The sequence below is a fragment of the Pollachius pollachius genome (genome assembly GCF_949987615.1).
Source record: "Pollachius pollachius genome assembly, chromosome: 16".
Classification (NCBI taxonomy): Eukaryota; Metazoa; Chordata; class Actinopteri; order Gadiformes; family Gadidae; genus Pollachius; species Pollachius pollachius.
In genome coordinates, this window is record NC_136949.1 from 15981175 (window position 1) to 16051050 (window position 69876).

Consider the following 69876-nt stretch of genomic DNA (forward strand, 5'->3'; position numbering starts at 1 on the left):
GTTTAGCTTACCCTTGCCTGGCAGAGTAACAGCTCTTCCAGTGGGTGCTATGGAAACAGAACATCGCATCAACATCACATGTGAATAACACAACCTATTTATAAACATTTATGTTATGACCTAAATGACTGCGATGTGTCAGAGTGTGAACAGTGAAAGATAGAACAGTTGAATTACTGCCGTGTATACGCCGTGGGTCTCTACTGTTCATATTTAAGGTTCTGCATAGGTTGTTCAGGTTATTAACTAACAAAAGTTACTAATTCAGTGGGATCGGGTGATCTTTATTACGTGGAAATGATGTGTCATACAAATGAACATATATGTGAACCTCAACAGTTATGTCATGAAACAACCTGAAAACTAAGCAAGAAAAACTAAGTGGAACACGCTGGTGACGTAAAGGCAAATAGTGTACCTAAGGCGGATATTCAAGGCTGAGGAAGTGTCATTTAACCTTAAGTGGGGTCGAGGTACCTTTGACGTTGGCGCAGGCTTTACCACACTCCTGCTCAGACAGGAAGTTGTTATTGTTTCCTTTGCATCCCCCATAGATGAACTCCTCACAGCGGGCCGTGGCGGCGTTGTAGTGCCAGCGAGGGAATCTTGCACGACACAGTCCCACCTCCTTTGCCACCAGGCAGTACACTGTTGGCACACTTTATCATTAGAGCCATCTGCGTGTGATGGTGCAGTAGTAACTTACTAACTTAAGTACCTAATTTAGGCCTGTGACCAATTTTTCTCCTACGTTGTTGTGCATGACCTTCCCACACATCATTTTAGCCCCATCCACATCCGCCCTTATCATAAATGTCCCAGTGAAGTGCTGAGCAGTAATGTACTCATGTCCTGAGATTGAGAAACACTGGTGTAGTGGTTTGTCTGATTTCTGGGCTTCTTAGCTGTAGACATCCTTGGGCAAGATGCACAACACCCTTCCTGCTCCTAAAAGATATTTATCTGTATTCACTGTCTAACCATTAGTTGGTAATGAACGACATTCATCTGAATTTAGTCAGTCGCTTTGCATAAAAGTGAATAATAGTATCAAGTTATTAGTTTCTGTTGTCATGGTGTGAATAGTATAAAACGCACTACTATCATTACGAAACAGCATGCATGTCTGTACCTGCGGTCATGTCTGTATTTGTGTGTTCTTTTAAACTGCTGGAAAGCTGTAGTGGGATGTGGTCTGACTGGTTCGCTGGGTAGACAGAGGGCTTACCCCCCCTTGAGGGCCTGCTCACACCACTTATAACCAGTACCAGTATTATGAAGTTCCACTACCAAACTATGGGCTAACAGAATGTTCACTACCAAACACAGAGCTACCGGCCTGCACGAATTCCTTAAACCTAACCAACAGCAGTTTCACTACCAAACCCAAAACTACTGGCCTGTTCCACTGCCTTAAACCTAGCCAACAGCAGTTTTACTACCAAATCCAAAACTACTGGCCTGTTTCACTACCCTAAATCTAGCCAACAGCATGTTCACTCCCAAATACAAGACCAAGATCATGTTTCACTACAAATACAAAAGAAATGCTACGTTCTACTGCACAAGACTAAGCTACCTCCATGTTCCACAACCAAACCCTTCCACTGTTCTACTTCAGTATCCTTGCCTCCACTTCCATGAAGCCTTTGATAAAAAAAACAGTACTATTTTAAATAAAATCATCTCAATATCACTTCATTAATGAAATTACATATCCCACGTGGACTCACTGTCAGACTCTTCCTGGTTCAGGACCTGGATGTTGACCGTGGCGTCGTCTGATTGGCCTTTGGAGTCGGTGACATGCAGCTTGAAGACGTAGGTCCCGGCGACCAGGTTGGACACCAGCAGCTTGTCACCAGTGGACTGAATCAAGGGATCATTCTACCATTAGAGCTCCCCCCTCACACACATTTTGGAGGCACTACATGGAGCCTCTCCAAATGGAATGGAGATGTAAAAAACACACTAAAGACTGTGTGTGTGTTTGTGTTTGTGTGTGTGTGTGTGTGTGTGTGTGTGTGTGTGTGTGTGTGTGTGTGTGTGTGTGTGTGTGTGTGTGTGTGTGTGTGTGTGTGTGTGTGTGTGTGTGTTTGTGTGTGTGTTACCATCATCTGCACGGAGGGGTTCCCCTTCTTGATGCTCCACCCGTAGCTGGTGATGGTGGCGTCAGCCGGGGCCCGGCTCGCCACGCCCCTCAGTGTGACCTCTTCCCCCGGCCGGACCACTACGTTGCGGCCCGCCACTGCCAAGGGGCCCTTACTCTGCCCTGGAGATACAAGCAGCGGAGTGAGAAAGGGGGGCCGGCACTAACGGCCAATAAAATAAGGACTCCGGGGCCCCAAAAGAAACAGTACTAGAGGGGGCACTAAAATAAGCAATACATGGGCCCCACAGAGCCAGGACTAGGGGCCCTTAAGAGACAGTATTAGGAGCCCCACAGACAGCACTAGGGACCCCAAAGAGACAGCACTAGGGGACCTAAAGAGACAGCACTAGGGGCCCAACATAGACAGCACTAGGAGCCCCACAGAGATGCACTAGGAGCTCTAAAATTACAGCACTAGGGGCCCCACAGACAGTACTAGGGGCCCCACAGAGATAGCACTAGGGGCCCCACAGAGATAGCACTAGGGGCCCCACAGAGACAGCACTAGGGGCCCCACAGAGTCAGTACTAGAAGCCCCACAGAGACAGGACTAGACACCACTAAAGACACAGCACTAGGGGCAACTAAAATAAGGAATAGGGGGACCCTACAGAGACAGCAATAGGGGCCCCACAGAGACAGCAATACAGGCCCTAGGGAGACAGCACCAGGGTCCCCGTAGAGACAGCACTACGGCCCCAACAGAGACAGCACTAGGGGCCCCACAGGGACAGCACTAGGGGCCCAATAGAGACAGAACTAGGGGTGCTAAAAAGTCAGCAGGAGGGTATAAGAAGGAATGAAGGGGGCCTAAAGTGCCATGAATAACAAAACCAAGAGCCCTCAGACACAAATCTGGCAGGTGTTCTTCAGGAATAATGCATTATAATTATACAATAATATGTTATCCTGTACTTTTCAATGATACAGATAGCTGTAAGTATGTATTTTTTGGTTGACAGTTGACTCTTAATATACATATTAGTAAGAAGAAATAAAAATACATTTCCTTTCTAATATAGATGCACATTGAACTCAAGTATTAATATTATCCTCAAGAATGTACAATTTCTCAAATAATGCGTTGACAATGACAATCAAAAACAAATACATTTACTTCCTTATATAGATGCACAATGAACTCCATATTATTAATATTATCCTCAAGAATGTACAATTTCTCAAATAATGCGTTAACAATCAGAACAGTCCCGGCTCACCTTCGGCCTCGGGCGCATCCAGGTGCTGCTGGTAGACAGAGTCGAGAACAAAACTACTGAAGCCTTTCTTTCTAACGAACCTGCAGGCATAGCCCTTCCTGTAGAGGCAGTTGAAGAGAGAGCAGGTGCTGCTGCCCGAGTTCCTCTCATCCAGCAGCACTACATTACACTGGGCCAGCAGGCAACAAGCTTCCACACAGTCCTCGGCTTTCGTAACCTCCGAAGAAGCGATGAGCTCTGCGCCCCTTTCCACAGAAGCTTGAAGGTCGACAACAAAGTCTTCCTTGCCGTTTAGGAACTTTGCGGGACAGTCTTGTGCGTTGATCACGTGCAGGGTTTGGATCAGCACCACCGACACCAGTCCAATGCGGAGCCACATACCAACAGTTTATCTATCGGCTCTCTTTAAGAAAAAGCCCAAAGAGGCCTAATTCCCTCTCTCTCTGTCAGATAATGTCACCCGTAGTGTGTGAAAGTATGACAGCGACAGGAGACAGCAGAGATAAATTCTCAAACGATTGTACTTCCGGCTTTGGGTGTGTCCCTTTACCCACTGACGTCACAGCCATCAGGGTGACAGGTGTGTCATACCTGGAAAATTCCCAACGAGGTCTGTTCGATATTTTCCCCAGGGGTTGGATGTTATAGTATCACGATTTATTTATTTTTGATTGGAATGTTAAATATTTTGCCCATTCGCTTTCATGATTAAAGACACATTAGTGTGTGTGTGTGTGTGTGTGTGTGTGTGTGTGTGTGTGTGTGTGTGTGTGACTCCTGTATCTCTGCTGTCTCTCTGCTGTGTGTGTCACACACACACACACACACACACACACACACACACACACACACACACACACACACACACACACACACACACACACACACAGGAAAAGAGAGATTTGGCTATAAATATATTTATGTACGGTTTTATGTTGTTATTGTATTGCCCTTTTGTATCATTAACAGTTGTATCTTTTTTTTGTATTATATTTGGCTGTTTATGTGCTGTGTCACTGTAGATGGCTTCTTTAGTTTCCAATGTCGTTCCAAAATGCAGTCCAATGATCTGTTCCAGAGTGAAGTTCTTCAAGTTGGATACTTTTATTATAGTTTGTAGGTTAAATCAGATGCTATACTGTTGAATAAACAAATGGTGTGTGCATGTGATAACAGTTGAAGCACTGTGCTCTTCATGGGCCACACCCAGTACACCCACACCTCCATTGAATTCTCCTGCTCTGCGAGCAAGATAACTCAAAAGTAATTTATCCAGACAAACAAACTGCAAAATAAGATAAATTCATAAATTCATAAAGTTAACTCATTAATAACGAAATAAATAGAATTCTGGCTCCTAAATAACGGATTGGGGATGCAATATGGTAAATACTAGCTCTGACCCCCAGAGGGCACCGACGTCACCGTTATGAAAAAGAAAGTCTGAAAATGTTTTATTCTTTGTTTATTCTTTGTTGAACATATGGGTCGATTTAGAATCAGGTGAGGAAATACGAATCATTTTACTATAATATTGCTTTTCTATATAACTCATTTGTAACTGTCATGCCTGCACATTGAGAATAGCAATCCTTGTACGCGTAATTCATACAAACATGGAAAGATATATTTCGATTAAAAATGTAATTAATGTTCAAATTGTTATTATATATATATAGGATAGCCTTACACATTTAGAGAGTTTCTAAAACTCTCTCAATAGCTATACTAAAACTTCCCAGGTCCAACTTGCTTTGAACGAAGCACAAGTGACGTCTGTTACCGGAAGTGACATAAATGAACAGGCCAATCACAGTACGATATAATATGCCGCGGAATCGTCCAATCAGGTTTATGTTCGAGGTGCGTTGTTTTTTGAATGTTGTTGAAGGGTGGAAGGAAATCTCTGAAGTAATCAAGGTATTGATAATATCTTGTCTTTACGATATAACGTTACTCTAGTTCACGGGGTTCATATTCAGTACGTCTAAGTTGTCACAACAACTGAGTTGTTGTGTACAACTCACGTTGTATTGTTAGCCGCTTCGGTACCAAACAGCCCTTTTTTTTAAAGAAATGTCATCATGTTTTCAGCACTGCAGACACTTGATCGACCTACATGTAGCCTTTATAACGTTAATCTGCGGATTCTTCTTTCTTTTTGGATTGCCTTGCTGTGATGTTGTTTCCCATTTTGATTTACTTATATTTATTTTAAATTGAGGAAAGCAATTGTGACCGAAACGATTTCCCCCTGGGATTAATAAAGTACTTTGAAACTAGTGATGGCAGAGGCAACGAGAGGACGGCAGCCCTGCAAGGGAATCATCCTTCCTCCTCAAGTCAAATTACAAGCTCCGACTGTGAACGAAGGACCTCCAAACTTCCCGGACGTGTGCGACGCTCTGCAGGCAGAGATCCAGCAGCAGAGGCAGTATGTATCACCCGTCGCCAATGTCGCAAGAACAAAATAACATGAATGGAGACGAACGAACGCATACTTCACCAAAGATCTTTTTCTGTGTTTCCTGCACCTACCTGTGATTGTTCAGTAATTCAAGGCGGGTGTTGGCTGTATTTTGATTGTCCTGACGATGCTTTCAATTTCCCAGTTCTGTCCAGGCGAGGCTGTCAGGTGAAGGTGGGACTGGGGAGGGCAGCTCCCCGCCCAGAATAAACCAGGTGGACCTGCGACCACGCGGCAGGAAGAGGCTAGCTGAGAGCGCAGGTACTGGCTCATAATGTAGTGTTGTTGTCCCATGCTATGAGCAGCTAATGGGCTGCTAATGTAGCTCTGTAGTCCCATGCTATTGGCAGTGACAGGATGTTAACGTAAAGCTACAGTCATATACTATTAACGACTACAGTGAGTGAGCCAATCAAATCAACCACATGTGAAAAAACCTTCTTTGGCCACAGGGATAGTAGGGAGTCTTTATGTATATTTCATTCAATTAGTGCTTTTCTGAGTACTCACACTTTTAAGGGTTTGGTTGTCAATGGATGGGTGCAGTGTTTTATTTCCCCATCAGGCTGTTCTGTGGGGGTGAACCTCCAGCTGCCCAGCATGGCTCCACGGGCCCAGAGCCTCCAACTGCAGGGCCCCGGGGCCCCGCCACCAGAGGACCCCCCCACCAGCAGCAGCCCAGGCGGGTGAGTTTGTGTGTGTGTGTGTGTGTGGGGGGGTGTGGGTGTGTGTGTGTGTGTGTGTGTGTGTGTGTGTGTGTGTGTGTGTGTGTGTGTGTGTGTGTGTGTGTGTGTGTGTGTGGGGGGGGGGGGGGGGGTGTGGGTGTGTTTGTTGGATCACAAGCTCTGTTTAGCTGTAGTGGACCCCACTTGGCTCTGTGAGAAAAGAAACTCGCCAGAACCGATAGCCGACTACTTGAATAACCTGTAACTTCAAGTTTAAACGGCTGTATGTGAAGGGTGTGTTTGGAACTGGGGAATACAAGAATATCCGTGCATCCATGGGTAGCGTTTCCCAAACTTGGGGTCACGACCCCATTTGGTGTTGCCTAAAACGTGGATGCGGTCGCAGAAAAAGCAGCCTAAATAGCGATCGTAGTTGAATAGTAAATCATTGTTGGATTAAAACAAGTCATTTGAATGGTCTCATAAAGTTCTGGAATGAACAGACAAGATGAGGGAGGGCGTTTGAGAAGCGCTGCTCTTTGGTTTCATCACAGAAACGGGACTTGCAGAGACCTTCAGGAGGAGCTGAAGGCCGCCCAGCCGCCCTCCTGTGACGGGGCCTCGGCGAGCATGGAGGAGGAAACCCCGAAGCTGCGCAGCATGTACTGCAAGGAGCTGCTGACCCAGGGCACCGAGGAGTTCTGTTTTGAGGAGCTCCACGCCCAGCGATACGCTCTGGCCCAGCGGCAGGAGGTTGATGGTAACCCTCCCCGCTCAGCGTATTGGTCAGCCCTAACTACAGATTGGTGGAGGCACTTAAAGAGCCAGTGGACCCCGAACCGTTTTTTGTTTTTAAAACGTGTTCATATATCTCATGATCATCAACATAGTAATCTATTCAATTGTGTCACTGTTGTCTCACTGGAATAAGACTTAGTATTGGTATTTGAGAGAAAGAAGTTTTGCATTCCAGCTGAAACAGTGGGAACACTTGCTCTTTAATTAGTAATGTGTTGGATCAGTCTGTACCACAGATTAGTAGTTATAGTGCTAGTAGTGTGGTAATTGCTGTGGTTTGGTTCCTCCAGCGAAGATCAGAAAAATGAATGACCTGGAAGTGAAACTCAAACAGGAGCTGCAGGAGAAGCAGAGAATGCTCCTGTTACGAATGTCCCTGCCTGAGACACCGGAACAGGTATGAACCCGCTCCCCCCCCGATTTACCTAGGGCCTGTTGGGTCTTCTGTGTTAATGCACTGATGGCACTCATTGATGACGACACGGAAAACTATTGCCAGGTTGTTTAACTTCTTGTTGTTCCCCATCAAGGTGGATGAGGCCGGGAACCTTCCAGTGGCCGAGCCATTCCACATCTTCACGGACCCCTCGTCTGGCTCCTCCTCTTCCTCCTCCGCAATGCCCTATAGGTAAGGAACACTTCCACCAGGCAGAAGTATCAAAACTGTCCCAATTCCTTCCCTTACCGACTCTCCCCTAGGCAAATAGACTGTTTCCTTATCATCGAGAGCCTATCCTCAGCAACAGACCCTTTCCTCTACAACCACCCCGGGTCCTTGGAAATCAGACCATTTCTTTAGCCACCCTGTCCTAGGCAGCCAGACCCTCTTCCTAGTAATCAGGCCATGTTGTCTCTGCAGGGCCGGCAGACCCAGCCCCAAGCCACTGAGTGACGACCCTTTCTTGCGCCCGGGAGAGCAGTTGCCCCCTTTAAAGATGGCGCCACGGTCTTCGGTGAGGGTTTCAGTTCCAACGACTATTGTTTTGAACAGTATCACCGATGCATTATTTCTATTTATTTTTTGTACCTGATGGAAGTTTGTTTTCTTTTTGTACTTTGTTAATGCATAATAATTGAAAAATATATTTATTATAATTATTTTTATATACATTGGTAGTCAAGGCGGGACCCTATTGTTGGTAAGGTGGCCGCCTTAACCACACAGTGCTGGGGGAAACACTGGACTGTAGCTAAATAAATGGTATTGCTGTGGTACGACTGTAGCCAAATCACTAGTATTACTATATTCTGACAAACTAAATTGCTTGGGTGCTACTGTAGTGTGACTAGCTACATCTCTATGGTGATACTGTAGCGGAATGACGGTAGATGAGTGTCTAGTGCAACCGAGTCCATTCCCCGTCCTCTCCAGGGCTCTGGAGCGAGGCTTCTGTCCCTGACGGAGGCGGTGGTGGGCACGGTCCAGAACAAGACGCTGTGCTCCAGCCCCGACAACACGCAGGACTTTGCCGGCTCCGCCCACCTGGTGTCCACGCCCTACACCAGGAGAGCACCTGGTACATCCTCCGGCCAATGAAGCCTAGAGTTACTATAGCAACTAGAGTTACTAGTTGATATCACTAGAAAAGAGAGGTAGACGGGAGTTCTGATGCCGATATGCTCTAAAGCAGTGGTTCCCAACCATTGGGCCGCGGACCATTTGCGGCTTTTTTGTGCCCAAGGGGCCTTGCGATCAAGGTTGGGAACCAGTGATTAGGGCCTTGAACTGCTTTGTTTTTAAATGTGGAAAATATGCACTTTATTCAAAAGACAAAATTATCTCACCTGTTTTGATTACCCGTTTATATCATGTTCCTCAATAGAGCACTGATATGATATGTGTGTGTGTGTCTGGTAGACCCCCAGGGAGTGCTGTCTCGGAGGCAGGGTGCTGCGCCCCTTCCCCCCCAGCCCGAGGAGACCACTGCCATAAAGCTGAGTCCCATCAAGGAGGCCAGCCTGGAGGCCCACACCCTGGGGGGCTCGTCCACCCTGGGGGGCTCGTCCACCCTGGGGGGCGCCTCCACCCTGGGGGGCTCGTCCACCCTGGGGGGCGCCTCCACCCTGGGGGGCCTGTCCACCCTGGGGGGCTCGTCCACCGAAGGCCCCAATACCCCGCAGACTGGTACCCACTCTTCATTATACCAGTGCACACACTGGTTTATTAGACTCACTGATGTGGTACATGCACACACACCTGGGGCTCCTGTGTCACCCGGGGGGCTCTGTGTTCCAGGTGAGGGGTCCCTGCCCAGGGACCCCTGCAGCGGGGAGACGAGGCGGCGTCTCCTGGACCAGGCGGAGGTCAGCTCCTTCCCGGGCTACCACACGGTGGAGGCTCCCCTCCCCCCCGTGGACAAGGACACCCACCTCTCCCTCGGTGAGAGGCCTCCTTATCCCCTAGCGACACACCCGTTTCCCCCTAGCGACACACCCGTTTCCCCCTAGCGACACACCCGTTTCCCCCTAGCGACACACCACCGTTTCCCCTTAGCGACACACCCTTTTCCCCTTAGCGACTCCCCTTTGTGACACACCCGTTTCCCCTTAGCGACACACCCGTTTCCCCCTAGCGACACACCCGTTTCCCCCTAGCGACACACCTGTTCCCCCTAGCGACACACCTGTTCCCCCCTAGTGACATACCTGTTCCCCCTAGCGACACACCTGTTCCCCCCTAGTGACACACCTGTTCCCCCTAGCGACACACCTGTTCCACCTAGCGACACACCTATTCCACCTAGCGACACATCTGTTCCCCCTAGCGACACACCTGTTCCCCCTAGCGACACACCTGTTCCCCCTAGCGACACACCTGTTCCCCCTGGCGACACACCTGTTCCCCCTAGCGACACACCTGTTCCCCCCTAGCGACACACCCGTTTCCCCCTAGCGACACACCTGTTCCCCCTAGCGACACACCTGTTCCCCCTAGCGACACACCTGTTCCCCCTAGCGACACACCTGTTCCCCCTAGCGACACACCTGTTCCCCCTAGCGACACACCTGTTCCCCCTAGCGACACATAACCCTTGGCGATATGACCTGGTACCCAAAGCGATACACCTGTACCCCTAGCGACGCAATGGTAATGACCCTAACGACCACACAGCTTGGTGTAGCCCTTTGTAGCCTGTATCTGTAGCCCTAGCATCACGGGCTGTAAATGTATCCCTAGCAACACGGCCTGTATCTGTAGCCCTAGCAACACGGCAAATGTCTGTGGGCCTAGCAACAGCTAACCCCGGCGTGCGCTGTGTGTCCAGGCGGCGCGGAGGTCTCCCTCTACACCAAGGTCCAGGAGGAGGAGGGGTTCTCCCTGTTCGGGGGCTTCAGCCAGAGGAGCCACGTGCTGCTGAAGGTAGCGGAGCCAGCACGCTGCCCTCAGAGGAGGAGGGAGAGGGGGGGTAGATGGGTGGAGATATGGGGAGGTAGGTAGTTAGGTGGGTGGATGGATTGACCGGGACATGGAGGGATAGGATATGTAGATAGACACAGGTGTAACGTTAACGGGTGTTTGTAGCCAGACGGATGGATAGGTAGGTAGGTAGTCGGGCTACAGTGGACGGACATATTGACAGCCCGCTCGGTGTCCAGGTGGAGAGGAGCCTGTTGCCGTGGGATTTCTACGTGCTGTCCCAGCTGCGCAGGAGGCTGTCCCCGGAGGATTCGACCTCCCTGCCGAGTGCACGCTGCTTCCTGTTCCAGGACGCATGCGTCACCCTCTATACAGTCCCCAATTACCAGAAACTGTCTGTGAGTTCCTCTCTACTCCCAGCCCTCTAAACACACTGGTATACTTGTATTTATACTTATACATAATACCATCAGAAGTGACTTGTACAACTGGTACCATTTAGGATTAGCTTTATTGTTGAACACTTGTTCCACCTAATGGAAATTCCATATCAACACATGTATTCCAAGTATGAACCTGGTTCTGACCTCTGACCCTGACCCCTGACCTCTGACCCTGTAGGCGCGGCTGAGGCTGTTACCGCCGGGTTGGGTGTCCACGGAGGTCACTGGCTTGCTCCTCATGATGCGAACCTTCCACTCCTCCTCTCTCCTCCTGGGAGCTCTGCACACGGACTCGCTGCTCATCACCCACAGGTAACACCTTCCCTTCTCCTCCCACCCCACTGCCACACACTCACCCCTCCCCCTTCACCCGTTCTCCCTCCCTGCTCCCCTGCCCCCCCCCCCGACTCTGTACACACTCCATGGCTTGGTTCAGCGTGCGGCTGTGTGTCTCCGGTGGAGCGGACGGATGACCTCTGGTCGTGTTTCCCCCTGCAGCGACTCCCTGGTGTCCGTGGACCTGCTCTCCTCCCTGGACCTGGAGATCCAGACGGACCTGACCTCCGCCGCCCAGGTCCCCGCCGCCCTCGACTACATCCAGCAGGGGCTCCTGAAGGCCACCGACTCCCCGTACCGGGTAGGGGGGGTGTGTGTGTGTGTGTGTGTGTGTGTGTGTGTGTGTGTGTGTGTGTGTGTGTGTGTGTGTGTGTGTGTGTGTGTGTGTGTGTGTGTGTGTGTGTGTGTGTGTGTGTGTGTGTGTGTGTGTGTGTCGGGGTTTCCGTAGGTCCTTAATAAGTCTTAAAAGTCAAAAATCCAATCATCTGAATTGCAGGCCTTAAAATGTCGATTGTGACAGGTCTTAAAAAATGTAATGGATTATGGAACCAATACTCATGCAAACTGTGCACCCCGGTTAGAATTGATTGGAGCACAGCGCACCCAGTGTGTTTCAGAGGCTAGAGGCATCTCCTATACAGTACTACATTAAAGGCACTAGGGCTGTAACGATATGCGTATCGAAACCGAAATCGCGACACTAAAAGCCACGAACCTGTCTCGCTGTGTGAGAAGGCCGAAGCGCGACACGCCCTTCCTAACTCCCATTATCCTGGAGTCCAGATCCAGCCACGTGATATGAGCTGTTAGTGCCAGGGTTTCCGTTGTCCGGTAGTAGAAAAGTTAAATGTCAGACAAAATTGTACCTCTCCGGTCAAATTTTCAGATTGAAATTTACTATTAATCAGTCTGAATAATAGTCTGCTGACACCGCTCCTCTTACCGATGCCGTAAGTCTGCGACGAGACGCCCTCGCTGTGATGACACCGCTCCGTGGATACGGAGGATTTCATTTCTCCACAGCCTGCGAAGTCCTCATATGCGATAAGAACGACATTTATCCAGATTGGGCCAAGCGCACAAAAACAGCCGGTGTGTGATCCCTGTCTCTAGTGTTTTGTGTGCTTTGACCGGCAGTTGGTCTGCTTATAGGTCGGAATGATGCGATCACCAATTATTGACAGGCTGGGTACTTTATTCTACCGGACTCGTTTGTTTCTTCACTAGACACACACACACACGCTACCGCTCGCTCTCCACGCTCGTCAACTCACTCGTTGACGTCAATCACAGACACACACACACACACACACACTGCCATTCTCGCGCACACACATACGCTACTCGTAACACTATGCCTCGTTATTGGGAATCAGACGTTCATGTTTTTTCCCATCTATTTGAAAGTTAGGCTATTAAACATGTTAGATTCTATACGGCCTGATTATGTCATTATTTAAGCTACATAGCCTAATATGAAGCGATAATAGGATATTTGACCGGCACCGATTTTTCTAGGGGGAACGCTGGTTAGTGCTACCAAACTATTCAAATTCCTATTGTTTATTTGACATTAATATTTTCAAATACATAAGCCTAAACCACAAAACTAGTTGCAAGCATCCTCCAACTGCAATCTTTGGTTATTTATTTATTCATTTTGCTATACTTTAATAGTATTCTTTCTGTTCAGTGTTCCAAATGATTTGTTATTAAATGTTACATTAAGTTAATTGTTATATAAGTGTTGTTTAAATAAACTGCTTTTTAAATTTAAAATAATCGTGGGATGTATCGAACCGTGGGTCAAAAATTGTGATACAAACCGAATCGTAGTGTATCGTTACAGCCCTAAAAGGCATCTATAAAGTGGGATTATATCAATCGTTTGTCTTCTTTCTTAAAAGAAAGTAAATTGCCAGTAGGGAGGTGAAGTAGGTCTTCAATTGCATTCATTATGGTCTTAAAAAGGTCTTAAATTTGATGAAAACCGTGTCTGTCTGTGTGTGTTCCCGCCAGGTGGACCTGGTGTGTCTGGCCGAGGCGGTCCACCTCCTGCTCACCAAGAGGAAGATGACGGTGGTGAAGGAGAAGGACGGCTGGATGGTGGAGAAGCTGGGAAGCAACGCCAGCAGGTAGCCTACCTACCTCAGACACAATAAGGAGTTCAGCACCAAGCCCAGACCAGCACTACCGCTGACATCACCTTGAGCAAGGCAGACCGCTCCGATTCTGAACCTTAATGCCGAGTTCAAAGTTCAGACCAGGTCAACTCGTCTCCCGGTTGTGGGGCGTCCAATCAGATTCCAGCTTTGTTAGACCTTGGATTTTGTGAGGCCTACTCTGTGTGATATTAAGTATCTAATGTGTTTGTATATGCAGCGTGTTATATCCTAACCTATCCTCATATGTATTACGTCCACTTCCTGTTCCTCCAGGTTGGGCAGGATGTCGGCGTGGAGGAAGACGTTCCATCTGCTGCTGAACTCGTCCGGACACTCCTCCATCTCAGTACTGTCCCAGCTGCTTGACCTGGTCGCCACCGCTCCTTATTATAGTTACCATGACGATCCGGTGGTTACTATGACGATCTGATGCTGATCTGATTTTTGTTGTTTGTCAAACTTGGTTCATATTTTTGTTGTCGGTTTTTCATGTTTAAATGTATATACTCCCCCGCATTAAAACGTTTACTAACAATAGGGTTTGTCTGCCATGAATCTGTTTCCAGCTTCGAAACACATAAGATTCAAATTGAAAACAAAAAATATATAAAGATGTATATATATTGTAAATATGTATTCAAATATGTAGTTGCTAAAGTAAATGGCAACTTTATTGACAGAAGAGACAATGTAGTAATGGTCTGGACAGGAAGAAGTTTATTAAACAATACCTATAACTGCAATATAGTAGGGTGTAGTTTGTTCTATATCCAGAAGGGTTCAGTGTGTACAGTCTCCAGTAGTGTGTGTGTGTACTTTTACCAGTAGGGTTGTCATAACTAGTGTGTCCAGTAGGGTTCACTGTTCAGTGTCCAATAGGGTGAAGTTTGTACTGCGTTCATCATGGTGTAGTTTGCACTTTATCCATTAGGGTTTTCATATGTAGTGTGTCCAGAAGGCTTTAGCTTGTACCGTCTCCGGCCCTGTGAAGTATGAACTGTATACGAGAGGGGTACCGTATGTACTGAGTCCATTAGGGTGTGGTTTGGATTGTGTCCACCAGGGTTATGGTGTATACTGTGTCCAGTATGAAGAGCTATAACTTCTTGTCAGATCTCTGGCTGGTCTTCATGTTTGGTTGATGGTTCTCGTGAGGTACAGTCTTATCTCTAATTAACACCCCTGTGTGTGTGTGTGTGTTACTGTTCTTGTGTCTATAGGGTGTGTTTGCATTGGTCTATTTGTGTGCTAGGGTCATTAATAGTGTGTGTGCTCAGTGCGTTATGAGCCAGAGACCAAACACAAGCTTTACTGGCTCCTAAATACACAAGTCACCTGCTACATTTGGATTACTATTAAAACCTTTCCCAGACACCAGCGGTATTAAGCCAATGACTCAATCCATGCAAGCAGAGACCTGCCCAGAGAAACCCTATTTCCTTAGTCTCCTTTTAAGTCTCCTATTTGAATTAGTTGGTGCTTAGGACATGTAAATGTACATTTTGACCATGCAAATTAACAATTCCCCTGCCAAGAGTGCCCTTTAAATTGTATTGAGCTCATAAAATAAAAATGTTTATCCTCAGGGCCACTGCTAATGTCACATATGAAAGGTGTCACATGTGATTGGATTTCCAGGTTAGACTGATGTTTTGGCAACATTGTTGAGATGCAGGTTGAGAGAAGGAAAGAGAGGCATGGTTAAATAGATGAAGGGAGGAAGGGATGGTGGGAGAAATACAGCGATGGTGTGGGAGGGAGAAACCGGTGAACAGAGATATGGGAGGGAGGGAGAGGCAAGCACAGGGAGGGAAAGGGGAGTAGATAAATCTAAATTTATGACGGGCGGGAAGGAGAGGGGATAGAGCGGAGGAGTGAGCGAGGGAGAGTTGGATGAGTAACAGCCATGTGGCAGGTAGGACAGGTAGCAACAGGTAGGAGCACTAGCTAGCACAGCGCTAGCTATAGTGAGCATGAGCATGGTCTGATCTGAGCTAGGCAGACTCTGCCTCTCCTTGGTCCACCCACCTGGACCTGCCTGGACTAACCTGGACCTGCCTGGACTAACCTGGACCTGGGGCTTTCCTGGACTCAGATGACCGCACCTGCACTCACCTGATCCCACACCTGGAGACACCTCAACTCGGACAAGCTTGGAGGTCAAAAAGGTTAGTGTGTGTGTGTGTCTGTGTGTGTTTGTGTCTGTGTGTGTGTCTGTGTGTGTGTGTGTGTGTGTGTGTCTGTGTGTGTGTGTCTAGATACATGCCTGGAGCTTGGACCTTGATATCATCATATCAGCTTCAACGCACAGAGCCGCTACACCACTAAACCGCTAAACTCTGTATGACTCTGAGTTTGATAAATGACTTCTTGATAAATGAGTTAGCGGGACCAATGACTGGTCCCGCAAACTTCCTCTGTGCGTAACATCAACCTCTCCTTCGGTTGGTCAGCTGATGTTTCTCAATGGGTCCCCCCCCCCCCCCCCCCCGTTGACGACCTCAAAGCTGCTCTGGTTGTTAGATTCAGGATTCAGTTGTAGAGAGAGAGAGAGAGAGAGAGAGAGCAGAAAATAGCAGAAGAGAGCAAGGTTTTGAAACTGCCTCAAAAACACCCCCCTCCCTGCTCCCTCCCTCAATGTGTTTGTTTTCATTGAAATTGTCTCATACAGAGGCCGACCAGGCGGAGCAGAGAGGTGCAATGGGGGTTTGTTATGGCTTTGTTTGTGTCAGTTTGTCCATCACTCAAAATGCTTACAGCTGAGTTACTTGTTCATTCACTTATTTGTGTTTGAATTGTGATGACTCAGACTCCACCTGAGGTTATGGTGAGGCCTGACCTTGATGTTACGCACTGCAGGGAGGTTCCTGTGTGGTGGTGGAGAGGCAGCTGGAGGAGTCTGGTCTTGTAGCGGTGGCATGATGATTCATTAGGAATGTTGAAGTTCCACCCTGATCTACTCTACACGCCCCCCCCCCCCCCGTTCTCCTCCCCTACCTGGTCACTGAGGAGCTTTGGAAGGACCTCTCAGACACACACACACACACACACACACACACACACACACACACACACACACACACACACACACGTACCATGAACGCGTATAAGAACCATCTCTCCAGGGGGGTTCTCGGAAGTTCCCGGAGCATATAAAGTTCTGGTGCGGCTGCAGCAGTCGGTCTGACAGGTGTTTTCCAGCACACATAAAACACCTGAATCCCTAAAACATTCATTTCTATTCCCTAGCCTTCATTTCTAAATTAGCCTTCTAAATGTCCATTATACACATCTGTGTTTTCTTTTACTCGGTTGCATCCCATTCGTTACCAAATGATCTTGTCTTATCTTATCTTGGGTCCCATAATTTAGTGAGCTCTATGTTTTTTTACAGTTTTAACTTCTGGCGGCCCATCCAATTGGTAAATAACAGCAAGTATTTATTGATATGAAATAAAACATCAATAGCAGAAGGTGACACTGCCATACCTTTAATGATTAAATTAAAGGTATCTGTTGCAACTATTTGTACTCCTTATCTTACAAAACACAACCACCCTCTATGGGGAGGCAAGCTACCAAAATCTACGACTACTATGTCTCTCAAAATAACTCCTCTTAACACATTGATATTAGATGAAGTCCCCGGAAATGAATGGGAGAATGTCTTGGAAGACAATTGTATACAGACAGCAGCAACTGAACTAGTAGTATGATGACAGAGTGAACTACTGGTCTGGTGTCGGAGTGAACTACTGGTCTGGTGACAGAATGATCTACTGGCTTGGGGAAAGAGTGAACTACTGATCTGGTGACATAGAGAGCTACTTGTCTGGTGAAAGAGTGAACTTATAGTCCCGTGACAGAGAGAACTATTGTTCTTGTGACAGAGTTATCTTTGGTGTCCAATTCAAAGCCAGTGGGGTATCCTCACAGCCAATCAGGTCCACTTGGGAGTTATCGATAGGAGGAGGAGGAGCAGAGGGATCCTTGTTTTTCCACAGCTATATATCCTCCAGCACTCCCCCTACACTCACAGCAACCATTACTACTACTTACATTGGGAAATGTACGCATCCAAAGCCAAATAGCTTTAGATCTGGTTTGGACATGGCCACAAGTTAGACCTGAAGAACGAAGACCATGAACCCAGTAGTACTGGGTTGACCTCTCCCCCTCCTCTCTCCTCACCTCTCTTCTTAACTCTCACCTCCTCCTCTCTCCTCTCTTCTTCCTCTCTCCTCCTCTCTCCTCACCTCTCCTCTAATCTCCTCCCTTCTCATCCTTTCTTCTCTTCTCTTCTACTGTGTGTGTGTGTGTGTTTAGGGGTGTGTGTGTGTGTGTTTATGTGCGTGTTTGTGTGTGTGTGTGTGTGTGTGTGTGTGTGTGTGTGTGTGTGTGTGTGTGTGTGTGTGCGTGCGTGCGTGTGTGCGTGCGTGCGTGCGTGTGTGTGTGTGCGCGTGTGTGCCAATGTATGCACATGTATATGTGTGATCCTGGCCTCATTTGTATCTGAACCAGTTCATCGAGCAAACAAGTGACATGGCTGTTAGACCTGCGCCCACATGACAATCAGGAATCAACATGTGGCATCTAACAAACAAGTTAGATGTCATGTCTTGGTATGAGTTAACAGCATACATAAAACGGAGGTCCCTTGGAGAGCAGAGGGAGAGTTGGTTTAGGAGGAGCGGGGAGGTTCAATGGAACGTTCCCGCCCATGGGTACTTTCAGCCTAAACTACAATAGATCTGCTGCTGGTTGTAGGCTGAGCGCTATCGTACTTTTTACCAATCAGCAGATGGAGCTGGAGCTGCCCCGGTGGTTCACCAGGTAGAGAGTGTACCATTAAGGCCCAGTCCTTACCGCAGCGACCGGGGTTTGATTCCTGCCTGTTGTCCGGTGCTACATCGCCTTCCCCGCTCTCTCCCATACCTTCCTGTCTTACTCTCCAATAAATAGGATAAAGCAAAATGAAATTATGTAGCCGCAGAGTTTTTGATTTTAAGAAATAAATGAGTAGAATATATGGAAACCTGTTGGTGTACTTACACTTGTACACAGACGACATGTAGGCCTTGCAATAAGTATTGACATTGTCATTACCTTGACCAATGCATTCATCTTCTCCTTCGTTGCTGAACAACCTTAGTTTTACACACATTACTGTCAGCTTACCATGGATTCATTTTCTTGCACCAAATGCATTACCGCAAGGCATTGTGGGTGATGTAAATGGTGGTGGACTATCTCCCTGAGCCCTCCTGAGGCCTCACCAAGTTTATGTCAGGTTTTCATGCCAGTAGAACAGTACTCATAAGGGCCACAGAGATTCCCCCGGGGGTAAGTCACAAGAGGAAGTCAACAGGCTTGTGTTGAACATCGAATTGGAACGCAGCCAGTATCAGTTGTACACCCCTTTACTGGGCATTACGGAACTGGGTAGTGTGCTATATAGCAAACCACATTTCTCGCATTTTGGATGGCACTAAAAAATTGCAAAGCATGCAAACCTGTGACCAACCAGACTCTAATGTCTCTTATGTTTGTCTCCAGTGTTCATAACTCATTTGTATTCACCTGTGCTCCTTATTATTCCAGCTTCCCCGTTTCTGAACCTGTTAGTCAGTTATTTTTGTTTCGGCCTTTGTTTGTTTGGTAACAATTTATAATACACTTTACTAATAAGTCATCTACAAGCTGTTAATAACTGATGAACTCATCATTAACTATACCTTGATAATGAGATGATTGTTGCTGATGATTGATTTAGTGTTATGCTAAAGAGACACTGTGTTACCACCAGGTGTGATGTGGATTAGCCACTACAAGCCATGTTAAAATGGGCCCTGTAGTGACAAATGCTTACATGGATAGATCAGCCTTCCAGTTGCTACAGTCCACCTGACAGGCTGGTCGGCTGGACCAGCCATCACACTTTAGCCCCCCCACTTTTAATGTCCCTAGAGGGTAGATTTGACATGGCTTGTAATGGCTGATAAACATCACACCTGGCGGTAGCATATTAACCCTTTGATGTAGCATTTAGTAATCTACAACTGTATGTTAAAATTTGGTTAATGATTAGTCCATCATTAACTAGGATTACAAATGACTGATGACTGGACGTTATTCTAAAGTGTTACCGTTGTTTCCTATATGTGCTTTTTTTCATCCTAGTAAACGTCTGTTAATCTCTGAGATTGGGTTCTTGTTTTGGCCCAGCCTGCAGAACCACTCTTTGTATGTGTGTATCTTCGTGCTGATTTGCTGAACCAGACGGGGCCTCCAAGTACTTACAAGGTTTCTGCTGTCCACACTAGACCTGTTTGTCTGTAAATGATACGCTGTGTTAAAGGCAATAAGGATGTTTGGTTTGTTAGAAGCTGGAGGGTTGTTGATCAGGTCTGAGCGGGAGAAACACACAAACGCACACACACACACACACACACACACACACACACACACACACACACACACACACACACAAAGGGGGGTGAGACACACTTATTCACTCACTCACACAGAAGGAGACAGAGAGAAACACATGAGCTGCTGGGGGTGACATAGAGAGAGAGAGAGAGAGAGAGAGAGAGAGAGAGAGAGAGGAACTGGGCGTGCTGAGACCTGGGTTTGTCTCTGTTTAGGAGAGGTGGGTGGGGGATGGGAAGCGAAGCAGGAGATACGCAGAGCTGACACATTGTCTTCCTGTCCGACTGCGGTGCACCTGGTGTGCATGTGTGTGCGCACCTGAATGAGTGTGTCCAAATGTGTGTGTAAGGGTGTGCCTGCATGTTTGTGTGTGTGTGTGTGTGTGCGTGTGTCTGTGTCTGTGTGTCCGGGTGAGTATGTGTGTATGAGTGTGCGTCTGAGTGCATGTGTGCGATTTCAGGGTACATTCATGTGCGGGCGCGTCTATGTGTGAGTCTGTGATCTCCGATTCGTGTCTCCCCCCTCTCACCCTGTGAGCTTCTCCCACCGAAGATGCCGTCTTCCTGTGGTCAGGGTTCTACCTCCTGTCTGCCCACAGCCTGCCTCTGCCTCTTCCAGGGCATGTTCCGCCGGAGGAAGAAGAAGCGGGGGCTGGAGATCTCGGCGCCGCGGGACTTCCAGCACCGCGTGCACACGTCGTACGACGCGGCGCGGGGCTGCTACGTGGGCTTGCCCCCCCAGTGGCAGAGCCTCATCGAGAACCTGCGCAGACCCCTGCCTCTGGTGGACCCGTCCACCGTCACCCAGGTGGAGCTGGTGCCCAGGAAGGTGAGCACCCTGGGGTTACCTGCCCTGACCACCTGGTTACCTGTCTGCCTGTTCTCAGCTGCCGCTGCTTTTCGTTTCCCGTCTACTTACCGTTACCTGTGTGTCTGCTGTTACCTGGCTACCTAACGTTAGCTTTGTGTCTGTGTCTACCTACCATTCTACCTGTTGTTAACGGTTGTTACCTTTCTACCTACCTGTCTACCTGCTTTTAACTCTTGCTACCTACCATTATCTGTGTGCCTGGTTTTACCTGTCTACCTACCGGTCTATGTGTTATTAACGGTTGTTACCTGTCTACCACTTGCTACCTTTCTACCTGCTGTTACCTGTTTACCTGTTTTTACCTGTGTTACCTGTCTTCAGTCTTTTCCCCTCTGTATCTCTTCTCTCCTGTCTACCTGTTGCTACCTGTCTATCTGCTGTTACCTGTGTACCTGTTTTTACCTGGCCTACCTGTCTTCACTTCTTTCCCCTGTGTATCTCTTGTTACCAATGTGCCTTAGCTGTCTTCCTGTCATGGAATCCAATCAGTTGTATACACAGTGGGGTCTCCGTATGGGTCCTATGGAAACATTTCTTTGTTGCTGAAGTAGATTCTGGAGGTTTGCAGTCGCTGTTTGCACTGCAGGCTGACAGCTAGACAGGCATGCAGCAACACATAGGGAACAGGACAGGCCACGCACACTAGCTTCTCAAACATGACTTCTTTTCGTGCGTGATAGCCACCTGGGATAAGGAGGATGAGTGTTTGATCTGAATGATAAAAGCAACATGTTGTCTCAGCGTTGTATTTAGTGAACATGTGACAACACGTTTTTCCTCTTCTACATTATCGTATCATAATGAGAAAGTGAATGCAAAAAGCGAGGCAGTCTATCCTAGACTTTCACTTTATCTTTACTTTTGTATTTTAAAGGCAAAATCCTCACCGGGTTCCTTTTTCTAACCTAACTATTGACCAATCAAAGCCCTTGGGATCGTGTCGGTTCTTTAACTGTAGTCTTTCTCCGACCTCCAGACCATAGTGCGGGGCAGCTTCATCGGACACGAGGACTACATCACCCATGTGATCGCCGAGATGACCAAGCTGTCCATCACCAGCTCCAACTCGCTGCGCCGGACCAGCCTGTTGGCACGGAAACGGGCCCAGTCAATGGGCCGGCTGGGAGAGCTGGAGGAGGGGGACTCCTACCAGTACCTGGAGCTCACCCAGGGCCATGGCCAGGGGCCCAACCAGGCCAGTGCCACCTACTGGCAGGACCGCATACGGCAGGTCCGCAGCGAGAGCGGCAGCCCCAAGCTGCAGGCCAAGACCGGCGTCTCTCTGCCCGCCAACGGCGTGCTTCCCCGGGCCAAGTCCTCCTACGAGATTGACTTCCACCCAGCGCCGACCCCCAGTGGACCCCCGGACCCCGCCGGCCCCGGGATCAGAAGGGCAGGCAGCCTCATGGGCAACCACGCCCGCAACGAGAGTGCCGGACCCCCCGTCGGCCCCGACCCCAGCCCTGGAAACAAGAGGCCGGCGTCCGCCCACTACGGCTCGCAGACGCCAGAAACGGGTTCCAGGTTGAACAGGAGGGTGAAGCCGGCGGGGAACCACCTCCCAGACCTGCTGTCCACCGCCAAGGGCTGCCCCCGCAGACCCCACTCCTCCTACAACCTCAACGTAAGAGCTCCTCTGGCCGGTCGTACTAGAAGACTTCCTGCTCAGCTGCTCATAAACACATTCTTTGCGGTGAAATATTTCTTTCGCTGGGCTAATTATGATTATCTAATGGATTGGCTGGCAACTCCGAGAAAGGAATACATTTAAAAAATGTCACCAATTATCGAAAGATTATCGACTCAAATTGCTTGCGTAATTACGTTGGTTACAAGGGAGGCTGCAACGCCAACGTTGTGGCCAGATCTCTTGTTCCCCGCAAAATACACCCCATAAAGTATTATGACTTGGCCCTGACTATCGGCTAACAGGAAGTGTGTTTCTTTTCCCCGTCCAGTCGGGCTCAGCGAGCTCTTCTCCACTTCCTCCACCCAACGGCACCAGCAGCCCGATCACCGGCCGCCTCGTGGCCCCCAACCCGTTGACCCCGCCCCCGAGATACAACAGCAGGTCTACTGCAGGAGGCCCCGCCCCCAAGCCAAGCCCCGCCCCCTCCTCCCAGCCCCAGCCCAGGCCCAGCCCTGGGTCCACCGGGGTAACCCACCAGCAGTTCAAGGCAGCGCTCCAGATGGTGGTGGGCCCAGGGGACCCCCGCACCTCGCTGGAGAACTTTGTGAGGATCGGCGAGGGTTCGACGGGCGTGGTCTGCATCGCACGCGAGCGCCACAGCGGACGGCAGGTGGCCGTGAAGATGATGGACCTGAGGAAGCAGCAGCGCAGGGAGCTGCTCTTTAATGAGGTTATAGCACTGGAAACTCACTACATCATTATTACTGTAAACTAGATTATCATCACTATAAACTACCTTCTCATCACTGTAAACTACCTTATCGTCACTATAAACTACATTATCATCACTATAACCTTTATTAACATCACTTTAACCTTTATTATCATCACTGTAACCGAGCTGTGCATATATTAATGTACTATGTACTATGTACTCTTAACATGGATGAACATAACATGAATACATGGGAGTCGTGTGGTAGTACTACAGTAGTACTAGCAGTACTGCGCTGGTTCACAGGTGGCGATCATGAGGGACTACCGGCACCAGAACGTGGTCCAGATGTTCCGGTCGGCCCTGGTGGAGGAGGAGCTCTGGGTCATCATGGAGTACCTCCAGGGCGGCGCCCTCACCAACGTGGTTAACGAGACCAGGTGAGCACACCTCGTTAACACAACCTGGGAAGAACACCTCGTTAACGAGACCAGGTGAGCACACCTCGTTTACAGCACCTGGTCAGAACACCTCGTTAACGAGACATGGTCAGGACACCTTGTTAACACAACGTGCTCAAAGCACCTTGTTAGGGAGACCAGGTGAGCTGTGAGGATCCCAGCCAATCACAACCTTCATACTAGCTTCATTGGTGTATGTATAATGAAGTAATGGTTGAGTGCATATATGGCTCAATTCCATTTTTCCTCTGTCTCATGTTGCGATGCTAACCTGTGTGTTGGGTCTCACCAGGCTGAACGAAGAGCAGATAGCTACGGTGTGTGAGGCGGTCCTGCAGGCCTTGTCTTACCTCCACTCCGAGGGAGTTATCCACCGTGACATCAAGAGCGACTCCATACTGCTAGCCTTGGACGGCAGGGTAAGGCACACACATACCTGCCCCAACACACTATATATATATAAAGAGAGAGACACACACAAGGGGGCAGGGTAGTCTAGTAGTTAGGTCGTTTGATACGGAGCCAGCAGCTACTGGGTATAATCTCTGATGTCCACAGTCTACTTTTAGGCATCGTTGAGCAAGATGTCCTAAACCCTACCTGCTCCTTAATGAGACATATCTGAATTCACTCTCTATAAAGTGAATTCAGATTTTCAGATATAAAAACAGTAAAACTGTAGTGAGTAAGGGTATTTAGAGGAACTCTCTTCTCTTCCTGCAGGTGAAGCTGTCAGACTTTGGCTTCTGCGCTCAGATCAGCAAAGACATAGCCAGGAGGAAGTCTCTTGTGGGGACGCCATATTGGATGGCCCCAGAGGTGATCTCCAAGACCCCCTACGGACCAGAGGTATCTTAAACCCTGCTGCTAAAGGGTGTGGTTCAACTGAGGTGAACGTGTTAACAGTGTGCGGTCCAGGTCGATGGGTTAATTATGTGTGTTCGTGTTCCAGATGGATGTGGTAATTATGTGTGTGTTCCAGGTGTATGTGTTAACTATGTGTGTGTTCCAGGTGGATGTGTTAACTAAGTGTGTGTCCCAGGTGGATGTGTTAATATGTGTGTGTGTGTGTTCTAGGTGGATGTCTGGTCTCTAGGCATCATGGTGGTGGAGATGGTGGATGGTGAACCTCCGTACTTCAGCGACACGCCAGTGGTGGCCATGAAGAAAATCAGAGATGACCCCGCCCCCACTGTCAGGAACCCCCACAAGGTATACACACACACACACACACACACACATACACATACACATACACAAGCAAATACACATACACATACACATACACACATACATACACATGCACACTCAAACACACCCACGAGCACACACACACATACACATGTAAACACACACACACACACACCTTCCCATACTCACTGGTTGTCGTCTCCCCAGATGTCTCCAGCTCTGAAGGACTTCCTGGGCTGCATGCTGACCCGGAACACCGTCCAGAGGGCAACATCCGCCCAGCTCCTCACCCACCCCTTCCTGTTCCAGGCCAGCTCCCCGCGCTGCCTGGTGCCCCTGGTGGAGCAGTACCGCAAGCGCATGTCCCTCTGCTAAGCTAGCAGCAGAGGAGTTGACTACATGTCAGCCAAATACACGCTCAGCGGGAATAATCCACTGGATGAAGACCCAGATTAATCTCACTCCTCAGACCAGAGTTATGGATCCTAGAAATAATATAGACTATGTCTAGCTCGCTGTCGAGTAAAAACAGAACTAGTAACCGATAGTGACGGATGGACGTGACGTAATCTGGGGAGGAGAAAAGTGTCTACAGAGTCTGTTGACTGGACTGGTTCTACTGGTGAATCTGAATTTGTTGACTGGCCTGACCTTAACCTCCATCTCACATCCCGATGTTATTTTACATCTGATGGACCTCTTATGACATGGATGATGAAGATCGCATTATTGATTGCTACCCTCGGCTGAGAAACCTTAGTTCTTGTGCCAGCCCAAAATTCTTCTTTTGTTTAAATTCTCACTGTAGCCTTTAGCCATGTTCACACCAAAAGCAATGGGAATTTTCACTTTGCTTTACTTGTGCGAGTGAACGGCAAGCGTTATATTGTGTGAGGAACGTAAACGTCAATGTTTCTTTCCTCTAGCCATGGCCAAGATAACCACCATTGTTGAAGTCCCGGAGATGTGGGAGAACCCAACGTCTGGGTTCATAACACCATCTGGAGAGCACACAACTCTGTGAATTTCAGGATCTGCATTGGGATGACTGGACTTAAGGACGTGAGGCTTTCACGACAAAGCTTGACGCAAATTAGGATCACTGGAATTTCAGTTCCTTTGCATTGTTTGCGCAGCCTGCCGACCGACCAAAAGTCCTTTACACCAGACGCTTAGCCAATAAAAGATGTGAATAAGCGAAATTGTTGCTTCAAAACTGTACATCAGCCACAACGTGAATAAGCGGCGAATTCAAATAATTAACATTCTGGCGAAAATTACAGATTGACTATTCAAAGTATCACCGACCGATCAAATGCTCCGTCTTTTCACCAAACTATGCAAAAAATATTTCACTTTTCAGTGTTGTATTTACATTCCAAATATTTTCGGTATTTTTCGTGTCTAATTGTTCAGAACAGAAAGGAAATATCTGGTGTTCTCATGGTTATACTGGGTCTGCTGTAAAAATAATTGACTAACATTTTTATTTAATAAGGTGATTGCGAGGTGTATGAATGATGTGGACATAGAGTCATGAAATAATCTGAGCTGGCTACCTTATTGCAGTCGAAGCCAGCTCTTGAATGTGTAGTTTGGCTGATGGTAAATTATTTAGGTATATAAATATATATAAAAATATCTATGCATTGGACCTTGGCTGTCACATGGTCCCTCTGAACCCTCTCAGGTCCAGATGCATTCTGCCTGTATGGTATTTACTATGAGTTTGTTCCAAGAAAGCTTGGTTTGTAAGATTCTACCTATTCAGCTGGCCTGACAAGATTATAGTTCAATAACATTTTATTCAAGCTTTATTTTTTTTTAAGTAGTATGGGCGAGAGATAAGTAATGCGTACAACACTGTGTACCTTATTGTGCCAAATGTACATAACTGCTATTCCAATGGTGCAATTTAACTCTATCCTAGATTCTAAGGTTAATTAAAGCATTTGAGCGTAGCAGTTTCTACAAAAGTAAATATTTATCGTACATTGCACAAAGTAAAATACTGAGTCTGCAGTGTTTTATACTGGACAGCAAAATAACTGCTTCGGTGTCCACATCTGTTGTTTTTTGGCTTTCCCGAGTGGCAACCATGCACAATTTCTTGGTTGTAACATTAAAATAGTGAACTGATTACCTCTTTAAAGATGATGATGAACCAAAGTGATATGGCTTAGCAGTAATTACTGAGAGAAAAATCTTCTATGGGGATTTAACATGGAGAATAATCTCTGTGGACCCTTACCGCACATGTCTATAGCAAAACGTGTCTTTTTATTCTATGTTCTACTTTAACAAGAAAAGTCATTGAATTCCTGTATATTAAGTATATATTTGTATTAAGAGATACTGTGACTTGGCATACATCGTCTGAAATAGTTTGTAAGACTTATATGTAGATACAAAATAAAGCTCTCTCCTGTATCTCTCTTTCCTGTCAATCATTGCCCCGTCTCTGCTCATAGTTCGGTATTATTTTTAGTCTGCTATCTCTTCAGCAACAGTCTTCAATCCTAAAGGGGATGTCCTCCAACCACCTCTTGCATTCCCTGCCTGTCTGGGCGTGTGTGCCAGAGTCCTCCTGCTTCTCTCTCGATTTCACTGGGAGAACAGCCCTGAGTCTACACTGTCACCCTTCCACCTCCCTCTGCCTGGGCCTGGGCGCCGCGGGGCCTGGACGCCGCGGGGCCTGGACGCCACTGTCACCCTTCCACCTCCCTCTGCCTGGGCCTGGACGCCGCGGGGCCTGGACGCCGCGGGGCCTGGACGCCGCGGGGCCTGGACGCCACTGTCACCCTTCCACCTCCCTCTGCCTGGGCCTGGACGCCGCGGGACCTGGGCGCCGCGGGGCCTGGGCACCGCGGGGCCTGGACGCCTCGGGGCCCCCCTCTGGGGCTCAGTGTTCCTGGGTTGGGTTCTTAAGGACGACCGTCATCAAAGAGCCAATCAAATGCTTAAAAATTAAAAGTAAAGAGTGGCTAGTTGGGCTAGTCCTGGTGGTTCTGCAGCCAAGACCCAGAGGCCAATGTAAAGCCTGACTGGTCTCAGAGGCCCAGTTATGCAGAAAAGTCTTCTGAACAATGTTGGTATGAATCAGGTGTCACCTGAGAAGGGCATTCTTTAGCCACAGTCCTGAGGCAGTTTATGCATTGTTATATTTTGTATATATTTGGTTTTGTTTCATTATTTATATCGTTATATATTTCATTGCATATATATAATTATATGTGTCATTATCAACATTGTTATATATATCTTGTCATTTGCTACTTGTTCTTCTTGTTTCAGAGAGAACTACAAGAATAAACTAAGTAGAATGCATGTTCTGATGATAAGAAGGATGATGCTGGGGCTGGAACAGGGCTACTTAAGATAACATTTTATCAGAAGGCATTTTAAGAGGCAGCATCGTTGTTCTATTAGCGGATACACCATAGCACATTTCTCACAGTTCCTTTGTTCTTCCCCGGCATGTAACAAACAAACCTGTCCTCTGTTGGCGTTGTTTAGGGGTGGAGGTGGGTGTTTTTTTGTTGAATCATACAGGGTGGTGTTGAAACTGTTCATTAGGACACATGTATATCCAGTCAGATGTATTTGTTAAACCTTTAATCATAGTGTTCTTTATACATTGTAAAGAGCAAAAGAGAAACACCCCAAACCCAGGGAAAAAAACCTTCATAAGGACCACAGTGGAAAAGTATATTAAATAATTATTCACCAGATTTTGTTTACATAAGGTGACAATGTATTTATTTATTATTTAGAAAATACCATTTAACACATTTAAAGGGTTGTTATATTTAATTCAGGACAAACTCAAGTTTGTCTAATGGAAAAACCTTCATTGGGTGTGTTTTGTGTTTGGGAGAAGTGTCAGGCCAAAGTCCTATTCCCTAAACTGAAAATGAAAATGTTACATGAACTTGAACTAATTGAAGCGGCTATTACCTGAATACAATATACAGAATGGTTCCATGTGTCTTCATCTGACACATGTGTAGTATTCTCTGGGCTAAATGTAGAGGTGTCTCTGCTTGTTATCGGTCAGGACAGAAGGATGGAGATAGGCCGTGAAACGCTAGCCTCCATAGATGGACTCTAACAGCCAAAGGTCCTGGGTCTGACCCCACTGTGGAAAGATACATTCCTAATATGGAGCCCAGGAACCCTTTATAATGAGGCCCTAGAGAGGGTGAGCAGAGTGGACATCACTTCTTCAGCCAGTGTCATCTCCAGACCCACCAGGACTCTATCCTACCGCTGCCTCCACCATGGGTGACGCGCTGATGGCAGAGTTTGGAAAGGCTGTGATCTATCTCAGGAAGTCTGACAAGGAGCGCCTGGAGGCCCAAACCAGGGCTTTTGACATCAAAACGCAGTGCTTCGTCGTAGACGATAAAGTGGAATATGTCAAGGGCCAGATCCAAAGCAAGGAAGGAGGGAAAGTTGTTGTAAAAAAGGAGGACAACACTACAGTGACAGTTCCAGAATCGGATGTCCATCCACAGAACCCGCCGAAGTATGATAAAATAGAGGACATGGCCATGTTCACCTTCCTCCACGAGCCTGCCGTGCTGTTCAACCTCAAGGAGCGGTACGCTGCCTGGATGATCTACACCTACTCTGGCCTCTTCTGTGTCACTGTCAACCCCTACAAGTGGCTGCCAGTGTATGACTCAGAGGTGGTTGCGGCCTACAGAGGGAAGAAGAGGACCGAAGCTCCTCCTCACATCTTCTCCATCTCAGATAACGCCTACCAGTACATGCTCACTGACCGGGAGAACCAGTCGGTCCTCATCACCGGAGAGTCCGGTGCTGGGAAAACCGTCAACACCAAGCGAGTCATCCAATACTTTGCCAGTATCGCTGCGGTTGGTGGTGCGGTCAAGAAGGATGCCAACAAAGGGACTCTGGAGGATCAAATCATCCAGGCCAACCCTGCGCTAGAGGCCTTCGGTAACGCCAAAACCCTGAGGAATGACAACTCCTCCCGTTTTGGAAAGTTCATCCGGATTCACTTTGGGAACAGCGGCAAGCTTAGCTCTGCAGACATCGAGACCTACCTGCTTGAAAAGTCCAGAGTCACTTTCCAGCTGAAGTCTGAGAGGAACTATCACATATTCTTCCAGATCTTGTCCAATCAAAAGCCGGAGCTGTTGGACATGCTGCTGATTACCAACAACCCCTACGATTACTCATACATCTCCCAAGGAGAGGTAACCGTCGCCTCCATCAATGACTCTGAGGAGCTCATAGGCACTGATAGTGCGTTTGACGTCCTCGGCTTCACCCTGGAAGAAAAGATGGGGGTGTACAAGCTGACTGGTGCCATCATGCACTATGGCAACATGAGGTTCAAGCAGAAGCAGCGCGAGGAGCAGGCAGAGTCAGACGGGACTGAGGCGGCTGATAAATCAGCATACCTCATGGGTCTGAACTCGGCGGATCTCATCAAAGGTCTCTGCCACCCCAGGGTGAAGGTAGGGAATGAATATGTGACCAAAGGTCAAGGGGTGGACCAGGTCTACTACTCACTTGGTGCGCTGGCTAAGTCAGTGTATGAGAAGATGTTTAACTGGATGGTGGTGAGGATTAACCACTCCCTGGAAACCAAGCAGCACCGACAGTACTTCATAGGAGTGCTGGACATTGCAGGTTTTGAGATCTTTGACTTCAACACCTTTGAGCAGCTCTGCATTAATTTCACAAATGAAAAACTGCAGCAGTTTTTCAATCACCACATGTTTGTCCTGGAACAGGAAGAGTACAAGAAGGAAGGCATTGATTGGGAGTTCATTGACTTTGGGATGGATTTGCAGGCCTGCATTGACCTCATTGAGAAGCCCCTGGGTATCATGTCTATTCTGGAGGAAGAGTGCATGTTCCCCAAAGCCAGTGACCAGACGTTTAAGTCTAAGCTTTATGACAATCACCTGGGCAAAAACAAAATGTTTGAGAAGCCTAGACCTGCAAAGGGAAAAGCGGAGGCCCACTTTGCTCTGGTTCACTATGCTGGGACAGTCGACTACAACATTGGCAACTGGCTGGTGAAAAACAAAGATCCTTTGAATGAGACGGTGGTGGGGCTCTTCCAGAAGTCCTCCCTCAAGCTCCTCAGTGTGCTCTTCTCCAGCTCTGCATCCGAAGCTGACAAGGGTGGTAAAGGCGCCAAAAAGAAAGGCTCCTCCTTCCAGACAGTGTCAGCCCTTCACAGAGAAAACCTGAACAAGCTCATGTCCACCCTGAAGACCACACATCCACACTTTGTCCGCTGTCTGATTCCGAATGAGAAGAAAACTCCAGGAATCATGGACAACTGCCTGGTGATGCATCAGCTCCGCTGTAATGGTGTCCTGGAAGGCATCAGGATCTGCAGGAAGGGCTTCCCCAACAGGGTCCTGTACGGGGACTTCAAACAGCGGTACAGAATCTTAAATGCTTCTGCCATTCCAGATGGACAATTCATGGACAACAAAAAGTGTGCAGAGAAGCTGTTGGGGTCGCTGGACATCGACCACACCCAGTACAGGTTTGGCCACACCAAGGTCTTCTTCAAGGCAGGTCTGCTAGGTACATTAGAGGAGATGCGAGATGAGCAACTGTCCCGCATTATCACCAGGATCCAAGCCAACGCCAGGGCCATTTTAATGAGAGCTGAGTTTGTCAAGCTTGTGGAGCGCAGAGATGCTCTGTTGCTGATTCAGTGGAACCTTCGTTCTTTCCTGGGGGTTAAGAACTGGCCTTGGATGAAGCTTTTCTTCAAGATCAAGCCCTTGCTGAAGAGCGCAGAGTCAGAGAAGGAGATGGCCAACATCAAGGATGAATTCAACACGATGAAGCAAGCCTTGGAAAAATCGGAGGCCCGAAGGAAGGAACTAGAGGAGAAAATAGTGACGGTTCTCCAAGAGAAAAATGACCTGACCATGCAGATTCAGTCCGAACAGGATACATTAACAGACGCGGAAGAGCGCTGCGAACAGCTCATCAAGAGCAAGATTCAACAGGAAGCAAAGTTGAAAGAGATGACTGAAAGGATGGAGGATGAAGAAGAGATGAACGCTGATCTCACTGCCAAAAGGCGGAAGCTTGAAGACGAGTGCTCCGAGCTGAAAAAGGACATTGACGACCTTGAGCTGACATTAGCCAAGGTCGAAAAGGAAAAACACGCCACTGAAAACAAGGTGAAGAATCTCACGGAGGAGCTGGCTTCTCAGGATGATAACATCCTGAAGCTTAGCAAGGAGAAGAAAGCCTTACAGGAGGCCCACCAGCAGGCTCTTGACGACCTTCAGAGTGAAGAGGACAAGGCCAACACCCTCACCAAGGCCAAGGTCAAGTTAGAGCAGCAGGTCGATGACCTGGAGGGTTCCCTTGAACAAGAGAAGAAGGTCAGGATGGATCTGGAACGTTCAAAGCGAAAGCTGGAAGGTGACCTGAAACTCAGTCAGGAGAGTTTGATGGACTTGGAGAATGACAAACAGCAACTGGAGGAGAAGCTGAAAAAGAAAGACTTTGAAACGTCGCAGTTGAATGGACGAATAGAAGACGAGCAGGTGGTCAGCGTCCAGCTGCAGAAGAAGCTGAAGGAGAACCAGGCAAGGATTGAGGAGCTTGAGGAGGAGCTCGATGCTGAGCGGGCAGCCCGGGCCAAAGTGGAAAAGCAGCGCTCCGATGTTTCCCGTGAGCTGGAGGACATCAGTGAGCGTCTGGAAGAGGCCGGGGGCGCCACCTCGGCTCAAGTGGAGCTCAACAAGAAGAGAGATGCTGAGTTCCAGAAAGTCCGCAGGGAGTTGGAGGAGTCTACACTTCAACACGAGGCCACTGCTGCAGCACTGAGGAAGAAGCATGCTGACAGCGTTGCTGAACTGGGTGAACAGATTGACAACCTTCAGCGTGTCAAGCAAAAGCTGGAAAAGGAAAAAACTGAACTGAAACTGGAGCTGGATGACATATCATCCAACATGGAGTGTGTGGTCAAAAACAAGTCCAATATTGAGAAGATATGCCGCTCAATGGAGGACAACATGAATGAGTACAAGAGCAAGTATGAGGAGGCTCAGAGGACGATCAATGACTTCACCACCCTGAGAGCCAAACTTCTCACTGAAAACGGGGAACTGGGACGTCAGCTGGAGGAAAAGGAGTGCCTGGTGTCACAGCTCACTAGAGGAAAGCTCTCCTACACCCAGCAGCTGGAAGACCTCCGCAGACAGCTGGAGGAGGAGGTCAAGGCGAAGAACGCCCTTGCCCACGTGGTGCAGTCGGCTCGTCACGACTGTGACCTCCTGAGAGAACAGTTCGAGGAGGAGCAGGAGGCCAAGGCTGAGCTGCAGAGGGCGCTGTCCAAAGCCAACATTGAGGTCTCAACCTGGCGGACCAAATACGAAACAGACGGGATCCAGCGCACAGAGGAGTTAGAAGAGGCCAAGAAGAAGCTGGTCCAGCGTCTTCAGGAGGCGGAGGAAGCCATCGAGGCTGTGAACGCAAAGTGTTCCTCCCTGGAGAAGACCAAACACCGCCTCCAAAATGAAATCGAAGATCTCATGTTGGACCTTGAGCGATCCAACGCAGCGTCCACAGCTCTCGACAAGAAGCAGCGGTCGTTTGACAAAGTGATGGCCGAGTGGAAGCAGAAGTTTGAGGAGTCTCAATGTGAGCTGGAGGCGAGCCAGAAGGAGGCTCGCTCTCTGAGCACAGAGCTCTTCAAACTGAAAAACGCCTACGAGGAGTCTCTGGATCAGCTAGAGACCATGAAGAGAGAGCACAAGATCCTCCAGGAAGAGATCTCTGACCTCACTGACCAGCTCGGCGAGGGCGGGAAAAACACCCATGAGCTGGAGAAACTCCGGAAGCAGCTGGAGCAGGAGAAGACGGAGCTTCAGTCAGCACTGGAGGAGGCAGAGGGCTCTCTGGAGCATGAGGAGGGCAAGATCCTCCGGGCCCAGCTGGAGTATAACCAGGTGAAGGCCGACATGGAACGGAAAGGTTCTGAGAAGGATGAGGAGATGGATCAGGCCAAGAGAAACTACCAACGGATCATCGATTCCCTCCAGTCTTCTCTGGAATCTGAGACAAGGAGCCGCAACGAGGCGCTCCGCGTCAAGAAGAAGATGGAGGGCGACCTCAATGAAATGGAGGTCCAGCTGAGCAAAGCCAACCGACAGGCGGCCGATGCACAGAAGCAGCTCAAAGTCATCCAAGCATACCTGAAAGATACCCAGATACATCTGGACGACGCAACCCATGGGAACGATGATCTCCGAGAAAACATCGCTCTGGTGGAACGGCGGAATAATCTGATCCAGGCAGAGCTGGAGGAGCTGAGGTCAGCTCTGGAGCAGACGGAACGAGGCAGGAAGCTGGCGGAGCACGAGCTGACCGAGGCCACAGAGCGCATGCAGCTGCTTCACTCACAGAACACCAGCCTCATCAACCAGAAGAAGAAGCACGAGGCAGATGTTCTCCACCTGCAGTCTGAGGTGGAGGACGCCATACAGGAGAACCGCAACGCCGAAGAGAAGGCGAAGAAGGCCATCACCGACGCTGCCATGATGGCAGAGGAGCTGAAGAAAGAGCAGGACACCAGCGCCCACCTGGAGCGCATGAAAAAGAACATGGAGCAGACAATCAAGGACCTGCAGCACCGCCTGGACGAAGCCGAGCAGGTCGCCATGAAAGGCGGGAAGAAGCAGCTTCAGAAGCTGGAGGGACGCATCAAGGAGCTGGAGAACGAGCTGGAGACGGAGCAGAAGAGAGGCATGGAGGCCGTCAAAGGGGTGCGCAAGTACGAGCGCCGCATCAAGGAGCTCACATACCAGACGGAGGAGGACCGCAAGAACCTGGCCCGCGTGCAGGACCTGGTGGACAAGCTGCAGCTCAAGGTCAAGTCCTACAAACGCTGTGCGGAGGAGGCCGAGGAGGCGTCCAACGTCAACATCGCCAAGCTCCGCAAACTACAGCATGAGCTGGAGGAGGCGGAGGAGCGGGGGGACATCGCTGAGTCTCAGGTGAACAAGCTGCGGGCAAAGACCAGGGACGGCTCCTCAAAGAAGGGTCTCGACGAGTAACACGCCCACCGGTGGTGAGTCACCACACAAACACAACCGACACCTGTTAATCGGTGACAGTCCAGACACACGACACGCAACTGTTACTAGGCAACAGTCAAGGAACACAACACATATGTTATGTTAGGTAAGAATCATCATAAGTAACTGCAGATAACCTTTCCAACCTTGGTTCATAGCCATTCTGGCAAATATATAATAATATTGACTTATTACAACTAATTTTCCTCTGCTGTCCCTGGAAAGCTTGGTGTTTAAACATCATACAGATCATCACATGCTGGAAAACTCTGCTGAAGACAATTGTTCTAAAACATGACATGATGCTTTGCTTCCTGTACAGATACTCTGCTCCGTTTGGTGGACATTGACCCACGTGATGTGTCTGTTGCCATGGGGCAACAGACACACAGCTAGCAGCATGCCTTGCGCTGGATTTGCCTAACCAGGGCTAAAGTATTCAAATTACAAATTGCCCTTTGATGCTTCAGAATGATACTTTACCAGAAACAAAATATATCTAAACCTGAAGTTTATTTTCTCCATAGTTTAGGCCTGGTTGTAAACATTGAATGCCTTTTATATCACATGTTAGTCCTATATTTTGCTATTAAGTGTTTCGTTTTATTGATATTACACACTCTATCACCCCTACAGGTAGTGTGTGGTTTTGGTATTACCTGTAATTGGACTCACCTGGTCACAGTTTAGCAAAGTTTGACCGAGGGAGAGTTGGTGAGCTAGGAAGCAAGGTTTCCTATTGACCGCAAAACTCAAAGAACGAAACTGCAAACTGAAAGTAATAGCAATATAAAACACAATTGTTCTTGGTTAATAGTTAATAGTTAGAATTGGAAAGCTCGGCCATTGATACCAGTTTAAGCTATTATATTTTAGAATAAATTATTTGTCCATATCCCTGCAGTAAAAATCAATGAACACAGCTGGTTATTAATTGATGGGTAGAAAGAAATTCAATAATTTGAAACTATTTCTAAAGAAACTGTCTATTGTGCATGGCTTATTCAATCATGGCAATCATTCAATCATCAATGTATTGTGCTCCTGACAGAAAAATAAAACCATTACATTAGGCCTAATTAAAAACAATCTATCCATTTATATTGATAAATGTGCTTCAGTTTGTCAGAATAATACAAAATGTATATCTAACGTATGAAATTTAAACTTTAATTCATGTTTTGTTTCAGTTATCTTTCCAGAGGCTTATTCAGAATCAACACTGTATTTGTGGGCTTAACTCAATGCTGAGTCAAGTGCCAATGGAGTCAATTAGTATCCATTACATTTATTTTATGTTTGCTTAATTTGTGACCTAGAAGTTAAATGAATAGCAACTGAATAGTGTAATGAACCTTACTATTAGACGACAGGGGGCCAGTAAATTACCCCTTTTTTTGAAAATAAACCGACTGAAGTATTCAGTCGTATTGAAGATGTCATTAAGGATCCGGTAGGGTGAGGACATCTTCCTCAAGGATCCTACAGGTACGCTGCATACATGTGTGTCAAAACCAGTAACTTTCGACTGGGAGTCGAACCTCAGACTTGGGTGTTAACCCCCCAATGAAGTACCTTGAACTCTGACCCCCCCCTCTCATGAGTGGGGTCAGAGGTTATGAAGAAGATGACTGCAGAAGAATGAAAAACACGTGGAACAAGTTTACTTGGTTTTATTAAGCTGATTTAAAAAATAACTTTAAAAGACATTTGGATCAAATCAGTCATAAGTTAGGATTTCTGATGTAGAGAACTAAGGGTAACAGTATGTATTTAAGCTAGATATAAATGGACAACGGTACTGCAGGACTCTGTACCCGTAGGCTATTCTGCCCCTCTATACATGGCTGTATACTTAGTACCCACTGGAGGTTAAGTATAATATTTATATTATTGGGGGAGTTAAGCATTATGCCATTCAGTACAGTAGATGTGACTGTTGACTTTTGCATTGAGCGTTCACACGTGGGAGAATGTAAACGGTTAATTAATCAGATCAATCATAGTTTGCATGTATTACGAAGGATTAAGATACTTTAAAATGACGTCCTGAAAACTTGTCCGCATCTCTAGATGCCTTCACAGATGCTGCCTTTCCTACTCTTTTATTTTGATTGGTCAGAGTTTCCATGAAAGAAGCACTATGTAAGACAGTTTCTTACAATTAGTCCTGTATGTTTGGTATTGAATGTGGGATACAAACACAACCTAGCAAAAAACAAAACATATAAACACAAAACCTAATAATACCTAAACACACGCCAACAAATCCCAAGTACACAAACACACACACACACACACAACCCTCATCTTAGGCCAAACTAGCGTAAATAAGGAGATACCTTTACGCCGTTGAGCATAAGTAAAGGAGCCGATCATCACGCCATTGTTTAATACTTAAAATAAGATTTCAGATTCAGTATGAGCTTACACAGCATACTAGCTGCTGTATGCCAAGTGATGAAATCAACATCCAGCATGCTAGATGTTAGGTCATGACTTCAACACCCAGTAGACTAGATGCTTGATTCTACGTCATGGTAAAATACTAGGCAGCTAAATGCTTGGTGCAGTACCATGAACTATCAGCCATCTTAGGTGCCAAGCCATGGCATGCTTTGATGCCAATTTATAAAGCTAAAGCCAATACACATCAGAGGAAATGTATGACCGCATCATCACCCGAAATTCAGAAATTCTCTCAAGTTGGACTCAGTAAAAAGGATTGGGGAAGGATTAAGCGTAAAGCTAAAACACATTAAAGCCCGAGGCACCACTAATGTAGATCCTGTAAAAGTGCAGTTTTACATCTTTTTTGGTGTTTTAAGTGCATACATTTGTTGTCACATTTATGGCTTTGTATCTAGCAGCAGGGGGCTGCCCGTCACCGAGGGCCCCCCCGCTAGAGCCTCTTGGTGTGCTTGGAGTTGTAGTGGCCCCTCATATCCTTGCGCAGGCGGAACTTCTCGCCGCACACGCCGCAGATGTACAGGTGGACGTCCATGTGGCTCTCCAGCTGCTCCGTGCTCGGGAACACCTGGAAGCACACCTGGCAGATGGTCTCGCCGGCCGCCAGGTGGGAGATCATGTGGCGGACGTGGTCGTGCTTGAGGAAGGTGCCCCGCTCGCACACGGGGCACACGTAGCGCGCCATGCCCTTGTGCATGTCGGTGTGCAGCCGCAGCTGCCGCTCCCGCAGGAACTGCTTGCCGCAGGTCTGGCAGCTGAACTGCTTCTCGCGCGTGTGCACCGTGTAGTGCTCCCGCAGGTGGCAGCGCTGGTAGAAGCCTTTCCCGCAGAGGGTGCAGAAGTGTTTGCGGCGGTGGTCCGGCTCGCCGCCGTCCTCCGAGGGCGCGGGCCGCAGCAGCTGCTGCTCGTGGCAGGCCAGTGCGTGCTGAAAGGCCCGGGCCTCGCTCTGGAACACCAGGCCGCAGTGCAGGCAGGCCAGGTCGGCCGGGTCCTGCAGGCCCTCCTCAAGCCCCGGCGCCTCCTCCTCGTCCTCCATCCCCTGCGCCTCCTCCTCCTCCATCAGGGAGGAGTCGTCCTCGCCGTGGGAGTCCGACTCCGCCTCCTGCGACTCGCCGCAGCGCTCGGCGTGCTCCTGCAGCTGCCGGCCCTTGATGAGCACTTGGCCGCAGCGGCCGCAGGCGCAGATGTGCCCCATGTGGTTGGAGAGGTAGTGGCCCGAGCGGTCGTCCTCCGTCAGCTCCACGCCGCACAGCTCGCAGGGCGCCGACTCCTCCTCCTCCGGCTGCTTCTCCTCCTTCACCTTGCGCAGTTTTGAGGGGATCCCAGAGTCGTCAATGCTGGACATGTGACCTTCGAAGGGCCCCTGAGGAGCGTCCTCCATGCGGGAGAAGCCCGGCTCGGTGTGCTCCTGATCCGGTTCCTCCTTCTCCTTTACTATCGAGTCTTGGACCCTGGAGTCGCTGGCCCTGCCGGCGGGGTCGGAGGCCTGCGGCTGCCCCACTCGGACCACCTCTATCTCGGAGTACGGGGGGTCCTCCGGCTCGGTCTTGATGGAGACGGTCTTGGCGGTGGCGGGTTCGCCGCGGTCGGTACCGGCGGCCACCGATCGGTTCATGGCGTCCGCCGGGTCCTCGGGCCACTCCTCCTTGCAGACCACCCGGTGCTCGTCCAGGCCCTCGGACGCCGAGCTCTCCGCCTTGCTGGAGTCGTTGTCCGCCTCGGCGGCGGCCCGGGGCGTCGGGAAGGCCTTCCGGTTGGTGCACGTCAGGATGTGCTCGATCAGCAGCTTCTCGCAGCTGAACACGAAGCCGCAGTCGTCGCAGGTGTAGGTGCGGCCGAACCGCGGGCGCTCTTTCATGCTGGCGCTCCGGCCCACACCGCCCGACCTCTTCCTGAGGTCGCACGGCTGCTCCACCAGGCCGTCCAGGACCACGAGGGGCGGGGCCATGACCAGAGGCGTGCCGGCGACCACCACCACCTCCTCTGCCGGTGGCGGCAGCGGCAACGCCGCCGCCCGGATCACAGGGGCGGAAGGCGCCACTTGACGGGTCGCGACACTGGCGACGGCCATCTTGGGCCGGTCCGCCTCGGCGGCGGGCCTCTGCTGCTCGTACATACGCACGCCAAACATCATCTTCCCCGCGACCGGCGCGGCGGAGGAGGAGCTGGACGAGGAGGAGGAGGAGGAGGCGGAGGAAGAGGGCGTCAGGTTGGAGCTCCGGATGTCCCGTAGGTCGTCCAGCGAGTCAGGGATGTAGTACATCTGCAGGTAGGCCATGGACGCCTTCAGCTCCTCGAACTCGTAGCTGCCAACCACGATCCTGCCCAGGTACATCAGCTGCAGGATGAGGTCGAAGCACTCGGCGCTGATCTGCATGTTGCTCAGGTCCAGGCGCCCGGCCGCCTGCTGGTCCCTGATGAACATCATCCGGAAGTAGGAGCTACAGGCCGCCAGCACCGCCTTGTGAGCCCTGAAGTAGATGTCTCCGATGGAGATGCAGCAGTCGCACAGGAAGCCCCACTCCCGCTGGTTGTTGAGCTGCTGGAGCACATGATCGCTGTGGCTTGGCCTGGCCATCACCCCTGGGGAGCAGAGCAGCAAGGTTAACAACACAAGCCATTAGCACCACGGGCTCCACTCTGACATCAAATGCAACGCTCGACAATACCCCGTGAATAATTGAGCCAGGGTCTGGAAGGCCTAGCTGCAAATATTTGGTGTCTCATTCTGTTTATTAAATTAAGATTTGCTGAGATTGCGAGGGTTTATGTTACGTTCACAGTATGACCGCTCACGAATAAGATGGCAATTAACCGATTCATGCAACCTTTTTCTAAACAAACTAAAAAAAATGACAACCTAACCCCAACTGTGATGTTCAGACACGCTATTGGAAGCAGTGCTAACAATACGATTTTTTTATTTTTTAATCTGTTTGAATTCCAGCTAAAACAGTAGATTCACTGGCTCTTTAAGTTGACAAGCTAAACTTATCCACTGCATAATGACTACTAAATAACAGGCTTCCTAAAGTGAGTGTGCTCTCCACGGTGGAGCTAGCAGTTTAAGTCATGACCCTTCATGTCCCACCCTAGGTCATGACCCGCCCTACGTCTCATTGGCTAGTACTAGGGTTGTCACAAGAACCGATACTTTGGTAACAATTCGATGCCAACACGAAAAAAATAATTCCATACTTTTTTTTTTCTGGTAACGTCAGAACCGAATAAGCAACTTTTCACTCGGCGAGCCATGTCGATTCTTGGCGGAACTGAAGGGGGCAGTATACGCGTGTGAGCAGCACAGAGCAGAAAACCTGCCGTCTTCGAAAAAAATGGGTCGCGTATCGAAATATTTTGCATTCGAGGCGGATGAATCCGGAGCAATTCTAGACTCAAACAAGCCGACATGCAAAACAGTGCCTCAGAAGTTTTCAAACGAAAGGAGGAAGCACGTCAAACCTGGCCAAAGACCTCAAGACTAGCACCCCGAATTGTTTAGAGAATTCAAGGTGAGTGAGTTTCCGTTCACTATCACTGTTCTGTCACGTTATACGTTAACCCGAATATGCCTATGTTCCGTTCCGTCATTTGGGCATGAGTCAGCTGGGGCGCAGGCTTATACTCTCTCGCTCAGTCGCTCCCTCACGTAGATGTTTAACATAATGTAACGATACGGTCTGCCTCATTATACGTAAGGTGACATGATGAGATACTGTCTGACAGTCTCTTACCTTATGTTATTTAAACTAAAAGTTGTTTTTTCCTTTACAGTACCAGTGTGAGCTAGACCAGGAGAAGCAGGAAGAAAGTCACACACTCAGCTCTGATTTTGCAAGTATCTGTGCATTGCTGCATCAAGTTGTGCTTCTGAGAGTTTCTTTCAAAAAACCTGGAACTGACAAAGAAGTTAAAAAATCCTTAAGTTATGCCTGTTGGAACCTGGTATTAGAGGTTTTAGTTATTTGAGATCAGGCTCCACACCACTGTTGTTTTTTTATTTATTTTCATATTTATAAGAACAATATTGTTTGTTTTATATAATTGAAGGCTCCACGCCACTGCTGTTCTTTTTTGAATGTCAAATAGTTGACTATTGTTGTTATTTATGCCCATAATTATAAGCACAGTATTGTTTGTTTTTATACTGGATGCCTATAGGCCACTGCTGTTCTTTTTTTAATGTATAGTTACCTGTTGGCAGCTGGTACTGCCAGAGCCGGCGCTGGCGCTGGCCTTTTCGGCGCCCTAGGCGACTCGAAATCAACTTGCGCCCTGGACAGGTCTTCCGAGCGGGGGGGGTTGCATTGTCCTGCGTACTACGGTGACGGTTTCGGGGCGCCCTGGCGATTGCTCTCCTTCTCCGTTTGTTTCGTGTATTTTAATTGACTAATTAAGGCCCCAACGCATTTGACGCCCTAGGCGGTCGCCTATGCCGAGCGCCGGCCCTGGGTACTGCAATTTAAATTCTGTGCAAAATGATGTTGACGCACAGTGGTGTTAAATACTTGACATTTTGAAGCAGTTTTCAATAAATTAGTAAATTTAAAAGTACATGGGTCATGTTGTTTTTTTAAAAAATAAATCGTGGTATCGAATTAGTATCGAAATTCACAGGTATTGGTAACGACTACTGAAATTCTGGTATCGTGAAAACCCTAGCTAGTACTCGTTGATAAATTGGATTAGTTGAGACTAATCCAACCCCCTCAATATTTTTTTTTGCAGATCTACACAATTCAGGTTGATAGCCTATTTTAGTTTAAAAAAAACTTCAGGTGATGAGTTATCAGGGCCTTATATATGGTTATCTTAAAGGTGCACTCCTGGATCATTTCTGAGCATCAAGGCATCTCTTTCCAGATTGGTTCCAGGAATCCATCTTGCCTGACAATCACAGGTGTGAATGCAGTTCAATGGTGGAGTAACGTAGGGATGGAGCAGAGAGGGAGGGTTTTTTGGGTTCAGTTTAATAATCTTGCTCTCCTTACAACTCCTCAAACGTACCTACCGCAGCTTTAAAAGGTAGGGTAGACATAAGAATGTGACATATGTGGATATTCCTTTTACACCCCAATAGCAATCAATAAATGAAATGCTCTAACATTTATTTATTTGTATGTAATCTGTGGCTGATGAGCTGATGGCCCTTAAAAACTTGAGGACAATTAACTGGATCATTGTGACAGGCTCATAGTGTAGCATTTCTACAAGGATAAACAATACAAAACAAATAATGAACTGAAAAAAGCCTACTATACTTCTAGGCCCTGGACTACAATACTCTACAAGTCTGCTTTTCTTTTGACAACATTATTACCATCTATAGTTTCTGGACTAAAACGACTAGATTTGATACCATGGATTATGTAAAAAAAAAAATATATAGGAGCATGAGCATTTATTAAAATTAAATGCATATATTGAACTTTGTAGTTCTCCACTAACGTTCGGAATCCATCAGCAAGGATGGATCTCCATCAGCACTGCTTTATTTATATATTATATAATTTAAGCAATCATCACAGCCCACATCCTCTTTGTGATGGGAAACGGAATCTCAGAATGTTCACATCAACCCAACATGTCATTGTCTGTCCTTGTTTATGTTGATAGTATAGTTACAGGTTTAGCCTGCTGTTCTGTGAACCATATCATTTATGAACGCCATAAAACCAATCCTATATTCCAGCAAACGACATGTTTACAATCAGTTGCTTTATTTTAAGATTATTTGAAGACTATCCTTATGTAAATATGAATGTTAGCTGACTGTATCGGGACAAACTTCCTAGCCCGCCCACACGCACTGCCATTGGCCAGACGGAGCTGCGGTCATGCGGGAATGCAACGCCCGTCCATCAATCACCGCACACAACAAGGTACACCACTAGATACAATCGGTGCGTTCGCATGAGAGATACACGGGGCTGGACGTCGAGGAATTATTGCTCAACACTTGGAACTGAAAAGCAAAATGGAGATGGCTCCTCCACCACGGAGGTGTTGACGGAGCCCTCACGCAAGCACGCACGCACTCGCTGCTTCCCGCATTCAAGGCTCGAGAGAGAAAAAAAGCCACAGCAGTAGCAAACGCACGAATATATACCCCAAAAACGCTGTCCATCGACACTCACCGAGAATACCAGAGGCCAACAGAACACCGTTTGCTGTCAAATCAAAATTCGGCGTCCGAAGGTTGAGGGTCAGACGTTTTTAATCCACGCAGAAAGTTGTGAAAACGCTCGTCGCGAGGGCGAAGCCCCTTTCTGCAGCAGCACGGATGAAAGCACTTCCGCACAGTCTCTCTGCGCGCTCCCCGCACGAGGCTGCCCTCCCCGGATCCTGTCCCGGCCACGCAAATCCACGCAAAACCACTTCCACCTCTCACGCACTTGAAGCCATTGACGTATAGGTCTACCAGGTCTACCGACCTTACCGAGCTCCCTATTAGTGCCAATTTAATATATATATTTCTACTTGATTTGAGGTACATAGATATTCATGTATATTTATACATCAAGATGAAACAAGAATGTCCCGTTGTAATATCTGTGGCATTTAAGTCGAAATGGCCGTTTGGTTTCTGCGAATGAAAGTATAAAGTGCATGCATGTGAACTCCTAGGAGAGAGCTGATTGGGTCAGGTATTTGTATTTCTAAAGTGTCTGGACGGAGCAAGGCAACAACAAAGCTGAGTTGGGCCTACATCAGTTTATTTATAGTTATACACACACACACACACACACACACACACACACACACACACACACACACACACACACACCTCCCGAATCTATGCAAAGCAGGGCTTAATTGACAAGGGAAATATTGACATTGCCAACGCACGTCTGTGTGGCACACGCAAGCGCACACGCACACACACACACACACACACACACACACACACACACACACACACACACAAGCCCTACAAGTATTTATTATACTACTGCACGTCCGTACTGTAGTATAGTCACGTGACCATGTAGCCGATCTCGGAGCAAGACTCGCGAGATCCTGCGAGAGTATCTGCAGCAACAAATAGACTGCTAAATATAAAGATTTATTTGGACTATCGGTGGGAAGACGCGGCTTTATGAAGATTAATAACCATGCTTTCTGCAATGGTGTCGTAATCCGTGGCTCGTGTGTCTAGAATAGGTGTTTTCCAGGATGCTGTTCAGACATGCATCTCGCCTCATTCAGATGGAACAATTTATTCCTTCGGAACCCAACACTTGAGCCCCGGAGGACACAGACGGAGAAATCGATTATTTGGACGCGCATGTTGGCGCAGTAAGGTCTCGTCTGTTAGAAACGGTTCGTCTTCCGTCACCGCGTCCGGCGTCTGTTAAATGTGGCCGGTGTCCTTCGCTGCTCCCGCATGCTTTGTTGGCATCTTGTCTTCTTCCTATACCATCTTATATCTCTCACTATGTACCAGAGCGGTTATTGTTGTCTTCATGGCTCTTTTATTTTGGGCCGCGACAATGCAATAAAAAAAAGTGTAAACCAACCAGCATCTGGACTGTGATGGTGCACGTAACGCTCATCTGTTTGCAGATGAGTGGCGACAGTATGTCTACACTAACGGACCCTGTCTGAATAATGTAGTGTTGAAACCGAGCTGAGTATTTCGTTGAAGGTAGTGAACGTGGCATGCTGTGTGCGTGTGTGTGTGTGGCAAGTGGAGTTAGTGTGCGTGTGTGTGTGCGTTCAAGCGTGTGTGTGTGTATGGAGGTAGACTCCAAATAGCTTTTGTACATGCGTGCATGTGTATGCATCATGTCTGTGTGTGCAACATCCATGTGTATGTGTGTTTGGTTGTGTCTGGGTGTTTTTGTGTCCAGCAGGTGGAGTCTAAACAGTCTGTGTGTGTGTGTGTGTGTGCGTGCGTGTCCACCAGGTGCACCATGGACGTGTCCAACCACAGCTTCTTCCTGCTGCAGCAGCTGAACGTGCAGCGGGAGTTCGGCTTCCTGTGTGACTGCACGGTTGCCATCGGTAACGTGTTCTTCAAGGCCCACCGAGCCGTGCTGGCGTCCTTCTCCAACTACTTCAAGATGATCTTCATACACCAGTCCAGGTCCCGACCCGAACTCACCTGATCCCACAGAACCCATTAAAAACTGTTTACTAAAATGGGTTTACTGGAACCGCTTTAGTGCCAGTTTAGCACCATATTGTTTAAAGGACAACCAAACCCAGCCACCACTTGTAGATTGGTTTGCATTAGATGGCTCCCCCTATAGGTTAAACACATGCTATTGCATGCTTGAGCTCTGATTGGCTGATGTAGTCACCTGCTGATGACGCATTGAAACAAGACACCTGTCCTCAGCTTATTGAACCAGAAATGAAGGGCCCTTTATTATTTATGACCCAAACCCTGAGAGCCTTTATTTTAAAGGTGGGGCTCCCGGGGATTTGGTTGTCCTTCAAACAGTCAGTGTGTACCGTGTACGTGTTTATTTCCCATGAGCCCAGTGCAGCTCCTTTGACCCCCGAACGGCCTCTTGTGTGTTGCAGCGAGTGCATCAAGATCCAGCCCAGCGACATCCAGCCCGACGTGTTCAGCTACCTGCTGCACATCATGTACACGGGGCTGTGCCCCAAGCAGACGGTGGACCGGGCGCGCCTCCACCACGGCATCAAGTTCCTCCACGCCTACCAGCTCTGCCTCAAGGCCGGCGAGGGCGTGGCCGAGGGCGAGGGCGAGGCCGGCGACGCCCTGCGCATGTCCAACCTCTACGGCATCCAGATCTCCTCCCAGCTGGGCGGGAAAGACGGCGCCGCGGGGCCCAAGGCCGGGGGAGCCGCCGGCGCCGGCGGAGGAGGGTCCAGAGGTGGGGTGGGCGGGGGTCCGGCCGGGCTGTCCCTGGCGGCGGAGGGGGTGCCCACCTCCTCCTCCTCGCTCCACCAGACCTCCTCCAGCACCGGCGCGCCCCACGCCGTGTCCTCGGTGGCGTCCGGCGGGGACGACTCGGACATCATGACCCACATCAAGCAGGAGGAGGCGCAGGAGGAGGAGGAGGAGGAGGCGCGGGGCCTCCTGATGAAGGCCAGCCCGCTGGAGCTGCTGTGCCCGCGGTGCGGGGAGCACTGCTCGTCCCCGGGGGGCCTGCGGGACCACCTGTTCAGGGCCTGCAGCCTGGCGGGGGCGGGGCCGGAGGAGGGGCTCCTGGAGGAAGAGAGCAGGGGCTCCCAGGGGCCGCTGGACGCGGGGTGCCTGGAGGAGGCGCTGAGGCAGAGCCAGGCGTTGGCCAATCAGCTGGCGGCAGAGCTGCGACGGAGCAGAGGAGGTGGAGGCGGAGGAGGAGGAGGAGGAGGAGGCGGTAGCAGCCCTCCACCCTCGCTGCCCCCTTCCTCCTCCTCCTCCTCCTCCGCCGCCCTCATGATACAGTCCAGGAAGCGTAAGATGGCGTGCGCCGTGTGCAGCGTGCGCTTCTCCCACAAGAGCGCGCTGCAGGAGCACATGTACACGCACACGGGCAAGCCCTCGCGCCTGCACCGCTACAACCGCCTCTGCAACCAGATCCTGCAGGCGGCCGGCCACATCTGCCACGCCCCTGACGGAGGGCCGGGAGGGGGAGTGGGCGGGGCTTCGGATGGGGGGGTGGCCGCGGTGATGTCAGAGGACGTGACTCGAGACGTCCAGGACAACGGGAGTTCGTGCTACTCGCTGGACTCCGAAGTCTCCCAGGAGAGTGTGGACGTGGTGCCGGTGGTATGACACCGGGCACTACCGCCCCCTACTGGTCGTTTGTCAGACGCTTTCACCGCGAAGGATCAATCACAAGAACAATCACACGATACAATCAATACTGGAGAAGCTACAAAGAACAGTTATAGTGCTGCATTACCTAGTTGTAAAACAACGACTGAAGAGTGCAGGAAAGCTATAGGAACAAAAAATACACAAACAAAAGTAAATATTTAATTTTACTTGCCCAAAGGTACTGGGTTTGATTCCCCAAATATCCTTGAGCTAGTTGATCCCAACGACATACGACATACCGACATGTCTTTAGTGACCATTATCTGAATTCACTAGAATTCCTTTTGGATGAACGTGTCGGGTAAGTGACTAACTGGTGAATAGTAGCACTACTGCCCCCTGCTGGAGACGGGACGCACAGCAGCTTTTGTGCCAGCTGATGATTGGTTTGTTGGAAAACGAATACGTATTGGATATACCTGTGTTGTTACTGAACAGTTAACAGTCTCTCTGATTGGCTGAAGTGTCAGTTTGTATTGTTCTTATATGTTCACCAGCATTGATCTTTGTCTGTTTTTTAGGAATGTGAAATTATTATGTGTAAAAAAAACATTATGGTCTTCTGCCAATAGTTTGAAACCTGAATAAATATGACCAGGAACGACTGTAGGCCAATATTGGATTGTTTTTTTATATATATTTGTTTTTTAATTTAGTCCTGCTTTATTAAAAAAATTTAATCATAAAGCAACAAAATAATGACAAGAATTCAAGAACCTTTCCTAAGCCCCGTTAGACTAGAAGTGTGCCTAAAGTTGAGACTTAAGTAATTTTCTAAGGATGAAAGTTAACCCTAAACCTGCTGCAATCTTGGATCCGAATCAGTTGAGTCTAGAACCAGACAATCAGTGTAAATACCCTTCTCGAGGTCCAAACCTCTCAATCTCTGTACACAATGAGCTGACTAATGAGTTTATTCCTACCTTTAATTTATTTCATCTCTATGGTCACACCTCACATTGCTCGTGGCTCAATGACAACATTATGTGGAATCCGATTGAATGTTCTCGTAACTTTACTGTGTTAGATTCACATCCTCATCAGGATGTTTGAATATGTGTCATGTGTGATTTTTGGGATAATATTGTGAGTGCGATGTTAGTTAAAGAGATTTGAGTTTCCTTCCTTGTTTGTCTATTTTTTGTCACACAGAACTTTTTGTAAATAAATGTCATTTTTTTCTACAAAAAAGCTTCAGCCTCTTGATTTGATGAAAAAACGAAGGGTTGCTGTCACCAGTTCAGGTACATTGCAATTACAAGCTCTGGCCACCAGATCTCTTCAGAGATGTGTTTCACGATCTGCACACTTACCTTCGATTACAACACCAGTCGTCTTCACTGGTACTCTTGCCAAATAGCCTTCACCTATACCCGGGTTTTCCTGCCCTGACACCTGTCCAAGATACACCTGAGTTTGCCTGTACAAGACACACCGGAACCTGCTATGACAACCTCAGATACACAAATAGGGACAGGTAGCCAGGTGTCTAAAAACAACCTGTCTATGGCAGCTGAGTACTGACACACTGGAATACAACTCAACTTAAAAGAATGACTGCTGCTCACACTTTATTACTGCTTCTATGAATTATAAAGGCACATTATATACTTTTTTTTAATGTATTTTTATATTTTTCAAATTTAAATAAAATATATTGTTAATACCGGTAGACTGGTAAAATGCTGCTGCTTCCTAGTGGTTAGTTTACCCTAAAAAGATATTGATACTCAGTGCAGCTTCCTGATACTCAGTGGTTCAGCTTATTAACTGCGAGGAAGGATTGTTATTGCAAAAGTTTTCCTTTTGTTTGAATTGTTTTGTTCGGTTTGGTTGAGTTAAACTGCCCTTTTCTACAAACTACAGAAATATTTTTTTGTTTACTTCGTTTTTTCTTGTTTGTTGGCTTGTTTGATTTGATTGATGCGAGTGGGTGAGCGTCTAAGAGCAATCATTCAACTAAAAGACAGGACTACAGAAGACCTTGTTGCTTGAGCAACAGGGTCACTGACAGACGAAAAACATGGAGGAAACTTGGCTTGTGTTTTTGCATTCCACTGTGGCTTATTACACACACACACACACACACACACACACACACACACACACACACACACACTAACAAACACAGACACACAGACACACACACACAGCAGTGTGTGTCTCTGAAACCAGGTGTATGGGCATGGCTAATCTAACAAGCAATGCTGACGAAGGAGTTGTATTTTTAAAATCACAGGCCATCTTATTGCTATGGTTACACAGCATCCAAGTTGTCTCATTTTCACATGTTTAGAAATAATCCAAAGACCAAAAATGACAAAATATGAAGAAGCATCTATAACTTCCAACTTCTAAATTCAAATCAATTTCTCTATCATCCCTCCATCATCTGTCTCTCCTCTATCATCTCTCCATCATTCTGTATCCCCTCTATTATCCCTCCATCATTCTGTCTCCCCACTATCATCCCTCCATCGTTCTGTCTCCCCACTATCATCCCTCCATCATTCTGTCTCTCTTCTATTATCCCACCATCCTTCACTTGCCTATCATTCGTCCTCATTCTGTCTTTTTCTCCCCTTCGTCATTAAGTCTTTCAATATAATACAACACATTGGAGAGCTGCCCTTTAATTCAAATGTCAGAAATTATTAACATTTTAGAATAATAGACAAAACTTATATTTATAATTTCTCATTAAAATAAAGATCACATTTTGATTAAGGCAAGATCTGTAAGAAGGTTTACACTCTACTGTTTTCAAGAACAAATGTATTTTATACAACATGCTGCTACAGTCTGAATGGAAAATTATAAAAACATGGGCATTGGAACCATTCAAAATAGTTGTGAAATATATATATATATATATATATATATTTGTACCAATTGCATAACAGTGTCTGAACAAAAGCTCTGGTTCAAATGTGGCATTTCGTGAAATGACCTATAACTATATGATATGTCTGTCACTTAGCAGAGCGGTGCTACACTAGCTGGTGATGTTGTTCTAGAATGCTAGTTAGCGCAGCCAGTAGCATTTAAAGGTTTGTATTTCAAGACAGGACAAAATAGAAATGCTTCCTACACACTTGGATTCAAATAGCAGCAGCGTCATTTTGCATGTGAAAAATCGTTTTCTCTTGTAATCAGTGTTAAGTGTTCCTTATAGGGGAGGTGTCCCACTTTTGTAATATAACAGAGTACTGCTTAACACTTCGTAATAAACCTTGTGGTCTGCAATATACACTCCTTTTCTGCAAAAATCAAACAAAAAGGGACACAAATCCCTGACTGATTGCTTGAATGGTCCAACCCTTCAGCCATCCTTTCACAACGCAAGCAGTAGCCCCCACTCCGTTGTATCAGAAAAGAGATAAGCATTTTAACATTATAACTATCACATTTAGGAGAATCAATTAAAAGTTAATTTACAAGACATTTGTACACTTCAACTGCGGCTGCCCTGGCCCTGCTAATCACTGAAGACAGACACAAACATATCTGTAAATACACTAATGGATCACTGTGAACTGTGAACAACTGTGTATGTGTGTGTCTGTGTGTGTGATAATTAAAAAACATAGTTTCTCTGTTTGGGAGAGTGTTTGTCATCAATTAAGAGTTAAATGGTGGCTGGGATAGGTGTTAGACGCAGGATGGAGTAGGAGATTAAAGGATTTGGCCGCTTTATAAATAAAGACTTCATGTTAATTATTAACTTTGTCTATATAGATGAAAAGGGTTAGGAAGAGGGTTAGGTGATGAGGGTTAGATACCAGTGGCAAAGGTTTCGGGGTTGAGGGTTAAGGGTTGGGTGTCATGGATTTAAGGTAGGGTAGGCAATTTATTTTTGCTGAAATTCTCTTTCCAACGCGTCAGCAATCAATAAATCAAACACTCTGGAAAAGAAGAGATACATCTATTATCTGTGGCTGTTGCAGGCCTTTAATAATTAAACTTTTCTATTATGAAAAGTAAACTCCCCGTCCGGGCTACCTGCCGCACTCTGCCTGGGCACTCATTGCACATGAGCGGAGTCTCCCACAATGCTATGCAGATATATTGCCAGCTGGTCACTTGTTACTGGGGTGTTAAAGGAGGACTGGGATTTTATCGTTTGTATACTTAAAAATCGTACTCTTGCTGGTTTCTCCAAATTGCCTACCCTGGCTTTAAGGGTTGAGGGACAGGTGATGGGGTGAGGGTTAAGCTGTTTGGGACTTAGGTTTAGTTGTCAGGAACTAAGGGCTATATGCCAGGGACTAAGGGTTAGATTTGAGGGACTAGGGGTTAGTTTTGAGGGATTAAGGGGATGTGGATGGATGATCAGGGTGTTATGTTAAAGCCTAAGTGTTAGATGGTAGGGACTAAGTGTTAGATGGTAGGGACTAAGTGTTAGATGGTAGGGACTAAGTTTTAGATGGTAGGGACTAAGTGTTAGATGGTAGGAACTATGGGTTAGATGTTAGGGACTATATGTTGGATGGTTCAGATTTAGGGTTAGAGGTTATGAACTAAGGGTTAGATGTTAGAGACTAAGTGTTATATGTTAGGGACTAAGGGTTAGATGGTAGGGACTAAGGGTTAGATGTTAGGGACTAAGGGTTAGATGGTAGGGACTAAGGGTTAGATGTTAGGGACTAAGGGTTAGATGGTAGGGACTAAGGGTTAGATGTTAGGGACTAAGGGTTAGATGGTAGGGACTAAGGGTTAGATGTTAGGGACTAAGGGTTAGATGATAGGGACTAAGTGTTAGACATTAGGGACTAAGGGTTAGATGGTAGGGACTAAGGGTTAGATGTTAGGAACTTAATGTTAGACGTTAGGGACAAAGGGTCAGAAAGGGGCGGGGGATAGGTGACGGGCGTCATGGTGGTGCACATGGTCCACAGAGTTCTGCTGTTCCCTCAACAGCTGCTGGACAGCAGCCAACAGGGCGGCCTGCACCACCGCCTGAGCGGCCAGCACCAGCTCATCAGCATCCCCCCCTCCTCCACCCTTGACCTCCCAGTCCTCCTCCACCTCTACACCGTCCTCTAGGGGCAACTCGTCCTCCGGCGCAGGCGTTTCCCAGACGCACGCACCGCCTTCCCAATCGCACAGGCCATCTTCCTCGCCACTGTTGAGGCGTATCAGCGGTACCACGAGGACCACGTTCAAAGGGGAGGGAGCTTGGGCAGCAGGGTGGTCATCAGTAACCATAGCAACACCATCCGCAACACGATGGAGGCCATTGGACAGTCCAGGGGTCATCGCCTCTTCTTCTTCAGAAGTGCCATCTGAGGGACTGGCCTTGTCGTCGAGAAGCTGGTCAGCGGTTGCCACGGCGGTGTTGGTCAGGTCATTATGGTCTGTGGAGGGTGGTGGGAGGTGGTTCTCTGCTGGGTCAGGTGACCCGTCCGTCAGTCTCTGCTCCGGGGCCTGGGGGTCTGGCCCCTGGGGGTCCACCTCTGATGCCAGTTCAAAACATCCCAGCTGGGATTCAGTCGCGGCCTCGGGCTCCTGCACACTCATCTCCATGGCGACGTCGTCGAGGTCCGAGCGATGCTGTAGAACATGCCTCGCCTCGCCCAGGACCGCTTCAGACAACCACGGGACGTCTGTGGCGTTGTTGTTCTCCAGGGCGACCCGCTGGGGGTCGCCCCGTCCGCGGTCGGTCACCTCCTGAGCGTTGCCGGGCCGCCCCGCGGCGCCCGGGCTGCTGTTAAGTGGTTGGCGTGTTTCGCGCGCGTCCTCCGCGGCACAGCGGGGCCCCGCCCCCCCGTCCGGCCCCCTGCTGGAGGGCAGGAGGTGGCGCAGGAGTGTCAGCCCGGGGAAGCGTCTCTTCCTCTTCGCGCCCTTGCTGGACGGGCCCATCTGCTCCCCAGGGCACCCAGGGGAGCTGCCCTTCGGGCGTGGTCGCCGTCGTCTCCTGAAGCAGGTGAAGAACACCCTCCTCCACACCCCCTTCTGGGTCTTCCTCGTACCCCGGCCTGCCTCCTCCTTCACCTCCTCCTTCTGAGAACAGCTCCCCCTGGTGGTCTGGATGTCCACACCGGAGCACACTTCTGCTTCTTCTCGGACCTCTTCTTGCGCGGCGGAGACTCCTCCCCCCTCGCCGACTCCACCTTCAGATGCCTGTCTCCTATTGGCTTGGCTCTCGGAACCCTTCCTGGTCTTCCCGAGCCGGAGTATTCTGGCTGGGCCCGTCAACTTATTCTTCGTCTCCGCCTTGTCACCCCCCTCTGTCGCCATGGTGTTGGTCTCCACAGCAACGCTGAGTATGTCACAAGGTTAGTGAGGTGCTTGGTTTAATTTGCCCGGGTGCGTGGTGATGTCACAGGGTTGTCTCCAGCATTCTGGTTCACTAACGCAATACAGGGGAGATTTATTTACAATTAATATGATACAGATCAATGCGACAAACGGACTCAATAGATGAAGATGACTCAATAGAAGTCTTCCAATTCTTTCTCTCTCCGCAACATCCATCCATCTCTCCATCCAGCCACCTCCATCTATTTATCCATCCATGCTATTGATCAATAGATAGCCATCAAAATGGCCCACTGATATTGAGCGTTTCTTTATAGGCTTAGACAAATCTTGCAGCCATCGCCCGTATAGGACACCCACCGGCCAACGGTTTGTTGTTATTAAACCTCCATTGGCCTATTTAACCTGATTATTATTACAACATGGAGGAAACTTGGCTTGTGTGTTTGCATTCCACTGTGGCTTATTACACGCGCACACACACACACACACGCACACACACACACACACACACACACACACACACACACACACACACACACACACACACACACACACACACACATACACACACACACAAACACTATTTTGTGTCTGTCTATTTTTTTGCTTCTACAGTATCTCTGACCCCAGCTGTCGATAGGGAAGATGTTTAATACAGTTTACATATCAACATCCATTTCACACTTGTTCATTAGTTAAGTGTGCAGAACCTTACTAATGTCAGTTTCAAATTAATCAGTATGATCTAAGGAACTCGGCTCTCCGGCACACTGCATGCACACAGGAAGAAATCAATGCAAAGCAAGCATATTTACATATTATACCACACACTGCTTTCACTTCTCAGCTCAACTCACCTAGTCTGACCACTCACAAACACTTTCCTGCATGATCGCATTCCATGACACGCTACAGTTAACCTTTATTTCATAAGGTCATAAGGTTTATTCACGTAAGAAACAAGGGTCAAGAAAAACACATTAGAACATTAGGCAACACAAACTACAAACATCAAAGTTGCAAACCAGGTACAACATGAAAAGGATGAGCAGCATAAAGACACTCGGCTTACCTTATCTCAGACGGACCTGCACCGTGCACACGTTGGCGTCTGTGCACTCACAACCTCAGAGCTCCACCGGCTCTGGCACGTCACCACCGACAGCTGCTCCCGCCCCCCGTTACTATGGTGACCGGGGTGATTGGCGTCTCATTTGTTGAATTATTCAAAGTGGTTAAGAGATAGCAAGAATGAGATGGAGGGAGAGCATTGGGAGAGGGAGGGAGGGGGCGGGAGGAGGGTGAGGGAGAGAGAGAGAGGGAAGAAAGACGCAAGGGAGAGGGGACATGGTGGGGGAGAGAGATGGAGAGAGAGGAGGGGGGGAGAGAGATGGAGAGAGAGGGAGGAGGAGGATGACGAGAGGAGGAGATAGAGATAGGAGGTGGGGGATAGAGGGAGGATAAGCGACAGAGAGGGCGTTAAGGGGGAGTGAGAGTGTGAGGGGAGGTGGGGAAGAGAGGGAGAAGGAGAGGCAGGGAATGTAATCTCAGGGTAGTGCCTGCAGCATGGCCGCGCCTCAGCGGTTCTGATAGGAGATTATATTTAGAAACATTAAGTTACAACATGATGCCATTCTGTTGCTAAAGTCCCCGCACGCCTTCCTACAGGCATGTCTAATGCTGGGTTACAACAACAGGTTTTAGTAACAAGCACGTGTTAAAGATTACATTAATCTATAGACTTTATTCATCTGAAAAAAATAAGGATGTCACAGCAGGAAGCACAGAAAAATCAACATGTTAAAAACACGAACCAAAACTACAAAATAATGAGGTAGACATTATTGACGCTACATTGCAGCACCCCAGCAGCATCGGAAGACCCTGAGGAGTCAAGACGTTGATCAATTGTAACTTGATCACGCACCGAACCGTTTGTTTTGTGTGACTCTCTTCCCCAGACATTAGCATGGCGGCTAGCCTGCTGTTAGCCGGAGACGGGACGCTCTTCTTGGCTCCCCAGAACATGACAAACCTTCCAGAGGCAATCAATATTGAGGAGCCTGATGGCTCGCTGACCTGGAACCTGCATTGAGCTTGATGTGAGGCAACATGGCAGAAAGTATATAAGCTCTCCCTTCAAGTTCTCTTTATCATATAATAATCATTTGATTAATTAAATGTTTCTTGTTCTGAAAAGACACAGAATACCTTCATTAGAAATGGTTTAAAATGTATATAGCTTAAATAATGACCATAATAAGCTTCTCTTTGATAAGGAACATCATATTGAGCAGCTCTATGATGATGGCCTCTCTATGATAATGAGAGAAAGATTAGAAAGAGAGAGAGCAAGAGAGAGTATGGAGTATGCAAAGTATAAAAGAGAGAAAATATAGGGCAATTAATAATGACAGAGATGGAGTGAGAGAGAGATATAGGGCAATAAGTGAAGACCCTTATAATTAGATTAATTTGGCAATGTGTTTCTGTGTGTGTGTGTGTGTGTGCGGGTACGTACATGCGTCTGTGTGTGTATGCATGTGTGTGTTGGTGCTTAAAGAAAGGTTCTCGGTTCAGTTTCCCATGGCCACACTACCTGTAGGAATCCTAGAACAATGTTATAGCAATGAGCTAGAGCTATCCTTCACCTGCTCATTGATGACATGCATCTGAATTCACTGGTCATCGCTCTGGCTCTACTCTGCCTTTGTTATTCTAATCCCTAACCTCTTTGCGATGTACGGGTACACTGGGGAAGTCGAGGTTTGAAACCCAAGAACCCTTGAACTGGGTCCCTAACGTCCAGCCCACTAGACTAACCTACCTGTGCTAGCATTGCGTTAATGTTTACATTTGCATCTGATAATCATTCAGAACGTGTCTTTTGACATCCTCAATAATCCATATGGCTTAATGTTCAGTCCCGTAACGCTCAGTAAACAGATCAGTGATATAATGGTTTCAATTGCTATAGCAACTACATCTTCTGTTGTCTTGGAGATCCTGAACACCAATACGGTGGATTAATTGGTCCACTATGGCGATGCCTGGACATCACATGTATACACTCATCTCCAGTAGAATGTGTATGCACACATCTCCAGTAGAACATGTTAACACATATATCCAGTAGAAAGTCCAAACACATGTCTCTAGTAGAACGTGTAAACACACATCTCTCGTAAAACATGTACAACACAACGCAGCGAAAGAACCTGGGTTTGAACTGTATTTTTATTTTGTAGCATTATCCATTTATTATTATGCATCAACTATTACAATTCCTACAATTCTCCGACACAACTTGTGTGTTGACTGGTTTAACTGGCTCCTGATGGTCCAAGTAAGAAAGGTTTTTCTTTATTCATCCCCTTGGGGACATTCAGGTATCCTCTGTTCTGTGATTCGGAGCTCATGGTTCCGTTGTTTCAGCTCAATGTACTGTTGTTACAAAGTTGATGCTTCTGATCCACGTTGAGGGTTGTGTTGTTTCAGAGTTGATTGTTTGTCCACGGTTCTGTTGCCCTAAAGATCCATTAGCCATCTGACCTCTGGCTCTGCAGGAATCTCCATGCACTCTGAACTGTGTTCTACAAACGGACACACAAGTTGACATGTAAAGGAGACTTATGGAGAACATGGAGGGGGTAAGCTGGCTGTGAAAGGGTTCATACCTTCATGAGCATGGCCACCGTCATAGGACCCACCCCCCCGGGTACAGGTGTGATGAAAGAAGCTCTCTGATTGGCTGTCGGGTAGTGAACGTCACCCACCACCCGTGTCCCGCCTGGTTTTGTCTCGTCTAGCAGCACAATGTCAAAGGTGAAAAGGTTACATGGCAGAGGTTAAAGGTCAAATATTTTAATATACGAGTTTGATTGAGATATGAGAATGAAACATTATGAAGTAATACCGCTAAATAAAGACACCAAGTTTATGAGGCAATATGCTGTTGCAACCCTTAAATTGCTTTATATTATGCATATCATAATTGGGAACAATATTGGTTGAATATTATTCAATAGTACTGATTTGTTGACATAATTGTTATTTCTGCTGCACAGATCATCAAAGGTTAAAGGTCAAAGGTCGGGCTGTGTCTGCTGGTACCCGCCACGTAGTTGATCCCACAGTCGATGACGACGGCTCCTTCCTTCACCCACTCTCCTCTCACCATCTCTGGCTTCCCTGCTCCCACCACCAGGATGTCCGCTCGACCTACCTGCATCAGAGCAGAGTTAGAACACCCAAAACCTCCTGTTTAATAATTTAGTCACTTGCTAGAAGCATTAATTCTAAGATAATTTCAGTTAATTTTAGATACACATCATTAAGGATCGGGGAGGGTTTGGGGCATCTTGGCTTCCTAACCACTGCACTATGAAGTGAAGGGCATGAAGTGGGGCTCCCCCTGTTTCCCTGCTCCTGGCTCTGTTGTAATGAGGTAACTAGGGAAGGCTCACTTGTCAGGTAGATAATTGGAAGGTACTGACTGATACTTAGGGAGCTAACAGAGCTGTCTCAGCTGTGGCTACCTGCTCAGGTAGTTAACAGGGAGGTACAATGCATGGTTACCTGCTCAGGTAGTTAAAAGGGAGCTACTCTGCATGGTTACCTGTTCAGCTAGGTCGCTTGTTTGTGAGTGACAAGTAGTGACGGTCGCATGGTTCCATAACAGAAGGTCATGCATGGGCGCTCCAACGATCTTACTGCGACCGACCACCACCGCATGCTTCCCTGAGACGGAAACGCCTGCAGGGGGCAGGATGTCACCAGTCACATGACACACAACGTTGGAAACCATTAGGGGCAAATCACATGACAAGGCCTTTGACCGGTTTTGTCTTCACGCCTGTTATAGTCCTCACACATTTTGTCGTGTTTCAGCTAGCATGCTTAAACCTGCTCTGATATGATAGACAAAACACTAACAGGCTATAACACATTAAGCATGCTCATAACAAGACACTAGTTACACAGAACTATACCTTAACTTTTCAAATATTTCCCTTATTTGGCCGAAGCACAGGCGAGGTAATTGCCAGCTATCTGTGTGATACGGTCCTGTCTGTGGAATATGGGCTTTATATGTTTGATCTGATGTGTTCATTATGTAGGTGTGTAACATTGTCCTGTGTGTGTTACACTGTCCGCACTAGTCTTAACATGGTCCTGGGCATAACATGGTCCTCGAACACCGTCCTGTGTGTGTATACATGGTCCTTACTAGTGAGTCCAACATTGTCTTGTTAGACTCTCTAGTCTAACATGGTCCTGTCACTGTGCATAACATGGTCCTTTTTTCAGTCTAACATTGTGCTGTGTGTAACATGGTCCTCACTAGTCAGTCTAACATTGTGCTGTGTGTGTGTTGAATGGGGATCACCTGTCTGACTGATGAGCTCCATGCAGCCATTGGGAGTGCAGGGGATGAAGCAGTTTTTCAGGTCTCCACGAGACAGCTTCCCAGCATTTATACTGCTAAGGCTACACACACACACACACACACCCACACACATATACATTTATGGAAATACATTTTCATTTATACTTTATTTACACATATATAAATAAAAACTAATGTTGATTCATGAATACAAAGTACATTTATATTATAAATATAAATATAAATATGTGTCACAAAATAGAATATACAAGATACAACATAAGTCAACAACAGATTGAGAGATGTTTCTCAAATTTTCTCTCTGTGCCTCCCTATCTATCTCTATCTCTCTCTATCCCTCCCTCTCTCGTTCTCTGTGACCCAGTCCATCTGGTCTTGCTGTGAACCCGGTCAGGAGCACCAAAACAAGAGAGAGATCTACTCCTACCTACTTCCAGACAGATGGTATGATCCCCCTCGACACATTAAAAAAAATGAAACATTAACTACACTTAAAACAACAAAAATCCATAATCTACAACAAAATCCTAAACGGCAACTTAAATAGATTAACAAACAAACTATTCCTGAAAGGTAAACTATTTTATTCATTTGGCAGAAGCCTTTATACAAAGTGACTCACAATCCATATCGGTAGTTTAAAGCCATCTTGCTACAGGTAGACTCTGGGTGTTGGGGATCAAACCCACAACCTTACAACTCAAAGTCTAGATTTGTATCCCACATTTCAGACAACACTACAAATGGTGGTGCCCTAAATAGTGACTATATGGGGCCCCGGGTGGTCCATTTGGACCAGGTCCCACCCCCTCAGAACCCACCCGTCTACGTCCTTGTGGGGGGCCACGGCGTCGGTGACGCGGCCGCCGTCGATGGGCCGGATGGAGTCCAGGGGCAGCTGGACGATCAGGCCGTGCACCCGCATGTCCTCGTTGATGCTCTGGATGTTGTGGAGGACCTGAGGGAGGACCACAATGTTTAACATGTTCTCTATTAATGCAAGGCAGAATTAATGAGGGCGGCACAGCAGGAACAAGAATGATTCAAACAATGGAAATAAGAACACGCTTAAGGCGTCATAACAACCCCAGCCACAATGTTGTGCTGGTGTCATTTTTTATTTATGATGAAGGGACAACAAGAACCAGCTTCCATAAATAGACTGGCCTATATTCATGACTGATTTGTTTCCAAATGTACTTTTTTTAAAACATGTATTCTAACTCAAACTTATTCTACTTTGGTTTATAATACCATGTGTTGGTTGACTATCACACTTCTAAATGTCCCTGGAAGGAGGGATCCCTCTTGGGTGTTTCTTTTCTCCTCCCTCTCTGTTTGGGGAGTTTCTCCTTTAAATCTGTGAGAGATCTTCGGGTTAGGGGGTGTCGTATAAGTCCTGTGAAGACCTTAAGGATCCTATCTGTGATTAAGGGCTATACTAATACAGTTGACTTATTATGACACTAGCATTGGGGCACTGTTGTTGTATGAGCACAGCATTAGCATTGCATAGCTCTAGCCGCGCCTGTTGACGTGGTCACCCACCTCGTCCTCAGAGGCAGTGTTTGGCAGACGGATGTGTCTGGCGTCGATTCCGATCTAAAAATAAAAACCGGAGAGGAGAGAGAAGACAGCATCTTTCATTCCTAGGGTCCTGGCCTTTCCTAGCATTGCTGTAGCTGTGGTATTTAGCTGTGATTCGCTTCATTCAGTTTCTATCTAGAACCTTTGTTGGTGCTTTGGTTTTATTATGATATTTGGTTACTTTTAAGACATGCACCCCTATTTTACCTCCAGCAGTTGTTATGCCATTACAAGCAGTTTCAAATCTACCCGTTTGTGACATCAGGGGGAATGGGAGTGAATGAATGTTTTAATAAATGTTTAAACCTTTACAGACACAGCAACGCCTAAGGACGTTGGTATAAACACAAGAGGTTTTAACCTATCTTTCCACCGGCAACGAAAAAAGTTTCCAGTACTGGCCGGGTTTGTGTTCGCTGTCGGCCATGGAGAGATACCGACAATGGGAAGAAGATGCTATTGTCTTGTTGTCATTCCTCCCCTGGATCTGAGATTAATGGTCAGCCATAACACACTGAGATCCGTCAGTTTGTTTCCAGTAGAAACTGATTCCATGTAACGCTAGTCTGCAGATTCTCACGCCAAGCAACATGAATGGTTGAAATTCATGTTTTTCAGGTGAGATAGCAATGTGGTTTGAGGCTTGTAGTGTCTTTCCTTTGACCTGGTGAACGCTAGGGATGCTGTGTCTCACCTCAGCTGCGGCCTTTAGCTTCATGCTGATGTACAGGTTGGAGTCGCCTCGGTCGCCCACCTGCAGCACCCAAACACACATGCTAACACACACTTTAACATACTGAGACCCACACTCTCAATAACACCATAACACACTCGCTGATCTTCTAAAACACACGCCAACACACTCCGACATGCTAAAGCCTTCTAGAATGTGTTGACCTGCCAAGGGACTACAGATGGAAACAAGCTTTATTGCTAACTCATTTACATTTGAGTGTAAACTAAAAATTTCAATTGAAGTGCATTGTCACTAAATTTTAAAAAAAGAAGAGAATCTCTAAACGCGGTTACAAGCTAAAACACACTTACCCAATCTGAGATGCTAGAATACAGACTAAAACACACGTTCACTTTTTAGAATGTTGATCAAATTTGACGTTAACACACTAAAACCCAGGCCAACATGCTAAAAACAATACCAGATTTACACTCGTCTTTACCTTAAACCCTTAAACATTATAACAGCAAAGGCAAACACGTATGCCTCAATACTATTCCTCCAGAGAGAAGGACAGAGGAAGCGGTCTCACCTGCAGAACCACCAGGCCTGGTCTGAAGCCAGGCTCCATCTCCTGCATCTTACTGACCTCCTTCTGAAGTCTGTCACGCACCAGCCTGAACGACACACACACACACAAACAACACATACAGTATGAACTGTGGCACTATGGTAGTACTATGTCAGCGGTTATTTGGACGTGCGAGTAGATGATTCTTACTTGGACGTCTTGTTGCCAGAGACAACGGTTGCTATAGAGCGTGTGTTCTTGGGGCATCCAGAGACCCTGAGGGCCTTCCCAGCGACGGAAAGCATGACCTTTGAGAGAGAGATATAACATATGGGAATATCAATGAATAGAATACACATCGATCAAATTCATTTGAGGTTAACTGAAAAAATAATTCAACATTTGCAATTATATTTTAACATGCTTTGGCTACATTAAAAAAACATTCTAGAATGCGCAGCAATTAGAAATCAAATTTAAACTTAGTAATACAGCATATAATACAGTACAGTAATACAGCATTCCCTTCAACAGTCACCACAGACAGAACCCAGTCAACACAACCAACCTGGTGCCACTAGAGCAGAGACTAGAGAGTGTTTCCATACCTTACCAGTGAAGGCTCTTCTGATCAGGGAACATCCACTACTGATGCATTCTCAGCCCGCACTTGCATGCCCGGCCGCGTGTGTGTGTCTGTCGATGTGTGTGTGTGTGTGTGTGTGTACAATTTGTAGTGTGTGTGTATGTGTGTGGGTCCACTGTGTACTGTGTGTGTGTGTGTGTGTGTGTGTGTGTGTGTGTACACTGTGTAGTGCGTGTGTGATCTCCGCCTGGTAAAATCCCACCAACGAGCTGTTATCAGGGAACACTTTTCCAAAGTACTCCGGCTCCCTCCGGAATGAACCGGGTCCTCTTGGGCGACCCGGTCATTCTGCCCCCATACGGCTCAAAGCAAATATAGATGGAGGAGGGGTCAGAGGTTAAACAGTAACTACACGCCTAGTCCACTGCTAGCCAATCAGAACCCAGGTTAGGGTTACAGTGTTTTATGTTTTCAATGGTTCGCAATCCAGAGACTCTTAAAGTGAAAAGGAGGTGTGTGTGTGTGTGTGTGTGTCCCTCTTGCCACTCTTATACACACACACACACACACACAGGACAAAGTTCAGTAGTCCAACTGCTGAATGGATGAACCAAGACAGCCACAGGAAGTATGCACACACACGCCCGCGCGCGCACACACACACACACTACAAACATGAATGCATAATTATCAGATCATACAGGATTGAAATATAACGTCATTAGATAGATATATATCCAGCCTCTTTTTTTCAAACAGTGTTTATGTTTGTTCTAAAACAACAGCTCCACCTGGTGGTAACGTCAGTATCTAGCACAGGGTTTGGAATATATGTTATGAATGACACTTTGTTGGAAACATTGTGCAACATTTCTAACACTTGCTGCCACTGTTTCATCTGGTATGTCCAAACACACACACGCGCACACACACACACGCGCGTACGTACAAGTAACACAGGATAACAAGTTATACACAAACAAACCAAGGTCACAGGTACAGAAAGCATAGCCTAATACAGTTCGGTATTAAGTAGTTAGCAACATAGTCAGCCTTCGTCTTGGATCCATCGTCTGGTAGCCCCACACCGCCAGCTCATGGACATGGTCCAGGCTACCAAAAGTCAGTATCTGGCCTCTTTAGCCTAGTTGTGATACATGACATGGATTCATATTCAAATATGATACATCTTCGTATTTGGCAGCTTTAGCAATGAAGGCTTCCTCTAGACCAGCCTTTCCCAAACTTAACAAAATGGGTCGCCGACCCGATTTGAATGGGGCGCCAATCGGCGGAGTGCAATGCATAACGGCGCTTTTAATGATTGTGAATTGATATTCCTAATTAAAATAGAAGAGCCTTTTTTGCTGTCTTTTCAGTTCAGATGCTGTGTGCGGCACCTGAACTCCTTCACTTTCAGTTTAGATCATTACTAGGACATAAGGTGGTAACTAGATCGTAAGGTCATGACTATAACACGCGTGGTGACGAGCACTGCCTCCGCTGGCGATTCAAACCCATTGTATACAGTGTTGCCAAATTTCGCTGCAGCTAGGGTTGCCAGATTGGTCGGGAAAATTGGGCCCAATCTGGCAACACTTTTAAACAGCTTCTCAACAACAATGCATGGCAAAGGCTTTTGACTATGTTGTACTATTTAAAACAGCTTGAGCAACATAAGGGCTTCTCCTCCAGCCCAGCGCCGTGTCTGCAGAATTATTTAACCAGGAAATAATTTACCTGGCAATTGAAATCTGAACACAGATCTGGCAACACAGATCGCATTGATGTTCAAGGTGTGGACGTCAGACCTGTGATCTGATCTGGCGCATTAAAACCACAAGTGGAACCGAGGCCTCGTGGTTTTCACTACACTTCCATGGGTCACTTATAACCCTGGTCAAAAAAATGAATGCCACAGTGGTCTGTATTTGTCAGTTAACAATTGATCATTCCTCATAATAACAAACAAATACGATTATTCCAAATGTATAATATTTAGGCCTACCCTTGATTTAACTAGGCTATATTAATTACTTTATCAGTGGACTAAAGATACAAGAAGTGATGGTTATTCATTTAATAACGACTCCCTTTTAATAGTAAATACAACAGCAACTACCTCAAACATCCATTGTTTTATTATACTCTTATGTTATTATTAGAATAATTATTGCTGGGATTTTGTTTGTTCTGTGTACTTGAGCACATTCCCCCCCTCCAGTTGACCTAGTGAGTGTAATGCTCAGTTTATACTGCAAGTTCATATAGAGGTGGTGAGGAACGTTACATCACACTCACCACATTGCTGTGATGTACTTTTCTATTCATACAAAACATTTAATATGCATTCTAAATACATGGTTGAGGGGTTTTTCATCACTCGTTTATAAAGGTACATGTTATGGGAACCTATGAGAATCTTTTGTCAATTTGGGTCGCAAAGGAAGACCCCAGATTCCCGGCCTTCAGGTGAAAGATATGGGAACCCCTTGAATAAAGGCTACCGACCACCGCTGATGATATAATTATAATTCATTATTACAAAGGTTAAATACGGCTGGTTTCACAGGAATGTTTCTACATTTGTACAGAGGGCGGAGCTATGACTGTAATGCCCTTGATAAACATTCTAACTATGTCAACTATTGTTTCGAGCCAGGTGATGTAGAAGCCTTCATAAACCTAGCAGCTGATAAGAATGTGTGAGATGGATTCAACTATATGTTTGTGATCATGATGCACAGAGTTTGTGATTGTCAGGACTCACATGGACACACACCGATACACACACACAAACATACATACTTCCACATAAATACTTAAACATTAGTACACCTACACACATACACATTCACACAAACTGAGGGGAATGCTGAGGGGCTGGTGGAAGCGTTGTGCTCTTGTAGAACCTGACTGTCAAGATACCTGAGGTCACTTCCTGTCTGGTCAGTCGGTATCTCCATGAGGTGCTACCCCATATTTGAATAGTATTTCCATGCTGTGCTTACATTACTTCTTATACATTTCATAGATAGATCTATAGGTTTTTATTTTTCTATATATTTGTTGTAGTTCTTGCCATATTTACAATTCCCCCCCACCCCTTTGTTCTTCTCACTCTCTATGAAACGAGATAAACCAGTACAGAATAATTTCATAATCACTTCATTTATCAATCATAACCTCACATTTAAAACAGCTGTTCTAAACCCTACCTGCTAGGTAATGACATGTATGTATCCAACCAATAATGTCATTCCACGGCACTTTGGATGAAAGCGTCTGCTGAATTTTACCTTTATTCTATTCCGTTTAGCTTTAATCCAAAGCCAACACAATGTAATTTGTTCCCTGATGTCATTGATGAGCATGGCATGGCATCTTACTCAAACAATGAACACTAAATGCTAAAAAGGAAATATTAGTAGTTTATGCCATAGTAAAGAAGTACTTATAGTACTTCTCTACTTATAATAGTACTCCAGCTCTAACATAGCACCACAATATTAACTTAGTGCCACTGTGACGATACTAAGATAATACCACAAAAGTAATTACTGGTTTCTTTCCGAACGGGTCAGACGGAGAGATCAGAGATCAGGGACAGGTGAGTCAGTGGTGACCCGACCGGCCTGACAGGTACACACTCAGAACATCTCACCCTGCACCTAGCTGGGGCAGCAGGCATACCAGTCCGACTGGTAGAACCTTCATTCCTTACCGCAGAGCTGTGGAGGGACAGGATATAAAGCAGAGCTCAATCACCAACCAGTACAACACATCCCTGCTCCACTCTGCTCCACTCTGCCAGGATTCTACCGTGCCTTGCCATCACTTCCGGAACTGAAACGCTCTCTTTGGTCGAGTGGTTCTCAATAGTTCAACAGTCTTTCTTGATTTTGTGAAATGTTTAGGACCACTTGACCACTGAGCAGGAGATCTCTGCAACACCCCAGAGGCCTGGACCCGGACTCTGGTGGACTGGGTCTTGTTCGATGGTTGATGAGCTCTGGGACTTGTGGGCGGTGGACTGTGATCCTAGTGGACAGGACTGAGATGACGGCCAAGAGGATCAAGGTCTGAGCATGAAACCTCAGATCCCCGAACTTGCTTCACTGCCCGGCATGTGTGTTATTGTGAGTCTGTGTGTGTATAAGATGGTTTAATGTGTGTATTATGTTTGTGTGTGTGTGTCTGCGCAGGGAGTTTAGTGTTAAAGAGAGAGAGAGAGAGAGAATGTGTGTGTGTGTGTGTGTGACAATCTTAGGAAAACTTACTATTCACACCGTATAAGTTGTCAATCTTAGATGTGTATGATTTTGTTAAACTTTAGAAATAGTGTTTTTGTTTAATTGATTTGTTCTGCTGGTTTGGCTTATTTTGTTTGTGTATTTCTTTCTCCACAATGTCAATAAAATTAATGAGACAAAAGTGCTTTTGTTGTCTTCATTATTATTACATTGACTATAATGAGGTGCAGCCAATCAGAGACCGTTTGTTCTTTCAATAGTATCAGCTATCTTTGTGGTTCAGCAACCCCAGAAGCAATATGTAAGCAGGGTGTTTCTGGGCGGTTCTGAAGTGGACAACCAACAGCGAGTGATTTGAAACGAGAAAGGGTAAATGAAAAGCCAGGGATGCTCCTTGTGAATCCAATCGACAAACGAACAGAGATGTAGTAGTGAAGGCACACGATGGTCCACATCTGGCGAATGGAGATTTACGTCTACCTTTTTCGACCCTCAAGTCATGGTCGCGGAAGGTGTTGAGCCGTAGAAGAAGAAATGCGACGAAGCGACGCGTCCATTACACATTAAATAAGCACTTTGAAAACGGCAATGTATGTCGACAGCAAAAAGAACAATGATTTCAAATTAATGGTTCGTCATCGGACTCGATACGCTAAAGTTAAACGGTAGTAAAGCTGACTTGCTACCCCTCGTACTCCGACTGACCAGAGACTCTCAGCTGCCCTGTCGCGTTGAGTCTCCCTAAATGGGTATTTGCGATTGATTCGCGGCTCGTTTGTGGTCATACATGGGACATTACAAACTTTATTGACGCTGTGTATTTGGTGTGTATAGGTTTCCGTAGTGTAGTGGTTATCACGTTCGCCTCACACGCGAAAGGTCCCCGGTTCGAAACCGGGCGGAAACACATTTGAATTTTGTGCTCCCTAGACGCGACGTTACTTTTATATATAACAAGCTGGGCTCTTGGTGGGCTGTGTACAAATGTAAATTGATGAAGTTATGAATTCAGAGTTAGATGCGTAGACTATATGGGTACTTCCGAGTCAGCAGTGCATTAAAAAAAAGGGTTCCTGTTTCCGCCCGGTCTCGAACCGGGGACCTTTCGCGTGTTAGGCGAACGTGATAACCACTACACTACGGAAACTTTGTACTGGACTTAAAATATATATCGTACAACTAACTAGCCAACACAAATAACGGATACAGTTGTAAGATTGACTAGTTCATTCATTCATTCATTTGCAAGATAGTGAGTTATTGTATACATTGGATAGATCTGACATGTAGTCGTCGAAGAAGTCGGGGTCAGAAACGAAAAGCAAGTCATCTAGTTTTTTCCAAAGAAACAATATATTTATTGACGGAGCTTACTTTGGCGCCCGATCAGGAAAATGAAAGGATATGAATCAATAAATGATTGAGACAAGTGGATGTACTGGGAGGTCGAATTTACCGAGTTTGCAGCAGCAAGGCCTAGAGTAATTTCCTTACTAGCTTCAGCCAGGGTAGGTCCCTCAATTCTGACACCTAGTGTTGCAAACTATAGCAGGGTATGAAGTAGGTCAATCGTATTTTCTAGGACATTTCACGTGTTCAGATCCAGGGGGCCATACTGGCGTTCGAATAAGTTTGGAAAGATAATTACCAAGATTTAACCGAATTTCAATGAATTCCCCCAAAATTATTTTAATTCACATCCATTTTTGCCAGCAAAGAACTGTATGAGTGATGGTGTTTGTTTAACAGCGCTTCAAAGGAAAGTTACCGTAGCCTGCTTAATTTAGCTAGCTAGGACGACGTAGCCTAGTATGGCTACTTGGCTAGCCAACTCGTAGTAAACTACTCCATTTAATAAATAAAGCATTTCATAGCATATCAGCCATACGCGATCATAAATAACGTTTTTATTTTCGCATAAAGTTCATAAATCACTCAGTGCCAGTCAACTGTCAAGGCCAGGAGCTGCCCTCTTGTTGCATCGAGTGTGGACTCGTAATGCCATGCGACTCCCATGGGCCTAGCTTGATCACACATTGGCAAAGATCAACAACAGTTCACAATTAAATACATATCCTACCTTTTCTTGTAACCCCGATAAGATCCATTGCATTGAACGTCATCTGAGATGTTTAAAGACGTGTTTTGAGCATTAATCTTGCTGGCGTTCACACTGAAGCATCCACGAATAGTCCTCTTTTAGTCATGGCTAGTTACTTCCATTAATTCCATGCAAAGCGTCGGTGAAACATGGTAAAAAGTAAAATGGTTGCAAATCGTTATCCACCCACATGTATAACTTTTTGTTTGATTAAAGCTAGGGTGGGTAATTTTGGAGAAAACAGCCGTTGAGATTCCGTTGTGTTCTCTCTGGTCCCTCCCTGCCACGCTCTACGTGCTGTAGCTCCTCCCTCCGAAAGTCAGTTATGCGCGTTCATGTGAATTCAGTTACATTGATAGGAAGACGAAACACCATGTCAGATTCCGAGGTAATTAAACATTAGTGCAAGGCTGCTGCTAGCTTGCAACAACGTTATTACAATACATGGAATATCATATGCTACACTTTCCTCGCTGTGCTTATCTTGGCAGTTGTGTCAAAGTAGCTTTTACACAAACGTGACTCGGACATTATCCACAGTTGCGTTGAGACCTAGGCGACGTGTGAGCACAATCTCTGTGTTATTCCGACAGGTTAGTGTGAGCATAACTAACACATAAAACGGACCGGAAAAGAACCATGGGCCGATGCAAGACATCCTACGGAACCGTATTGAAACGGTTACATTACAGAACCGTAATCTAACAGTTATCGTGGCTCTGCCTAGTAAAAAACCATACCAGCCGACACTTTAGATATTCTTCACAATATACCATGGACAGATATCACTATTCCTTACATGTCTATAAGAAATGTAGTCATCTCAGCGTTCGATTTTACGTTTCTCAGGTCACGTAACTCTCCATCGCTCATAAGCCACGCCAATGTTTACTCTGGTTTTATTTCGAGCTCTCTCCGCCTCCCTTTTAGTAGCTGTCCTTTCAACAAGTGTCTTTCCTCTTTTTTTCGCTGTCTTAGCGGTGTTAGTTGTTGGTATCCGGGGAATGGGAAATTTAGGGGGCGTTGATGAAGACATTGCTATTCATTTGTTGTCGCCGTAGTAGTGCAAAACTGTCAGACTGCTAGGCTCGTGAACGCTCACGCAGGGACGCACCAACATCGTTGCCAAGGTGAACGGACAGTCCCACAGCCAATAAGAACGGAGAATCAGAGCCTCG

General features: G+C 47.1%; 7 protein-coding genes across 11 annotated transcripts in view; 4 read left to right on the forward strand and 3 right to left on the reverse strand.

The window, feature by feature from the left end:
- LOC307088105 (kunitz-type protease inhibitor 1-like) overlaps window positions 1-3889 on the reverse strand; it is an 8048-nt gene extending 4159 nt beyond the window's left edge. The window contains exons 1-5 of the mRNA XM_079753901.1: window positions 3373-3889; window positions 2112-2272; window positions 1734-1869; window positions 478-648; window positions 12-47 (exon numbers count right to left, since the gene is read on the reverse strand). Of these exons, the coding sequence (XP_079610027.1) occupies window positions 12-47; window positions 478-648; window positions 1734-1869; window positions 2112-2272; window positions 3373-3751 (883 nt within the window). The 5' untranslated portion in view covers window positions 3752-3889. The remainder of the gene's footprint in view (window positions 1-11; window positions 48-477; window positions 649-1733; window positions 1870-2111; window positions 2273-3372) is intronic.
- A 1356-nt stretch (window positions 3890-5245) lies between these two features.
- Window positions 5246-14101, forward strand: bub1ba (BUB1 mitotic checkpoint serine/threonine kinase Ba). 3 transcript variants are annotated; one of them, XM_079753977.1, is made up of 17 exons: window positions 5246-5292; window positions 5656-5806; window positions 5985-6100; window positions 6405-6525; window positions 7059-7264; window positions 7593-7699; window positions 7833-7930; window positions 8162-8255; window positions 8675-8819; window positions 9161-9427; window positions 9539-9682; window positions 10569-10663; window positions 10900-11058; window positions 11282-11415; window positions 11602-11740; window positions 13459-13574; window positions 13878-14101. In XM_079753977.1, the coding sequence occupies exons 2-17, from the start codon at window positions 5658-5660 to the stop codon at window positions 14032-14034; spliced, it is 2247 nt and encodes a 748-aa protein (XP_079610103.1). In that variant the 5' UTR covers window positions 5246-5292; window positions 5656-5657; the 3' UTR covers window positions 14035-14101. The 3 variants fall into 3 exon arrangements, with proteins under 3 accessions (XP_079610103.1, XP_079610105.1, XP_079610104.1); XM_079753979.1 differs by having other exon boundaries at window positions 7074-7264; XM_079753978.1 differs by lacking the exon at window positions 5246-5292 and having other exon boundaries at window positions 5636-5806.
- Window positions 14102-15487: 1386 nt separating this feature from the next.
- On the forward strand, window positions 15488-27333 carry pak6b (p21 protein (Cdc42/Rac)-activated kinase 6b). Of its 3 annotated transcripts, none has more exons than XM_079753266.1 (9): window positions 15488-15772; window positions 20635-20864; window positions 21883-22530; window positions 22865-23266; window positions 23558-23691; window positions 24005-24131; window positions 24436-24561; window positions 24790-24924; window positions 25111-27333. In XM_079753266.1, exons 2-9 carry the CDS (start codon window positions 20658-20660, stop codon window positions 25276-25278), a joined length of 1947 nt encoding a protein of 648 aa, XP_079609392.1. In that variant the 5' UTR covers window positions 15488-15772; window positions 20635-20657; the 3' UTR covers window positions 25279-27333. The 3 variants fall into 3 exon arrangements, with proteins under 3 accessions (XP_079609392.1, XP_079609391.1, XP_079609390.1); XM_079753265.1 differs by having other exon boundaries at window positions 20655-20864; XM_079753264.1 differs by lacking the exon at window positions 15488-15772 and having other exon boundaries at window positions 20278-20864.
- A 1850-nt stretch (window positions 27334-29183) lies between these two features.
- myh6 (myosin, heavy chain 6, cardiac muscle, alpha) lies at window positions 29184-34979 on the forward strand (the record flags this gene model as incomplete). Its single annotated transcript, XM_079753205.1, has 1 exon — window positions 29184-34979. One exon carries the CDS (start codon window positions 29184-29186, stop codon window positions 34977-34979), a length of 5796 nt encoding a protein of 1931 aa, XP_079609331.1.
- A 1694-nt stretch (window positions 34980-36673) lies between these two features.
- On the reverse strand, window positions 36674-43796 carry zbtb1 (zinc finger and BTB domain containing 1). Its single transcript, XM_079754009.1, has 2 exons — window positions 43607-43796; window positions 36674-40052 (listed from the first exon to the last, which is right to left on the reverse strand). Exon 2 carries the CDS (start codon window positions 40045-40047, stop codon window positions 37903-37905), a length of 2145 nt encoding a protein of 714 aa, XP_079610135.1. The 5' UTR covers window positions 40048-40052; window positions 43607-43796; the 3' UTR covers window positions 36674-37902.
- Window positions 43797-44544: 748 nt separating this feature from the next.
- Window positions 44545-47205, forward strand: zbtb25 (zinc finger and BTB domain containing 25; the record flags this gene model as incomplete). Its single annotated transcript, XM_079753199.1, has 3 exons — window positions 44545-44792; window positions 45379-45558; window positions 46002-47205. Exons 2-3 carry the CDS (start codon window positions 45386-45388, stop codon window positions 47203-47205), a joined length of 1377 nt encoding a protein of 458 aa, XP_079609325.1. The 5' UTR covers window positions 44545-44792; window positions 45379-45385.
- A 9774-nt stretch (window positions 47206-56979) lies between these two features.
- LOC307087586 (bifunctional protein FolD-like) overlaps window positions 56980-69876 on the reverse strand; it is a gene marked incomplete at its 5' end in the record, with an annotated part of 25472 nt that continues 12575 nt past the window's right edge. Inside the window, 10 exons of the mRNA XM_079753203.1 lie at window positions 56980-57107; window positions 57192-57319; window positions 57628-57739; window positions 58133-58269; window positions 58904-59004; window positions 59746-59882; window positions 60473-60526; window positions 61206-61265; window positions 61780-61864; window positions 61969-62066. Of these exons, the coding sequence (XP_079609329.1) occupies window positions 57054-57107; window positions 57192-57319; window positions 57628-57739; window positions 58133-58269; window positions 58904-59004; window positions 59746-59882; window positions 60473-60526; window positions 61206-61265; window positions 61780-61864; window positions 61969-62066 (966 nt within the window). The 3' untranslated portion in view covers window positions 56980-57053. The remainder of the gene's footprint in view (window positions 57108-57191; window positions 57320-57627; window positions 57740-58132; window positions 58270-58903; window positions 59005-59745; window positions 59883-60472; window positions 60527-61205; window positions 61266-61779; window positions 61865-61968; window positions 62067-69876) is intronic.

Bases quoted from the DNA above. Each gene is read 5' to 3' on its own strand.
- bub1ba (XM_079753977.1), top strand. From the start codon at position 5,658: ATGGCAGAGGCAACGAGAGGACGGCAGCCCTGCAAGGGAATCATCCTT. The intron at 6,101-6,404 runs GTACTGGCTCAT...TTTCCCCATCAG, and splicing joins GAGGCTAGCTGAGAGCGCAG to GCTGTTCTGTGGGGGTGAAC. The intron at 8,820-9,160 runs GTACATCCTCCG...TGTGTCTGGTAG, and splicing joins CTACACCAGGAGAGCACCTG to ACCCCCAGGGAGTGCTGTCT.
- pak6b (XM_079753264.1), top strand. From the start codon at position 20,589: ATGCCGTCTTCCTGTGGTCAGGGTTCTACCTCCTGTCTGCCCACAGCC. The intron at 23,692-24,004 runs GTGAGCACACCT...GGGTCTCACCAG, and splicing joins AACGTGGTTAACGAGACCAG to GCTGAACGAAGAGCAGATAG. The intron at 24,562-24,789 runs GTATCTTAAACC...TGTGTGTTCTAG, and splicing joins AGACCCCCTACGGACCAGAG to GTGGATGTCTGGTCTCTAGG.
- zbtb1 (XM_079754009.1), bottom strand. From the start codon at position 40,047: ATGGCCAGGCCAAGCCACAGCGATCATGTGCTCCAGCAGCTCAACAAC.